This window comes from Bos grunniens, chromosome 24 (genome assembly GCF_055505025.1).
Source record: "Bos grunniens cultivar Pamir isolate PY7600 chromosome 24, Bosgru_T2T1.0, whole genome shotgun sequence".
Taxonomy (NCBI): Eukaryota; Metazoa; Chordata; class Mammalia; order Artiodactyla; family Bovidae; genus Bos; species Bos grunniens.
This window is the reverse complement of record NC_141188.1, coordinates 37,555,027-37,627,115: the sequence shown is the minus strand read 5'-3', so window position 1 is coordinate 37,627,115 and position 72,089 is coordinate 37,555,027.

The window sequence follows — 72,089 nt, the reverse complement described above, 5'->3', positions numbered from 1 at the left end:
AATGGTGAATGGGATTGATTCCTTAATTTCTCTTTCTGATTTTTCATTGTCAGTATATAGATATGCATGTGATTTCTGTGTGTTGATTTTGTATCTTGCAACTTTGCTAAATTCACTAATTAGCTTTAGTAATTTTCTGATACTATCTTTAGGGTTTTCTATGTACCGTATCATGTCAACTGCAAACAGTGAGAGCTTTACTTCTTCTTTTCCAATCTGGATTCCTTTTATTTATTTATTTATTTTTCTTCTCTGATTGCAGTAGCTAGGGCTTACAGAACTATGTTGAATAATAATGGTGAAAGTGAACACCCTTGTCTTGTTCCTTAAATTAGGGGGAATGCTTTCAGTTTTTCACCATTGAGAATAATGTTTGCTATAAGCTTATCATCAGTTCAGTTCAGTCGCTCAGTTGTCTACGACTCTTTGCGACCCCATGAATCACAGCATGCCAGGCCTCCGTGTCCATCACCAACTCCCTCCCAGAGTTCACTCAGACTCACATCCATCGAGTCACTGATGCCATCCAGCCATCTCATCCTCTGTCATCCCCTTCTCCTCCTGCCCCCTATCCCTCCCAGCATCAGAGTCTTTTCCAATGAGTCAACTCTTCTTATGAGGTGGCCAAAGTACTAGAGTTTCAGCTTTAGCATCATTCCTTCCAAAGAAATCCCAGGGCTTATCTCCTTCAGAATATACTGGTTGGATCTCCTTGCAGTCCAAGGGACTCTCAAGAGTCTTCTCCAACACCACAGTTCAAAAGCATCAATTCTTCGGCGCTCAGCCTTCTTCACAGTCCAACTCTCACATCCATACATGACCACAGGATAAACCATAGCCTTGACAAGATGGACCTTTGTTGGAAAAGTAATGTCTCTGCTTTTGAATATGCTATCTAGATTGGTCATAACTTTCCTTCCAAGGAGTAAGCATCTTTTAATTTCATGGATGCAGTCACCATCTGCAGTGATTTTGGAGCCCCAAAAAATAAAGTCTGACACTGTTTCCACTGTTTCCCCATCTATTTCTCATGAAGTGATGGGACCGGATGCCATGATCTTCGTTTTCTGAATGTTGAGCTTTAAGCCAACTTTTTCACTCTCCTCTTTCACTTTCATCAAGAGGCTTTTGAGTTCTTCTTCACTTTCTGCCATAAGGGTGGTGTTATATGCATATCTGAGGTAATTGATATTTCTCCTGGCAATCTTGACTCCAGCTTGCACTTCTTCCAGCCCAGCGTTTCTCATGATGTACTCTGCATATAAGTTAAATAAGCAGGGTGACAGTCTACAGCCTTGACGTACTCCTTTTCCTATTTGGAACCAGTCTGTTGTTCCATGTTGAGTTCTAACTGTTGCTTCCTGACCTGCATATAGGTTTCTCAAGAGGCAGGTCAGGTGGTCTGATATTCCCATCGCTTTCATAATTTTCCACAGTTTCTTGTGATCCACACAGTCAAAGGCTTTGGCATAGTCAATAAAGCAGAAATAGATGTTTTTCTGGAACTCTCTTGCTTTTTCCATGATCCAGCGGATGTTGGCAATTTGATCTCTGGTTCCTCTGCCTTTTCTAAAACCAGCTTGAACATCTAGAATTTCACGGTTCACGTATTGCTGAAGCCTGGCTTGGAGAATTTTGAGCATTACTTTACTAGCGTGTGAGATAAGTGCTATTGTGCGGTAGTTTGAGCATTCTTTGGCATTGCCTTTCTTTGGGATTGGAATGAAAACTGACCTTTTCCAGTCCTGTGACCACTGCTGAGTTTTACAAATTTGCTGGCATATTGAGTGCAGCACTTTCACAGCATCATCTTTTAGGATTTGAAATAGCTCCACTGGAATTCCATCACCTCCACTAGCTTTGTTCATAGTGATGCTTTCTAAGGCCCACTTGACTTCACATTCCAGGATGTCTGGCTCTAGGTCAGTGATCACACCATTGTGATTATCTGGGTCATGAAGATCTTTTTTGTATAGTTCTTCTGTGTATTCTTGCCACGTCTTCTTAATATCTTCTGCTTCTGTTAGGTCCATACCATGTCTGTCCTTTATCGAGCCCATCTTTGCATGAAATGTTCCCTTGGTATCTCTAATTTTCTTGAAGAGATCTCTAGTCTTTCCATTCTGTTGTTTTCCTCTATTTCTTTGCATTGATCACTGAGGAAGGCTTTCTTATCTCTTCTTGTTGTTCTTTGAAACTCTGAATTCAGATGCTTATATCTTTCCTTTTCTCCTTTACTTTTCACTTCTCTTCTTTTCACAGCTATTTGTAAAGCCTCCCCAGACAGCCATTTTGCTTTTTTGCATTTCTTTTCCATGGGGATGGTCTTGATCCCTGTCTCCTGTACAACATCACGAACCTCATTCCATAGTTCCTCAGGCACTCTATCAGATCTAGGCCCTTAAATCTATTTCTCACTTCCACTGTATAATAATAAGGGATTGGATTTAGGTCATACCTGAATGGTCTAGTGGTTTTCCCTACTTTCTTCAGTTTCAGTCTGAACTTGGTAATATGGCAAACCACTTCAGTATTTTTGCCTTGAGAACCCCATGAACAGTATGAAAAGGCAAAATGATAGGATACTGAAAGAGGAACTCCCCAGGTCAGTAGGTGTCCAATATGCTACTGGAGATCAGTGCAGAAATAACTCTGTGCAGAACTGAACTGACTCCAGCTCTTTTCCTCACCATTTGCATGGAATATATTTTTCCATCCTCTCACTTTCAGTCTATATGTGTCCTGAGGTCTGAAGTGGGTTTCTTGTAAACAGCACATCAGATCAGATCAGTAGCTCAGTCGTGTCCGACTCTTTGCGACCCCATGAATCGCAGCACGCCAGGCCTCCCTGTCCATCACCAACTCCCAGAGTTCACTCAGACTCATGTCCATCAAGTCAGTGATGCCATCCAGCCATCTCATCCTCTGTCGTCCCCTTCTCCTCCTGCCCCCAATCCCTCCCAGCATCAGAGTCCTTTCCAATGAGTCAACTCTTTGCATGACGTGGCCAAAGTACTGGAGTTTTAGCTTTAGCATCAGTCCTTCCAAAGAAATCCCAGGGCTGATCTTCAGAATGAACTGGTTGGATCTCCTTGCAGTCCAAGGGACTCTCAAGAGTCTTCTCCAACACCACATTTCAAAAGCATCAATTCTTCGGCACTCAGCCTTCTTCACAGTCCAACTCTCACATCCATACATGACCACAGGAAAAACCATAGCCTTGACATGATGGACCTTTGTTGGCAAAGTAATGTCTCTGCTTTTGAATATGCTATCTAGGTTGGTCATAACTTTCCATATATGGGTCTTTTTTTTGTACCCTTTTGTAGCCAGTCTGTGTCTTTTGGTTGGAGAATTTAATCCATTTACATTTAAAGTAATTATTGATATATATGTTCCTATTGCCATTTTCTTAATTGTTTGGGGTTGATTTTGTGGATCTTCTCGCTTGTATTTCTTTGCTATATAAGTCCTTAAAGCTGGTTTGGTGGTACTGAATTCTCTTAACTTTTGCTTATCTGAAAAGTTTTTTATTTCTCCATCAATTTTGAATAAGATCCTTGCAGGGTACAATAATCTAGGTTGTAGATTCTTCCTTTTCAGTACTTTAAATATATCTTGTCATTCCCTTCTGGCCTGCAGAGTTTCTGCTGAAAGATAGGCTGCTAACCATATGGTATTTCCCTCATATGTTACTTGGTGTTTCTCCCTTGCTGCTTTTAATACTCTTTCTTTGTGTTTAGTCTTTGTTAATTTGATTAGGATGTGTCTTGGCATATTTCTCCTTGGGTTTATTCTGTATAGGACTCTTTGTTCCTCTTGGACTTAATTGACTATTTCCTTTTCCATGTTGGGGAAATTTTCAACTATAATCTCTTCCAAAATTTTCCCATACCCTTTCTTTTTCTTTTCTTCCTCTGGGACCCCTATAATTTGAATGTTGGTGTATTTGATATTGTCCCAGAGGTCTCTGAGACTATCCTTAGTCTTTTCATTCTTTTTACTTTATTCTGCTCTTCAGAAGTTATTTCCACCATTTTATCTTCCAGCTCACTGATTCATTCTTGTGCTTCAGATATTCTGCTACTGATTCCTTCTAAAATATTTTTAATTTCAGTAATTGTATTGTTTGTCTCTGTATGTTTATTCTTTAATTCTTCCAGGTCTCTGTTAATTTATTCTTGTAATTTTTCCATTTTGTTTTCAAGGTTTTTGTTCATCTTTACTATCATTATTCCGAATTCTTTTTCAAGTAGTTTGCCTATTTCCTCTTCATTTATTTGGACTTCTGTATTTCTAGTTTGTTCCTTCATTTGTGTAGTATTTCTCTGATTTTTCATTAATTTTTTTTAACTTATTGTGTTTTAGGTCTCCTTTTCCCAGGCTTCAAGGTTGAATTCTTTCATCCTTTTGGTTTCTGCCCTCCTAAGGCTGGTCCAGTGGTTTGTGTAAGCTTCTTATAGGGTGAGATTTGTGCTGAGTTTTTGTTTGTTTTTCCTCTGATGGGCAAGGCTGAGTGAGATGATAATCCTGTCTGCTGATGATTGGGTTTGTATTTTTGTTTTGTTTGTTGTTTAGATGAGGCATCCTGCTCAGGGTGCTACTGGTGGTTGGGTGATGGCAGGTCTTGTATTCCAGTGGTTTCCTTTGTGTGAGTTCTTACTATTTGATACTCCCTAGGGTTAGTTCTCTGGTTGTCTGTGGTCTTGGAGTCAGTGCTCCCACTCCAAAGGCTCAAGGCTTGATCTCTCTCCAAAGACCAGCCTAGATCCATAGGAATTTCACCCAAAATGAAAGGGCCTTTACTTGAGTTCCAAAAGCCAGTGCTCAAGAGTACAACACAGATCTCTGACTCAGCAGAAACTCAGTATTGCCTGCCACCGTGGACAGGCCTCCTTGGATTGCAACAGATGACTAGAGGGTCTGTCCTTGGCAGTGATCAGCAGGACTCTCCCACTAAGTTTTATGTTTAGTCCCCCTAATTGCTCATTTGAAATGCTTTAGTTCACTCCACTTACTAGTACATATCACCTGATACCTACTAACTTATCAAAGCACTGTAAAATACTTAATTTAAACTACGGTTTGTTCTAACAAGGACCAAGTTTATGTATATTTTAGTTTTCCTGGAAAAAAAAATCTTCATATCAAAACTTAAAATTTGGTTTATTTATATTTTAGTTTCCCTCAAAAAAAAAAAAAAAACAAAACTTTAGATCAAAAGCTCCTAAAAATTTCACTTACCAGTAAGTCTTGTAAAATGTATAAAAAATTAGGAGCTGTGTTAAATAACACATATCAGACAATTCACGAGTAGGAATCAGAATTGTCAATTTTAAAAGTGGTTCTCTTCCATCATCTCTTCAACAGATCTTATGTAGAAAACTTAGTTCTAAGTATTTTCAGATTCAATATATGATCTTTACATAATAAGCTTTAAATAATTACCACATCACAGAAAAGTCACTGATAGCTGATTTACTTCAACAAGTTAATTTGAAACCCTTGCCTCAGACAAGGATAAGACCAGTAATAGCATGTTCCCTACACTGTAAAATGTGTGTGTTATTTTTGTGCTTCTGTCAACACTGGCCAGCAAATGATTCAGTCCATATTTGTCTTGGTTCATTTCCTAAGGGAAAGCATATTGCTCCCTAAAAGATGCAATCTCAGGTTGTAGAATATTAGAAAGCTGAGGGAGGTCTTCTAGATCTCTGGGGGGAAAACACTGTAGCTTAGTCAGAGTTCCAATCATGATGACACCCAAGAAGCCCTGTCCATCCTTTATGTCCTCTGGAGCACTTGAGGATTGCTATCCTTACCACAGAGGCAAGAAAATCAGCAGGATGAAAGATGATAGCCCCCCAGCTAAGGAACCTGCTTCAGATACTACAACCAGATATTCCATTTTCAGATGTTATTTCAGCACTTAAAAGTCAGCAAATGTGTACAACACTTCAACAGTATATCCGAAGCAGACAACTGTATCATGGCCCATGTGTATGCATCTCATTCATGAGAACTGTCTCACTCCTTTATACATTTTGGAAGAAGCATCTCTCAGGACACAAGTACATCCTCTCTTGGTCTAAAACCCCCCTGAGTGATTTCCTCTGGAGCCAGAACAAGGTCAGTACAAACTCCAGAACTAACAGAGGAAGCCAAATCAATGATGTTCATCAGATATACATGCCCTCTTGAACATGCTTTAAGAGTTTAAGAGTTTTTAAAAGCCAAATTTTCCAAGTCCCTGCTTTGAGTAGACAATGAAAATGGGAGCCAAACTACAGCCAAATTATTATCACTGCTGGAGAAGATTCTTGAGAGTCCCTTGGACAGCAAGAAGATCAAACCAATCAATCCTAAAGGCAATCAACCCTGAATGTTCACTGGAAGGACTGATGCTGAAGCTGAAGCTCCAATACTTTGGCCACCTGATATGAAGAGCTGACTCTCTGGAAAAGACCCTGATGCTGGGAAAGATTGAGGACAGGAGGTGAAGCAGGTGACAGAGGATGAGACAGTTGGATGGCATCATTGACTCAATGGACATGAGTCTGAGCAAACTCTGGGAGATAGTGAAGGACTTGTTTATGCAAGTAGAACATTGTACAGTGTATCACTGGCCTTGAATGACTGGATTTTCGTTCCTTCTTGGTTCTATGATCTAATTATAAATATATTAAACCTCCACTCATGTCCTCTGCACTTAGAACTAGTACCTTTTATCCAGCCCATAATTCTCCCTAGATGTTGGCTATTTTCAGGAGAAATTTAGTCACCCTAATCACATAGTTTCCAAAGTTAATGATTTCCTAAAGCAAGGGAATCATTATAAATGAGTCCATATTGCTTTGCTCTAATATATTTCCTGAGTTGAAATGAGTTTATGTACTAATGAGCATTAAAAGTAAATTTTCAGAAGCATTTTCAGCGCTGGTGTCTGGCTCAGACATTTACATTCCCTTGCAGGAAACGAGACTGTAAGGAAAGAAGATATTATTTTTTTGAAGTGAAGCTCAGTGAATTGATACATTAAATACAAGTGCTGGTGAAGCAATCAATATAATCATATTTAGGCTAACCAGAAAATAGTCAATACAAACCAAATTCCTCTATCATGTTATTTTTATTTTGGCCTTGACATAGCAACATGTAATCTCAGGAGCTTATTTCTTAATTTCAATGTACAAGCAACAACATAAATACCAACATGGTAAAAATTTTGGAAGAAAATAAAAATAGTATATCCTACATGGATTTACAAAATGGAGCTATCTTCAGGGGCAGAGAGGGGGGAGTTTATTTTTATAAGGGTAGAAAGATACAGCAAAGTTTTCTCAAGCATTACTAATAGAATAAAGTGAAACCGAGGATTAGGTATAATTATTTGTTGGATTTCATTTTACTTTTGGGATCAGTGGGTAGGAGGAGGAGAGCTGTCTTAAACTTGTTTCCTTAAGATTTTAAAATATATCTCCAATGTGAGCAAGTGAATTACTGCACAATTTTCTGGGCCTTTATGAAGACTGTGGATAATTCTGGCCTCCAAGTGAATATTGAACTAAATGATTTATATTACTTGTACTCATTCTGAAGTGTACAAGCTGAGTAAAAATAAAATTTTAGACCTTTTAAAGAAATACATTAAAGAAGTAACAGAGTTTAAAATTAATTTTTGTGCAGTTTTGTCATGTTATAATTGGAGAAGGAAATGGCAACCCACTCCAGTGTTCCTGCCTGGAGAATCCCAGAGACGGGGGAGCCTGGTGGGCTGCCGTCTATGGGGTCACAGAGAGTCGGACACGACTGAAGTGACTTAGCAGCAGCAGCAGCAGCCATGTTATATCAAAATTTAAAGATTTAAGAACAGATTTGAGAATTTCAGAGCAAAATGTGACTCGATATTCCCTGTTCTCTTTGTTCCCTTGACTTTGTGTATTCTTTTAAATGCCTCTGGTGAGAGGAGGTAAGTCAGTTGGTAATAAAAGTGTGAAACAAAAATCAGAGTAAGTACAAATCAAGAGAAGATAGCTATGGAGTTTTGTACTGGAAAAAAAAAAACTGAAAAGTATAGTCTATGTGAATATACAACATTTTTAACAGAAGTAACTGATAAACAAGCTCAGATTCTAATGGTTAAAGATTAGGATTTTAAGGAGACTTCTAAAACCATACTCTATACTTCAGCTCACATTTCACGACCATAACTCAACCCCACAGTCATACTAGGTGATTAAAGAGGCTGAGAGATGCAGACTATATCAGTTGGCAGTATTCACTCACTACCAGCCCAAGTTCTATGACAAAAGAGAGAATGGTTATCAGGTGAGAGCTAGCAACGTCTGCCATGTGCCTTCACACAACTCTTCTTGAAACACTCCCCTCGTTTGACTCCTAAATTGCAGTCATAATGCTTTGCTAACATAGCACTTGCTGATTTGGGAGACAATATCTTCCCCATCATGGCATTTATCTATATATGACCTTGTAAAGTAGACACGATTATTACCTCCCAACTCTACCAATAAGAACCAGAAGCTCCAAGCACTACCATAACTTGTCAAGAGTTAAGACAAGCGTGAGTGGGTTTTGTTTTTGTTTCTTCTTAGTTTCATTCTAGACCCAGTTCGTTCACCATTCTGCCACAACTTTAGATTCATCTTCTGCCACTCAGATTATCCGTCTACCATTTGCCTCAGATAACTTTCAGAACAAAGTAAAATCATAATTCACACTTTCATAGCCTCCCACCTTGACCAAACTTGGGTTGAGGATCTCTGAGTCCTTATCTCAACAAGGACTTTGTCCTCACATCTGCCTAGCCCAGTTGTAGGAAGAATCCTGCCAAGCCAGTTTAGAGAGAACTTTTCTACCCTTACTATCTGAACATCCTCAATATCTGCTCAAATTCCTCATCTTTCTCCATCCTCCAAGTGATAGCTATCGCCATGACCTCTGCCATTAGTAAGAATCCTATTCAGTTTAATAAGAATTACCCCACCTTCAGTATCTCCTCTCAATAATTTTCTATCCTCTCACCCCTCTCAAACTGCTCCTTGGCCATAATTCCCACTTGGCCTTGTTTTCAGAGTTGAACCTGATCTCTCTCCCCTATTACAATGGTCATGACATCTATTACAATAGTCTGGAATAAAATTGTCCTTGCTGCGCTGTGCTTAGTTGTTCGGTCATATCCGACTCTATGTGATCCCATGGACTGTAGCCCACCAGGCTCCTCTGTCCATGGGGATTATCCAGGCAAGAATACTGGAGTGGGTTGCCATCTTCCCAACCCAGGGATCAAACCTGCATCTCACACACTGGAAGGCAAGTTCTTTACCACTAGCACCACCTGGGAAGCCCCAGTGTGGGTTAAGGGATTTTCTTATTTCCTATAATATGAGGGCCCAAGGCAGAGGAAATAACAAGATCAAAGGGAAAGTTAAAATAGCACAAATTTATATACAGGAATGTTGAGACACGCTGGAAATTGAGACAAACTGATTTTTCCTTAGACAGGGGAGTCGCATGAAAATCACAGAACAGATTTACACATCTCTCAGTTATCTACAACATACAAAGGAAGAGTTGTAAAATAGCTCAAAACCAAACAGTCATCAGGACTAGAATCTGATGACCTGAGAGGGTGTACTACAGATGATGAATAGTTTTTCAATGAAGCACATTTTCCATGCATCTGTGTGTTATTCCTTAAATTAGTCCATGTATGGAGACTCATCTTTTTCTTTATTACTCCCTCAGACAAAGCCTTCTATTTTATGAGTTAAATTCTCCTTCCTATACTGATAATCTCAAAATACTTACTGCCATCCTCTGTATGTCTCATCCACAGTCATTTAATGTTATGCTGTGTTCACCATGATACTTCAATGTTATATGTGGCATCTATATTTGAAAGCTCAAACAATATGTAAAACTTCAAGTGTTAAAATTAATACCTCTGTGCATCCCATAAAATTAGACCTACTTTTCAACAGACCCACTTCTGCTATTGTCATAACGATTATTCCAGTAACTCAGAATTCATCTCTTAGAATCATTCTAAATCTTCTAATTTGTGCTTCACATCCAATAGTAATTAAGTTCTGCTTATTTTTTCAACAAAAGATTTCTTAGAGGCGAGTTTCCCATTCCCCTTTATCATTCACTTAGTCCTAAATTGCTTTTTAGTCTTTCCTCCCTCATTTCCACATCTATCTTCCGTTTGTATGGCTACCAATTAATCTCTATAAATTACTTTCATCATGTAGCATAGATACTCAAGAATACAGTATAAAAATTGAATAGGTATGGCAGTTGTAATTTTCAAAGGTGGCTTGTAACAATATCTCCATATACCCTTATTATTACATGATATTCTTTTGTGATTGCCTTAACCAAAAGAGTGCGGTGGAAGTGAAACTACCAACATCTAATTCTGGGTCTTAAAACAGTGAGATAGGTTCTACCCAGCTCTCTCTCTCTCCCTGTCTCTCTCGAGATGCTTACTTTTGGAACTCAGGCTGCATGCCTTACGGAAGCCCAAACCACATGGACAGGCCACATGAAGATATTCTGGTCAACAGCCTCAGCTGAGCTCCTGCCTACTGATCAGCATTAACCACAGATCATGGGTGAGGAAATCTCAAAGGTGACTTCAGTCCCAGGCATTGTGACAGGCACCACATAAAAGAGCCAAGTGAGAACCACCAGGCTGAGGCTGGTCAGCGACTAGAACTCTGATATGTGCGTGCATGCTCAGTCACTTCAGTTGTGTCCAACTCTTTGAGACCCTATGGACTGTAGCCTGCCAAGCTCCTCTGTCCATGGGATTCTCCAGGCAAGAATACTGGAGTGGGTTAGCACTCCCTTCTCAGGAGGATCTTCCCAACCCAGGGATCGAACCCAGGTCTCTTACATCTTCTGCACTGGCAGGCAGATTCTTTATCACTAGCGCCACCTGGGAAGCTCAGAACACTGATAAATGATAATAATAAGCGATTGCTGTGTTTTATGCCACTACATCTGGGTGGGCTGTGCAACAATGGTTAAGCAATACCATAGAGCAGGTGTATCATACTGATGGCATCATAACCTAGGATTTTTTAATGGCAAAAAATAGCCAGTGCAGAGGTTGTAAATTGATGAATAGGTGTGGCATTTCTAAAATAGAAAGCTGTTTTGCAATAACAAAATCACAAAGAGAAAACAACATATTTGACTACCAAAACATTTATAAAATTTTTATGTAAGAAAAATAAAAATAAATACTAAATAAAAAATAGTTCGAGAAAACATTTGATTATGTATGAAAAACAAAGTATCAGCACCCATACAAAATAAAGAGCTTATGTAAATGCTCCCCAAAACACTCAGGATGCCAGACACAATTCATATCAGATGTAAAAAGTTACAAAGATTTTGAAAATATTTTGTCTTGGTTTGATATAATCAAAGAAATGAAAATTAAAGGACCATTAAGATAAAATTTTATGTCTATTAAAATGAAAAATTAAAATAGTGGCATGAAATTCTGATGATATGGTAAAATTAATGCATTTATATACAACTATAAAATGACAAAATTGTGTCCCTGATGTTCCTGGCTGTAAAATGATAATAAGTTTGGAAAGTCATAAAATATTCATAAGTAATTAATTCAGCAGAGAAAGAACAGCTACCCAGGCAAAGATATTCATTACAGTATTATCAAAAATGATAAAAAACAAAATCAGTAAAATATAGGATGACAGGGAATAGTAAGTAAACCACAGTGCAACATCTAACAGAATACTATGTAGTTATTGATAGTATTTGTAGAAAATTAAAAATATTTAATAATGGAATCTTAAAGAAAAGAAATAAAAAACCATGTAAGTATATTTAGAAAACAAGGACTAAAAAAGAATATTTTGTAAATAGTTGTGTTCAGTTCTTGAAACTGTGAGCTATTATTTCTTTGAAAAATAGACTGTAATGTGAACTCATGGCTTTGTAATAATAATGAAGAAAATGATAGCTCAGTGACTAAATGAATGTAAAAATCTCAAACTCTAAAAATAATCAAGCTTTTAAAGGGTTTGTTTCCTTTATGATTGCTTCAGTCAAATGATATCAATTAAAACATAATGAAATAAGTCTACCAAGTATATTATCTTGGAAAATGTTAAACTAGTATCTTACATTTTTACCATTTTGCAAAAGAATTCCAAACTGATTATTACTTCAAATCAAAAAAAAGTTCACAATGTGAACTGACATACCTAAAAAAATAAAAAATAAAAGGAATCATCTTGTCTCTACAATTCAAAAATTCTTATTTACATTGTAGTAAAAGTACATATCATATACCTTTCAGATAAGGATTATGATACTAATGCTTGAAGATGAGATAGAAAGGTAAAAAGGTGCATACAACAGTCGTAAGCAAATAACCGTCAACAAACGGCAAATTCCTTTTGAGTGACCTTCAGTAACAGGCACTATATCCCTCTTACAAAGCAGATGCCACACAGAAGTCCTGTAATTATCCATCTAAGGAGAATTTAGAGGAGAATAAATAATAGAGAGTCTATTGGGCTTCTCTGGTGGCTCATACAGTAAAGAATCTGCCTGCAATGCGAGAGCCCTGGGTTTGATCCCTGGTTTGGAAAGATCCCCTGGAGAAGGGAACAGCTACCCACTCCAGTATTCTGGCCTGGAGAATTCCATGGACAGAGGAGCCTGGAGGGCTACAGTGCAGGGTGTCGCAAAGAGTTGGACACGACTGAGTGACTTTCACTTTCATTTGACACACCTCTCATACATAAAATGGTGGCCTTTTAAAAACACACTAAATGTTCATCTACAAGCTGTCAGGTCACAGATGGAAAGCTGATTTCAAAGACATCTTTCATATGTAAATTCTAAATAATTTACTCAAGAGCATGGCTTGGGCTAGAAAATGTTGCCAGTCATGCTTCTGTATGCAATTTCATATGCCAAGCCTGACAACCCATCTGTCTGTAGATCCTGTCCTTACGTGTGTGCATGCTCAATAGCTCAGTTGTGTCCAACTCTGCGACCCCATGGACTATATTCCACCAGGCTCCCCTGTCCTTGGGATTTCCCAGGCAAGAATACTGGATTGCATTGCCATTCCCTTCTCCAGTGGATCTTCTCGACCCAGGGATCAAACCCTGGTCTCTTGCATCAGCAGGCAGATTCTTTACTACTGCACCACTTGGGAAGCCCAGTTCCTGCCTTTACCCGAATAAAATTCTATACATCCTTTGAACATAAATATACCCATGGAAAGTGACACAGGCAGAGCTAATCAAGAAAGTCTATTTTTTTCCTCACACAGTAGAAGTGATTTATAGCCAGCTGAAAAACTAGTAGAGAGACAGAACAAAATATATTCTTTCTCATAGGTCAGTTAGATCAAGGTCTGAAACATGCTGACAGGCTCAATGGCTAATGCAATTAGCCATTAGCACACAGGCACACACCTGTGTGCCATCTGGCCTCCAAGGACTGACACAATCATGCATTTCCTTAGACCTGTGTGGTAACCAAGTTCATTGTAGGGGCAAATCTGCAGGATGTAATAAGCCCAGAGACCTTTAACAGTGTCTTCAGAATGTCTAATTTATATTTTATTCAACAAAAATAATACATTCACTACAGCAAAATATATGAAAACCACATTTTCTTTAAAAAAAAAAATCATTTAAACATAGTTCCTGGCGCTGACATTCATTATTACTAAGATGTAAGAAATTCAAATAAAGTATTGAGCAAAGCAACAGAAGCAAATTAATTATTTTAATGACTTTATATACCACTGCATGTAATGCCAAGTGTTTGCACATGTTGTCTCACTTAATCATGATTATATGTTATATGAAGGAAGTGGACAAACAAAACAGCACATATACTAGGATTCCACTTATATAAATATTTAGTTAATGCAAATTCACTGAAAATGATAAAAAACAAATCAGTGATTATCTGGAGATGGCACAGAGGACAGGAAGGAAGAGGAATTAAAAAGAGTCACAGGGAAATTTGGGGGGTGATATAGATCTTCATTATGTTTCATGGGTGCACATTGTATCAAAAATTATCAAATGTACACTTTGTATGCAGTTTATTATGTCAATACTATGTCAATAAAACTATGTACAAAAATATATTAAAATGTTATTAAATTATTTTAAAAAGAAAAAGAAAGCTTCCAAGAAGGTTGCAGAGCATTAAAAGCCCTCCCTTTTCTGGACTTGGGGACTTATAGTTTATCAAGGTAACATTCATATTTTTCATCTGATTTTCTCATCTGCCCTATATTGGTAATCATAAATTATTTTTCTCTTCTCTTAGCCTCTTCCTGAATTACAGAGAGAACTGTAAACCAGATGCCACAGAAATTTCAAAGGTGAGTATTCCTATTAATACTATTAGAATGAATAGCAGACCCTTGACAGTGAAGAAATTCCTTTCCTTCTAGAATGGAGGTCTTCAGAGATCATCTCTTATCTTCTTGGCCTTGAAAGTTTGCCAATCTGAAAAAGAATATCTATTTTTTGCATTCTAAAAGTTTCCCAAAGAAGAAACTTCCACCAACAAAGCAATCATTTTATGTGTCTAAGAGGTTTTACTTCACATTTCCTATGAAATGTGCCCAAGTAGTAATTCCCAAGACATAGAATTTTGGACCTGCGCACTTGCTCAACTTATATACTTATACAGGGTCATGCATCTTCCAAATTTGCTAAAGTTCTCTGTGAACAGAAATCACCACTGCATGTAATGAATAACTAGTATAAAAATAGAGCCTCATCAGCTTTAGTCACAATTAAGCCTTTTATTAGATATGCTCTGTCTCCTTTTATTACTTACCACAGAAGAGAAAACTATTTAGTCAAGTACTAGATGTAGAAATGAATGCTATCTTTTCAAATTAGTTTTGACCAAAATCAGACTAATTTAGCTACAGAAGAGGGTTGACTCTACAGGTAATTATCACAAATTTCATTTGAGAAGGATTCCTTCTGCAGTGGTAAACAACTGCTTTCCACATTAGAAGCAGACAGTATTTTAATAACTGCATGTACCTGTTCTACTGCCTAGGGAAATTTTAGAGTCCTTTAGATAAGATCCATAGTGTCCCAACCTTAATAGATCTTATAACAAGTAGAATTCCTCCAGGAAGTTAAAAAGTAAAAGCAGGGTTCTCCATATAGCTTTCATTTATTATATCCCAACACCCATTAAGAAATGACTTGGGGATGATTTCTTTGGGAGGCACTGAGTGATGGCTTTGACTCTCAGAGATAATCACAGACCTGATATACAGACTTGTCACAGAATTCAAAATGTTGATTTCCTTTAGCCTATAAAGGATGCCAAAGTTCTGATCAGGATATAGTCTGACCGAGGGAACTGACTCAGTTTTAATCTTTACTTAAAAGGAAATAAAATGTATATAGTGATCATCTTGGTCATTTAAGCTGGTACCACTCTCACTTGGTATGAACATACAAAAATAAAAACAGTAGAAAACAGTTCCAAGAGATAATATAAAAAACAAATGATATCTCTGTAGAACATTACAGTTTTTTTATGTGTTTCATAGTCATTATGTACCCGCCCCAAGACAAATTCAGGCAATACAATGACTACTCACTTCTTATAGAAGACAGAACTACATTACAGAAGAATTTCTAAGTGACTTGACAGAAGCCACACAGCCAGTATTTCAACCACAGAATCTAAATTTTCTGGTTTCACATAGAGTAGTTTCTCTTACTTTTTGCACTATATACCTGATGATTGCTTTATTCTGATTATAGTAACAATATGACCAAGGTAGAAAAATTTGCAAAAATAAAACAATATAAAGTAGAAAATTAAAATCATCCAAAGTTCCATCAGCCAAACTAAGCCTTGGTAAAATCTACATATCTACTGTCTCAAGTCAGATTTTCTAGAACATAAACTCAAATGAAGATTTTGTATGCAGAAGGTTTGGGCTTCCCAGGGAGCACCAGTGGTAAAGAACTCACCTGCCAATGCAGGAGACACAAGAGATGTGGGTTCAAGCCATGGATGGGGAAGATCCCCTGGAGGAGGAAATGGCAACCCACTCCAGGATTCTTGCCTAGAGAATCCCATGAACAGAGAAGCCTGGTGGGCTACAGTCTAAGAAGGTCACAAAGAGTCAGACATGACTAAAGCAACTCATCATGCATGCATGTGCAAAAGGTTTAATGGTTTATCCTCTGGAGCAATGCCTACTAGAGTGGGAGAAGCAGGTTGGGCAAAGTGAAGAGTATATTTAGATCAAATCATCATGCTGTACACCTTAAATATATACAAATTTTATCTAATAATAAAAAGTGAGGTAAATTCATAGCATCAATATCTTGAGGACTTCAGATATATCTGATTCTATATTTCCTTTTTAGTAGTTATTAATAACTTACTCTTATAATATCTAACACCAATGTGAAAATATAAGTTCACTAATAGAATAAAGACTTTAAAAATTGTTCCTCATTGAAATGAACAAAAAAGTATATCTACAATAATTAGTCACAATTATTAATCAAATCATTGATTACGTGTTGCAGATTAAATATTTTAAAATAATGAACCAGCACTACTTCAGTTGCTCAAGGATCAAATGTGCGTGACAAATTCTGATTCAATTTGAAACCCACTGATTGAAACATCTGATGCTCATTTTATGCCTTGCAACACTTATTAATTATTCAGGAAACCATGGGCCTCTGGGGAAGGGTAAGAAATTCAGGGACAATCGCAAGGAAGTGAGGGCATTGTTAACAATAGCTTTAACTGTCAACTCTGGTCTAAATATCTGTTGAATTTAAGAAGTTTTTAGTTGTTCTGCAAAATGGCAGTGTATTAATTGACTTGACCATTCTTTTTTTCTCCACTCTAGTCATAGTGCTTGAATTAATATGTCTACAAATGCAGGCTACTTGAGAGTGCCTACTTACATGGCATACACCAAAAAGTGCTTGTAATTTGATAAAAGGCTAGAAAGACACAGTTTGAGCCAACATGGCCATTTGCCTCACCAGCTGGCACTGGCTGACAGGATGCAGAGGCATCTTCATGAGACTCCTAAACGAATAATAAAATTGCGAGTGGAGTCATCAAGTGTGTCATTACTCTAAAAACAAGAAAATGACATTGCATACCTATCTGACACACTAGAACAGCCTTGATTCACAAATAGTGCCTGTGCATGCTTCATTGCTCTGCTGCTGTTGCTAAGTCTCTTCAGTCGTGTCTGACTCTGTGCAACCCCATAGACAGCAGCCCACCAGGCTCCCGAATCCCTGGGATTCTCCAGACAAGAACACTGGAGTGGGTTGCCATTTCCTTCTCCAATGCATGAAAGTGAAAAGTGAAAGTGAAGTCGATCAGTTGTGTCCAACTCTCCGCGACCCCATGGACTGCATCCCACCAGGCTCCTCCGTCCATGGGATTTTCCAGGCAAGAGTACTGGAGTGGGGTGCCATTGCCTTTTCTGGCTTCACTGCTCAGTGGTGTCCAAATCTCTGCAACCCCACAGACTGTAGTCCACCAGGTTCCTCTGTCGATGGGATTCTCCCAGCAAGAATACTGGAGTGGGTTGCCATCTCATTCTCCTGGATATATTCTCAACCAAGGGATCAAACCCACATCTCCTGCATTTCCTGCATTGCAGGTAGATTCTTTACCCCTAAGCCACTTCTCTGTTTAAAAATCTTGAATGAAAGATTGAAAAAGACTGCAAATCTGTCTGGTACAGTCATGATAAAACTTTTTAACAAGGGAGGTGGGAAGGGGGATGATTCATGTCAATGTATGGCAAAAACAACTACAATATTGTAAAGTAATTAGCCTCCAATTAAAATAAACAAATTAGTTTTTAAAAAGAAAGAAAGAAAAAACTTTTTAACACAGAACACTTCAAGGGACAGCAGTACCTTTTTCCCACTTGATTTGTAATCACTCTCGTGTTTGCATAAAGCAGAGGGAGATAATATTGTCCTGGGTAGAGAGGCCTAAAGACAACATGGCAGATTCAGAAAACTGGCAAATAGAGATAAGTAGGTTCAACATGGTTACTTCAGCTAAAAATGCAGCCCTGCCATTTATAATCCTTATGTTGGAACATGGTACCCATCATACACCACCTTGTAATATAACTATTATGTGTAAAATGGGCTTCCCTGGTGGCTCAGTCGGTAAAGAATCTGGCTGCAGTGCAGGAGACTCGGTTTGATCCTTGGATTGGGAAGATTCTTCTGCTGAAGGAAATGGCAACCCACTCCAGTATTCTTGCCTGAGAAATTCCACGGGCAGAGGAGCCTGGCAGGCTGAGTCCATAGGGTAGCAAGAGTCAGACACGACTTAGTAACTAAACCACCTTACGGATATCATTGTCCTTGCTAAAACAGTGTAATAAAAAGATACAGATTTTATAAATGGATCAACCTGATTTGAAATGTAGGTATAATAATTACCATGTGATTGGCCTCAAGCAATCTACTAACTTCTCTGGGCCTCATTTCTTCATATTAAATAAGGCTGATATTTACATATCAAGGTTGCTAAAAGAATTAAAGGAGATTACATATATATGATATGGTACATTTTATTATTATAGAATATATTATTAATTATGTATAAATGTTAATTATCTGTAAGCATTAATAATTAATGTTATTATATGTTTTTATATATTTGGCACAGGATAGGAATGTAATTAATGACAACTGTCATTTTTATTGTCGTAATGTAATTTTGAGATTTACCCAAAGGCTAGCAATTTTGCAGAAAAGATGATAGAATTTCTTTGGAAAGAATAATGGATGAATGAATAAATGAAGACATAAAAATGCCAAGGTTAATAAGGAAATGCAAGCTGTGTGCCACGCTTGTTCAGTGATATGGCAGGAACATTACAGAATACAAAGGAGGCCAAATGCTGAGGTTGTGCTTTGTCAATGAGGAAATAATCATTGTTTGGTTTAAAATGAAGCTTCCAAATGAATAGCCCTTATTCCTTTTTTAAAAAATCTTCTCAGAATGTAAATATACATACAGCAAGATTTTACTCGTAGTCAGTATGAAAGTTACCTTTCTACTGTTTGTTCCTTCACTGTATCTCAGTTTACAACTATACACTTATTTCTGTGACCACTTAATTGAAGATGCCTCATTCTACTAAACTCAAAGGTCCGTGAAGGCAAGGACTGGATCTCTGACTTACTTGCATAGTCTTAGTTTTTGGCACATTGACTAGTGGTAGGCTTTCACAATAATTGTTCGAAAAACAAAAGTTCCCCTCTTCATATCCTAAAAACATGTCAAGGGATTGACATGATATATTTGGGTTTCATTTTCTTCATTAAATAACTACGTTTTTTTTAAACTGAAGTATAGTTGATCTATAATGTTGTGCCAGTCTCTGCAGTACAGCAAAGTGACTCAGTTATACATATACACACATTCTTTTCTTATGCATTCTTTTCCACTATGGTTTCAACATAAAAAACTAAGCTTTAAAAGAATTGTGTAGAATTGATAATTGATCATTTTAGACATTTAGGCACTCCATTACTTGCATGTTACAGAGCTTTCAAAATCAAACGTCAGAAATGGAAACCCAAAATAGCATTCTGCTTTCAAGTAGGGGTTCTACAAAGACTGTCTCTGACTCCAGCATTATTCAGCATAATCTCTTAAGATGCTCTTCATTGCTCTGGTGGCACAGTGCTTAAGGAAACGGAACTAGAGCCAGTGACAGTCCCTGCTCTGGGCCATAATCTAATATTTTAAATGCAGAAGAAAATTCCAAAAGTAAAAATCCCTTTCCTGAATCCATGGACTCAACTAGGTTATCCACTCTTAATGGGTTCTGGTCTCTGATATCGGGATCAGGAACTATGCTGCTGCTGCTACTGCTAAGTCACTTCAGTCGTGTCCGACTCTGTGTGACCCCACAGACGGCAGTCCACCAGGCTCCCCCGTCCCTGGGATTCTCCAGGCAAGAACACTGGAGTGGGTTGCCATTTCCTTCTCCAATGCATGAAAGTGAAAAGTGAAAGTGAAGTCGCTCAGTCGTGTCCAACTCTTGGCGACCCCATGGACTGCGGCCTACCAGGCTCCTCCGTCCATGGGATTTTCCAAGCAAGAGTACTGGAATGGGGTGCCATGGCCTTTAAAACAAAACAAAAAATCAGAACTTGAAAGCAAGAGTATGTGGTATGTTTTCTAAGTAGAATAGCACTTACAGATGCAACTCATCATTAAATGCTACTACACACACACACAATTTATTCTATTCTCAAACAACTCTGAAGAGCCATAATATATAATAATTTTGGATAAAGATACCTACTTCCCATGGCTATTTTAAGGAATAACTGGGATCATATATGTGAAATGCTGAATCAAAACTGGAATCTCTTGGGACTTCCCTGGTGGTCAAGTGGCTAAGACTCGGTCCTGTCAATGCAGGGGGCCAGGGTTCAATCCCTAGTCAGGGAACTAGACGCCACAACTAAGAGTTGTAGTGCTGCAACAAAGAACCATCACAGTCAGATAAATAGATAAACATTCGGGAAAAAACCACTGGAGTCTCTTGAATGCCTTCTGGAATGCAGGAGCGAGTACTTGATCCATGGGGAGTTAAGGAGATGAGCAGATCACTCAAGAACCACCTCTCATCTCTTTGAGAACTGAAGATTTGTTTTCTGTTTGTAAGCCTCTTGTACCTTCATGTACATTCCAGATTCGATCATTTCTCATCACCTCCACCACTCCCCCTAGCGCTGGGAGGTGACTCCCACCACGTCTTTTATTGCCTTCCCACCTTTCCAAATCCACTTCCCAATTTGGCTATTAACCACTGAGCACCCAAAGTGATCCTTTTACCCTCCCCACCGCAAAAAAAAATCTGATCTGGTCATTCCCTTCCTCAAAACCATCCAATAACCTCACAATAAAATCTAAATTCCTTACCACAGCCAAATATATCTGACTACTGACTACCTCTATAACCACACTTTCTTAAATTTCACAATATCCAATGTTATAGTTTGTATTTACTTATCATTGGTTTGGCCAAAAAGTCTATTTAGGTTTTTCTACAAGATATTATGCAAATTATGTAAAAAACCCAAATGAAATTTTTGGCCAAACCAATACTTACTTTATCTACTAGAACATTAATTCCACAAGAACAAGGATGATGTAGTTTTTACTTACTATTCTATCCCTAATAGCTAGAGCTCAGGCATATAACAAACACTTAATGACTATGTGTTGGATGAAAGAATGCATGAGTCTTCTCATCCATATTAAAAACCAGATGTATTCATGACAGATGAAGTCAGCAGAAAAAGAACAACTAATTATAGTTTGCCTGATGGCTCAGAAAGTGAAAAATCCATCTGCAATGCAGGAGACCTGGGTTCGATCCCTGGGTTGGGAAGATACCCTGGAGGAGGGCATGGCAGCCCACTCCAGTATTCTTGCCTGGAGAATCCCCAAGGACAAAGGAACCTGGAGGGCTGCAGTCCATGAGGTCACAAAGAGTCGGACATGACTGAGCAACTAAGCACAATCATAGCTGTAAGAAAGACAGAAGACAGTTTTCAGTGGCAAAGGAAATCAGTGGAGTCAAAATAGGGGGAAAAAATTGAATCTAGAAACATATACAAAAGCAAAAGTGAATTGTCTATTATTACATAGCAATAGAAACTATAGCAACCATTTATCCACTCATAGTTCTGTACATCAGTCTAGGCAGATTCAATTAGTCAGGTCTTACTGGACTGACTTCATGCAAAGAGTTGATTCGTTGGAAAAGACTCTGATGCTGGGAGGGATTGGGGGCAGGAGGAGAAGGGGACAACAGAGGATAAGATGGCTGGATGGCATCACTGACTCAATGGACGTGAGTTTGAGTGAACTCCCGGAGATGGTGATGGACAGGGAGGCCTGGCGTGCCGTGATTCATGGGGTCCCAAAGAGTCAGACACGACTGAGCGACTGAACTGAACTGAACTGGACTGACATCAAGTTGTCAGCCAGGCAACTTCTAGGGAAGAATTCACTTCTAAGCTTATTCAGGTTGCTGGCAGAATTTAGTTCTTTGGAATTGTAAGACTGAAGTGTTATGTTTTCTTACTGGCTATCATCTGGGACTACTCTCAGCTCCCAGAGGCTACCCACATTTCTTGTGGCATAGCCCCTCCATCTTCTAAGGTAGCTAGGCCATGTTTAATCCATCTCATACCTGGAATCTTTCTGACTTCCTCTCCTGCTACCAACCAGAGACAATTCTCTGGTTAGACAATCATTGTTTTCTCTGTTTCATGAATGAGGAAATCGGTGATTAAACAATTTGTCTGTAGCCCCATGAAGATTCATTGATAGATTTGGTACTAAAATTTACATTTCTTCATTCCTAGACCAGCCTTCTATCTCTTTCGAGACTAAAAGCAGGACTGTCAGTAGACAGAGTCCTCCCTAGAGTTTCCCCTCCTGGTCGGGATGCAGGTCTTCGTGGCCTGTCTGGATGCCTTGTCTATAGATAGTACCAGTGTTTAAGATCATCATGAATTGTTTGGTTAACGCTCTTAGTGCATTTCTGGGCTTTTGCACAGTACAGTAAAGGAAAATACCTTATTCTACAAAAAAGGAAATACAAGATGAATTGCCTCTTGAATAAGAAAGATATGTCCCAAGGAATAGCAAAAAGGACTCTCTCAGAATGCCATCTCTGACTGCATCAGCAAGGGCAATGAGCAGAAATGCTATCAGTATACTTATAGCAAAAACATTCAGTAAAAGAATTTGATTACAAAAGTCTATTCTCACCCACAATTGATTTTTTTTCCAACACATCTTCCAGACAACTTAAAGTTCAAAGAAAGCTGTCTATATACAGACTAAGTGACAAAACACTGCTGCTGCTGCTGCTGCTGCTAAGTCGCTTCAGTCGTATCCAACTCTGTGTGACCCCAGAGGGCAGCCCACCAGGCTCCCCCATCCCTGGGATTCTCCAGGCAAGAACACTGGAGTGGGTTGCCATTTCCACAGAGAGCTTAAAAATGCTGATTTGGGAGCAAAATGATTCAGAAACTGATTCCACTTCCATATCCACCACATATTGACTGTGTTTCTTTGGGAAATGTACTTACCTCTCTAGAATTTAATCTCATCTGTAAATTCAAAATGAGAAAACCGCTTCCCTCAAAGTGTTATTGTGAGGCAGGCTTAAGTCAAATAATGTCTAGCATTTAACTCATCATAAGCACTAATTACATGCTTGCTATTGTTACTACAACTTAGTGTTAAAGAATATGTTTTATGTTCTTTCCAATATTTACTGGCATAAATATCACATATTGGATTAGTGATACTTATTTATCATCATTAATACAAGGAACGTGATGTGTGAAAAAAAACTTGTTTAAATTTTTATGTTTTTAAAAACAGTAATTAATTAGTAAGATTTAATCTCAGAAATAATGAACCATCTTGTTAGACAATTATATCCGTTTGTAAACATAACTGCCAGAATATATATGAATATATTTAACTATTATCTATCACCCAAAACAGTTTCTGCAAGAGAAAAGAGTGGGTGGAAGATGTAGCAGAAAACACTCATTTTAAGATTAAGTGTGAAATATGTTGGAAAATCACCATGGAGACATTGTAAACAGTCAAATAACCCCAAATCTAGCCAACTTTGGAAATGGAATTCTTCTGGATTTTGTAAAGCAGGACAACCTCATGCCTCAGAGCCTCAACAGTGAATAATATTTTAGGGAAATTATTCTCCTTCCCCAAAGGTTGGAATTAAAATGCCACAATTTGTCTGAATTATCAAATCAGTCATCAGCTGATTCATGTCAATGTATGGCAAAAACCACTACAATATTGTAATTAGCCTCCAACTAAAATAAATTAATTTTTAAAAAATCAGTCATCGGAAGACATTTTAGAGAACAAATTTCAAGTCCTACCCTTTAGTAGTTTTAATTTTTAAAAATTACCTAATTATCTTGGTAGAAAATGTAAGAAAGAGATTACTCAAATAAATTTCTCACCTACTTCCCCATCCCTGCCCCCAGGCATAAAAGTGGTCAGAGTTGTCAAAACGTGCAATTTTCTCTTAGCTAGAGTTGAGTTCAACTTGAGTATTACCCAGCTTATTCCTAACCACGAACTTACAAAGTATTATTTTTCCACATTTGCAGAAGAGGAAACCGGTCTGAGAACTCCAATACTTTTGTCCATGGTCACCCAGGCCCATCAGACTCTTAACACTTCAGTAGAGCAAGAATCTGACCAAGGTAATGACATAAGAAACAAGGTCTAGCGAGAAGGAAAAGGAGGAACCCAGACAAGGACGACAGGAAGACACAAGCAAGAAAGCACACCCATGGATGAGCCTGCACTGAGAGACAGCATAGCCAGGCCACCAACATTCCTGACCACCTGCTTGAGTTTGGGTTTAATACGCTAGTTAGCTCAAACTGCCTGGAGTCCTGAATATTTGGCATTCAAGACTTAGTCTCTCTCCTGACACACTTGTTTTCTGGTTCAGTGCTTATATTATTTTATTGGTTCATGTTGAATAGGTCGAAAGTCATTTACTCTGAAATATGAAGACAATCAACACTGCTATTATGGTAAGAGCCAGCATACATCTTCCATCATTGCTATTGACATGAGTTGGTTAGAGTACCCTGTGATAGGCTACAGGTCATCTAATTACATCTAATTACACGCTTTTGTCATCTAATTACATGCTTTTCGTGCTTTTGAAGTACAGCAGGAATTGATCTTATTTACCACTATGACTGTGAACTTCTTAATGGAATTAACTAAAACTAACATCCCAGATAAAGAAGCTGGATATAAAATCCATACTCTACTGTCAAGATAAGGGAAGACAAATAAGAAAAGCACCATAACTGCCCTTGTACAGAAAACTCCTCTTGCAAATGGGTCTATTGACCAAAAAAAAAAATTTCTGATGATGCATAAAATATCAATCACAAGCTTCTTCAATATATTTCTAAAACATAACTCAGTACTAATGAGGCCATTAAAAAAACTTGAAAAGTTTTGGATATCTGTTATTAAATATCTGTAACATTACTGAATGGCACACTTAAAATGAGTAAGATGGTAAATTCTACACAAGTTATGTGGCTTTGCTACAATTTTTAAAGTTTTTATTAGATAAAATTTGTAAACAATTAAAAACAATAAAATCATTTAAATTACTTATGCAGCAATATTTGATGCATCAAAAAATAGTACTCATAAAAGCAACAATGATAATGTTAATTTTAAAAGATTAGTTCAACAGTGTTATCAGTTATTATGTTGGGTAATATGTAAGTATCATCATTATTTTATGTTATCATTTTATATAAGTTCTGGACATTTTGTTTAAAAAGGTAAAGATAATAACATTTGAAAACATTAAATTTTTTAAAAGAGCAAAGTTCATTATCTAAAAATATATGCTTCATAAACTTAAAATTAAGGTACTAGAAAAACTTATTCCCCAGAGACTATTGAATAATGTATTTCTGTAATGCCTAGTCTTAGTGAGGAGACGAATATTGAAGATAAATGCAAAATGTACACAACTTGGGCTTTTCCAAGGAATAGTTTAAAATAAAATTAAAAAAAAAGAAGAGAAACTATTGCTCCCAGGACTTCCCTGCTGGTCTAGTGGTTAAGACTGAGGAAACTAAGATCCCTCATCCTGGGTGGCCAAAAATCAATAAATAAATTTTAAAAATTTATTTACAAATCTATTGCAATATATGTATTCCTTTATATTGGATTTCTTTCACTTAATATTGTTGAAATTCTTTCCTACTTTACTTGTATTAGCAGTTTGTTCTGTTTAATTCTGAGTAGTATTCCACTGTATGACTATACCACAGTGTTCCTGTTCATTTTCCTGTGATGGACACCTAAATGTTTCCATTGTGTCTGTGTTTCTGAAAAGGGTGGGTTGCTTTGGTACCCATCTGGTTGCTCACCTGATATTCTGAAATCCAGCTTGAACCTCCGTAATTTATCAGCAAATAAACTCCTGAAAACATGTGGTAAGTAGGGGAAGAGATACAACAGAGGTCAAGTCAAGGTCCAAAAGAAGGCAAGTCACACTCAACACCATGCCCCTAGCCATTAGAGTATTTTTTTATATGCCAGAGTAAAAAAGCAGTAAGAGTAGAGAAAAAAAAACAGATCGTTTTCATTTTTTTCTTTTCTATTTAAAAAAAAAAATCCAAACAAAAAGTTTCTACTTAAAAATAAAACAATTTCGTTTGCTGCAGTACAACACCTATTTCACTGGAGATGATCACAGAAGGACCCAAAGAAGCAACCATAAAAATATTCTCTACTCATGCAGATGAGTGGGGATTTTGTAAGATAAGAAACACATATTGGGTAATATCGTATTTACCATTCCTAAAATATAATTTCCTTGCTCTGAAACTTATAATACAACTGTAATGTTTCAGCCTTATTCACTCAACAAAAAATAAAGAAAAATAGTTCCAATATTCTTAAGAAAGCTCCTTAACTTTCTTAATATAAAGTATTAGGTTGACCTAACAAAAGCGCTAAAGGAGGAAGGCGTGGGAAGATTAGCCTAACAACCAAAGAAATTCTTGTCATCTAAATTCATTTTATTTTAATTTTTAAGACTACTGTCTCAATACTTTAATAAAATTGTATGTGCAACTGGAGGTACATGTACAATTTAATGTAGGATGTTGTAAATTTTGATGAAGCTAGAAGTATTCCAGTGCAATAATATTTATATCTGAGGTGCCTCAAGTCTACCATGTATTTGTCATATCAACATAACAAAGTTCCTAGACAAAAATATATTCCCGGTCCTATAAAATTCTCTGAGAATTGGGAAAACAGTCAATCACAAAGGCTTTTTTTCTCTGAGTCACTGTGGCTATCACAGAGGATAACATTTCTCCTAATTATCATCTTCAGAATATCTACAAATAGCTATAAAATTTAAAATAATAGTTTTTGTGTGTACAATAGAGACTGAATTCTGTTCTGAGAACAGACTCTGTCCTTTGCTCTGTCAATCTAACACGCTCTTGAAAGATTCTCATGAGGCTTCTAACACTTATCAAAAAAAAAATCTATAAGACATCCCCAGAAGGATTTTCAAAACAAAATAGAGGAAAAGAGGGATAAAAGTTGGAAAGATTTTTGAAGTCTAGGGAAAAATAACTCAGTGTCATAAAATCAATGACCTGACAAGACTAAAAATTTTATTTCTCTCTGTTGAGTCCCAATGCTAGGTCAGCTTTTGTATTTTAATTCTACATCTAGGTGGAAAGGATTTGGAAAACAACGTAGTACAACTAAGTGTAACTTGAGAATACTTCATAGATTCTCCAAAGCCAATTGTCATGTTTGGCTTTCCAGTTTAGCAAAAAAATACACTATAGTTCCTGGGAATACTTTTGCAATATTCACTTTCAAACAAATGTCATGCCACAGAGCCATATTGTGACTCCACAATTTGAGGACCCACGGACTTAAAGAGTTCCATACTTGTGTAGTCGTTAAGTCCTGTCTGACTCTCTTGTGACCCCACAGACTGTAGCCCACCAGCCTTCACTGTCCTAAGATTTTCCAGGTAAGAATACTGGAGCGGGCTTCCATTTACTTCTCCAAGGGATTTTCCTGACACAGGGACAGAACCCATGTCTACTGAATCAGCAGTTGGATTCTTTACCTCTGAGCCACCTCCTTTAATCTCAGTTGAGTGAAACCCAACTAGAGTATACAGAAAATCAAGGATTGGGAAATGTAAACATACATGACATATTTCTGTCTTTTCCTGGAACCCCATAAAAGTATCAATAAAGATTTTTTTTTTAATGAGACGATAGTAAAGATTTTTTCATTTCAGTTCAGTCACTCAGTTGTGTCCAATTCTTTGCGACCCCATGAATTGCAGCATGCCAGGCCACCCTGTCCATCACCAACTCCTGGAGTTTACCCAAACTCATGTCCATTGAGTCAGTGATGCCATCCAGCCATCTCATCCTCTATCATCACCTTCTCCTCCTGCCCCCAATCCCTTCCAGCATCAGGGTCTTTTCCAATGAGTCAGCTCTTCATATGAGGTGGCCAAAGTACTGGAGTTTCAGCTTTAGCATTAGTCCTTCCAATGAACACCCAGGACTGATCTCCTTTAGAATGGACTGGTTGGATCTCCTTGCAGTCCAAGGGACTCTCAAGAGTCTTCTCCAACACCACAGTTCAAAAGCATCAATTCTTCGGCGCTCAGCTTTCTTCACAGTCCAACTCTCACATCTATACATGACCACTGGAAAAACCATAGCCTTGACTAGATGGACATTTGTTGGCAAATTAATGTCTCTGCTTTTTAATATGCTGTCTAGGTCGGTCATAACTTTCCTTCCAAGGAGTAAGTGTCTTTTAATTTCATGGCTGCAATCACCATCTGCAGTGATTTTGAAGCCCCCCCAAATAAAGTTTGACACTGTTTCCACTGTTTCCCCATCTATTTCCCATGAAGTGATGGGACCAGATGCCATAATCTTCATTTCTGAATGTTGAGCTTTAAGCCAACTTTTTCACTCTCCTCTTTCACTTTCATCAAGAGGCTTTTTAGTTCCTCTTCACTTTCTGCCATAAGGGAGGTGTCATCTGCAAAGATAATATAGGTGGGAAAGAAGACAATAGCAAATATTTCACATTTGTTGCCAGAAATATTTATACTAAAATAAAAATCCTAACTCACGAGCATTTTACATAATAGATAGCAACACATTTGGGACAGATAAAAGCAGCTAGGAGAGAAGTAATTGGCACAGCAAAAGGAAGTGGCACCTTAAAAACTTGAAAGTGATTGTATCTTGGGATCAGGACTGGACATGATGGGAGGACTCTTGCTTTTCTTAAAAGCCTTTAGCATCATTTACTTTATAGGCATTAATTACTTCATGAAAGTAAAACTTAATGTACTAAGTTAAAAATTAAAAGGGTATTTATAGGAAGGATAATAGCACATCTCATGTGCAGACTGTACTTTGTATACCTAAAGCTAACACAATAATGTAAATCAGCTATACTTCAATTTTAAAAAATAGGAAAGGCAAAAACACTATAGGAAGGTTATTATGATAGTCATTAATGCTGTTACACAACTGTTTCCTGGTTCTCCCCAAGTCTGGCCTTATGGCATGTATTTTATGACCCCTGTGCTTAGGTGGTACAATGTAGCTCCTCTTGGTCAATGATTTTATGAACAGAAGTGACATGTGTCATTTATGAGCTTAAATTATTGGTGAGAGACCCTTCAGACCTAGCTTATTTCTCTTTGGTATGGTGAGCAGTAACATTTGAGATGGTTCTGCTCCATGAACCTGGATCCTTACATGCCTATGATGAACAGAAAGTGAAAGTGTTAGTCACTCAGTCTCATCCAGTTCTTTGTGACCCCATGGACTGTAGCCCACCAGGCTCCTCTTCCATGAAATTTTCCAGGCAAGAATACTGGGGTGGGTAGGCATGCCCTTCTCTAGGGGATATTCTTGACCCAGGGACTGAATCCATGTCTTCTGCATCGCAGGCAGCTTCTTTACCATCTGAGCCACCAAGGAAGCTCATGATGAACAAAGCCCTCCGCTTATCTGTGATAGATATCAGCATGGTCAAAAAACAAGTCAGTGTTGTTTAAGCCACTGAGATTTGGGAGCTGTCAGTTATAGCGAAAGAGCAATCATCCTAACTTGTACAATTAGGAATACAGATGAACCTAAAGTGCAGTCAGAATCAGAGATGTTCTGTCTCAGCTCCTGTCTCTGACAGGAACCCAGTGAATGTGGGTGTTTTTCTCTTTCCCTACATTTAGCAGCAAAATGGTTGCCAGTAGCTCCTGGGCTTCACATCCCACAGTATCCATCAGCTGAAAGGAACTAACTTTATTCCCCACTTCTAGATCAGAAAAGCTTGGGGGAGTCACACTCCTGAGCCAATAAAGAGAGGTCAGTTTGTCAGAGTCAAGAAAGGGCAAATGAACCTGTAAGAATCCTGTAATGATGTGGTTGGGAAAGAGAGTAGGGCATATCTGTAAAATGTCCGAGGGATATTCCCAGGACAAAAGAAGTTACTGGGAAGACAGATAATAGGCAACCACTCTGAGTCACTGTAAATTTACTTTATATGTCCTTAACATTTTGATGTTTAATTAAGACAGTTAAACACCCATGATATAATCTTTGCTTACTTCTACAGTTTCACCTTCCATCATTCACCACACTAGATAGCTTCATGGATCTCTGCATAATTTCCAAACAAGCCATACATTTTCATGCCTCAGTGTCTTTGGCACACCCTTGAACCCTTATCCTCTTGCCCAAATGTAACAAAGAAGAAGGGCTTCCCTAGTAACTCAGATGGTAAAGAACCCACCTGTAATGCAGGAGACCCAGGTTCGATCCCTGGTTCGGGAATATCCCCTGAAGAAGCAAATGGCTACCAACTCCAGTATTCTTGCCTGGAGAATCCCATGGACAGAGGAGCCCAGAAATCTGGCAACCTAAGTGCTTTGATTTTGGCTTCCCTCATAGTTCAAACAGTAAAGAATCTGCCTGCAATGCAGGAGACATGGGTTTGTCCCTGGGTTGGGAAGATCCCCTGGAGAAGGGAAGGGCAACCTGCTCCAGTACTTTTGCCTCGAGAAGTCCATGGACAAAAGAGCCTGGTGGGCTACAGTCCATGGAGTTGCAAAGAGTCACACACTACTGAGCAACTAACACTCACAGCAGAGAAGAATCTGACTCCATATTGGATTTATTCCTTTAGATGTGCTTTATCATGCTGGCTCTGTACCTTTTGTAAAAGAATGCTGCCTACAGTCTGAAATATATGGGAAGCCCATTCTCAAGACTCTTACCTTTAAATTTATAACACTTTAACCTTCATTCAGTGGAGAAGGCAAAGGCACCCCACTCCAGTACTCTTGCCTGGAAAATCCCATGGACGGAGGAGCCTGGTAAGCTGCAGTCCGTGGGGTCACTAGGAGTCAGACACGACTGAGCGACTTCACTTTCACTTTTCACTTTCATGCATTGGAGAAGGAAATGGCAACCCACTCCAGTGTTCTTGTCTGGAGAATCCCAGGGACGGGGGAGCCTGGTGGGCTGCCGTCTCTGGGGTTGCACAGAGTTGGACATGACTGAAGCGACTTAGCAGCAGTAGCAGCAGCAACCTTCATACAGAGATTCAAAGTTGCAGAACAAAAAATAACAATTGTCTTATTTGAGGTTTATAAGATCATTGTGGCTAGACCTAAATTGTCAGCTGTAAGAACTAAGAATTCCTGCAGCAAGCAGTTTGTAGCAATTAGCCACACCCCCTCCCCTTTTAGTACAAATACAAGCCTGAATTCTAATCCAGTTAAGATAGTTCTCTGGGACAGTAGTCCACCATTCTTTCTGTCTGCTGGCTTTCTGAATAAAGTTGCTATTCCTTGACCCAACAACTTGTCTCTCAATTTACTGTCTTGTCTTGGGAGCAGTACAAGCTTAGACTCAGTGACACAAGTACCCAAGTCTACTCATCCTGGAGTCAACTCAAATGGTTTTGTCTGATCCCAGGACAGTTTTGCTGTAGTGGAAAGAGAGTAAACTCTGGACTCAGAGAAACACAGACTGAACATCCATTGTTCCATTTACTAGCATATGACCTTGGTCAACTTACTAAGCTTTTTGAAATTTAATTTCAACATCTGTAAAATGATGATAATAATGACAAATTGCAGGGTTTTATGGATTAGAAGGAATATACATGTATATAGTTCCCAGAACAGAGTAATAGTTTGAAAAATGCATACTACATATCTCATATGACATTTTAGTGCAATTTTCTACATATATATCTGCCTTCCATATCAACCTGAGTTTCTTGAAGAACCTGGCTTTATTCACCTTCAGTGTATGGCGTCTAGCATATTAGAATTGCTTGGGTAGTTTAAAACAAATGGTCATTGAGCCTTACCCTAGAGACACTGATTTAACTGATCTGGGATTTCACCAGGGCATGATGGTGTTTTTCAAAGTCTTGGTTTTTGCCAAAATTCTTATTTATGCATTTCAAATTTCTAGCTAGCTTGCTGAGTATACATTACCTCCATCATGAAAATATTCTGATTAATGAAAGACCTTTCTGCTTAACACAGCGGATAATAACTTCTCCTTCTTCCAGAAATACCTCTGAAATGTGTGTGGGCTGGAGGGGGGTGGCGGGTGTGGGGGGAATAAATTGATGTATGATAGATACATGATGGACAGATATTCACATATAGATATACATCAGCTGCTTCTAGTATCAAGGAGTAGCACTGGTTTTGAATTTGTACTTCTTCTAAAGATGCAGTTGGGATTTATGCTCTTTCTTAGGTCATAATTAAAAGTGTGCAACAGCTAAAGAAGATTTGCAGCAGCTCCAAGTGCTGCCCATTAAATAACATTCATTGTCAAAGGGGTATTTATTGCCATGGATAGCAAAGCAAATAGATTTTAGAAAACTCTACACTTAATGGCTTTCTATTCTTTTCTTTTCATTCCTTTTTGCCTTTGATGTTCCTGAAGCAAGTGAATAATACACTACAATGTCTCCAAGACTTAAAAGGATTTGAAATTACAAAGAAAACCCAAGAGCAACTTCTTAATCCTTTCCAGACCTTCTGCTTCATCTTTAAGTAGCTGCCTCTGGATAATTAGTTTTGTGTGAATAGGAGACACAACAACAACAACAACAACAACAAATTAGATTTATTTTAGGATGGATAGTTGATCAAATCTAGATGATAAGTTAGTGTATTTGAAGTACTCCATTTTCATACTAATTTTACATAATAGTTTTGACAACAACTCAGATTGGTGGATTCACAGTTTCTGTTTTAAAACAGCTTAGTCATCCCTAACCATCACTGAGACCATGGACTGTCACTTCTTTGGACCTCAGTTTCCAGGTTTGCACTAGAAAAATTGGAATGATTAAATTCCAGATTTCCTTAAACTTCACTGATTCTATGTTTTAAAGAGACATATTCATCAAAGAAAAAGCAAAGCAAACCCCCCAAGAAAAACAAAACAAATTATTGATCAATGATCTTTTACTCCAATTAAATTGGATTTATTTTTACTTAAAATGAAAAAACTATTTTAAGTGTCTTGGTTTTAATTTTTATGTGTAAATATCAATAGATTTAACCACATATACAAAAGCTCTGTGGACTCCTCAAGATTTTTTAAGTGTATAAAGGTGTCCTGAGGGCATCCCTGGTGGCTCACTGGTAAAGAATCCACCTGCCAATGCAGGAAACAAGGGTTTGATCCCTGGTCCAGGAAAATCCCACATGCTCTGAAGCAACTAAGCCTGTGTGCCACAACCACTGGGCCTGTGCTCGGGAGCCCAGGAGCCCAACTACTGAGCCCACATGCCACAGCTACTGAAGCCTGCACGCCTGGTGCCCATACTCCACAACAAGAGAAGCCATGGCAACAAGAATCCATACACCACTAGAGAGGAGCCCCCACTCATCGCAACTAGAGAAAAAGCCATCACAGCAATGAAGACCAGCACAGCCAAAAATACATACATAAATAAAATTATTTTTAAGTGTCCTGAGATCAAAGTTTGAGAACTCCTAATTTAAAATATTGGAAACAATTGAGTGCCATATCATTTCTTTGCACCTGTGCTTAACATTTTCAAACCAGTCATTCATTTTCCAGTCTAAGTAGATGGTCCTCCACATGTTATGGCCCTCCATGTGCCAAACCTAGGTCATCTGGGCCTGTTATCCTTCCTTCCAGGAACATCTACTTAGTTTATGGTAAGTGTAAACTTTCTAAGAATAAGAATCATGTCTATTTTAGCAACCATGGAGCCTAACACTAGAATTTAATAAATCGTGAATAATTCAAAGCCGCATAAAGCATACTGTGAAATGCTCACATCACTTCTGAACTTTTTTTAGATGATAAATCTTAAATGTAAAACAATATATACATGCAAACTCCCAGTCCTGGTTATAAATAATTTCAATACCACAGTCCCCTATCCAGACAGTTGACATGGCTGAAGAAAAACATACAAGGATGCTAACCAGTCTCACTTGAAATTTGAGTATTAAATTGAATTTAGTTCTTAAGGGACTCTGACAGCCGTACTATATTTCCCTAGATAACTATAGCATGCCTTCTCCTGTCTTGAACAAGCAACATCTCCCCCATCCTCACCCCTAGCTGATGACTGTTTCCTATTTCACCACAACTCTGGTCCACAAGCATCAGTCCTTTCTCTGCTCTCCCTCTTCCCACCGTAGATAAACTGCCTGTACCCACCAGGGCCATGCTTCCAGTAGACGTCATCTCTTCCCACTTGCTCAAAGACATCTTCCAGAAATTCCTTGCTGTCAGTTGTCCCTCTCTACCAAAACATTCTTATCAGCATAAAAATACGCTGTGATTTCTCCCATCTTGAATTTGTTTTTCTCTTGGCCCCGTTCCCTCTCCAGCTATAATTTAATCATTCTGCCTCCCTCTACATTTTTTTTTATAAAATTGTTGATGTTTGCAACCTTAAATTTCTATCTTGTTTTCTCTTAACCTCATTCCAGTCAAGCTTCCCCCTACCATGTACCAAAACTCTGGTTACCAATGTCACCAATGACCTCCACTTTGCCAAATCAAGCAGTGAACTCCTACCTGACCTTTCAAAGACACCTGACGCAGCTGATCACTTGCTCTTCCTGAAAACAACCTTCAGCATTTGGCTTCCAACACGCCTTCCTTTCCTGGTTTTGCTTTTGCATCACTTGTTACTTCTAAATCCCATTTGCTGATTTGTCCTCACTTTTCCAGCCTCCTAAAAGGCTACAGTGTTTAGCCTTGGGACCACTTCTCTTGCCTACCTAATTCTCACTTAATTAGTCTATGGTTTTACACACTATTTATACTTTGAGACTTAAATTTACAACTCCAGACCATGATAACTTCCTGAATTTCAGACACTCATATCCAACCATTTTCTCAATTTTCCACTCAGATGCCACACATTTTATATTAAACTCATCCAAAACTGACTCTCAATCTTCCCTCCAAAATGTGTTCCTACTTCCCATTGTCTTTCTCATTTCATTCATGATAACTCCATCCTTCTCATTGCTCAGGTCAAAAAATTTGAGTCATCCTCAGTATTCTCTCATAATCCACATCTAATTAAGAGGAAATTCCACTGGCATTGTCTTTTTCCAATTTGGAAGGGAGATGAGATTTTTCCTAAAGTTATAAGTATCGTGTAAACCAAAACTCAAATACAAAGTTAAATAAAGTAGGGATTACTTATCCCTCTGGGCTTCCCTTGTGGCTCAGAAGGTACAGCATCTGCCTACAGTGTGGGAGACTTGGGTTTGATCCCTGGGTCAGGAAGATCCCCTGGAGAAGGAAATGGCAACCCACTCCAGTATTCTTGCCTGGAAAATCCCATGGATGGAGAATTCTGGTAGGCTATAGTCCATGGAGTCACAAAGAGTCCAACACAACTGAGTGACTTCATTCACTTTCACTTATCCCTGTATATAATTTTCCTACAAATGACAAAAACTTGGATACTGGCCTTTTAGCTATGTCAATAAAGATGGTATGCAAAAATATCACTGGGCTCTTCAGTATATGAATAGAATGAAAAGAACTTGTCTGGACCAAAAGGCTTCCATAAATTAAGGGTATTTGAGCCTTCTTTGATCTTTATATATTGGTCATTTAATTTATATGAATAACAATCATTAACAGTATTATCAAAATATGCTGAAGTATCATTATCAATATTAACAACTACATTATAAACTAATACCCAAAAAACTATTGATTCAGCAAGAAAATAGGTTTATATATGGATGCAGTGTCCCCAAAATGTTGTATATTTGACTGCACCATAACCACTTTCTTTTTAATGTGAGAAGAGCAATAGTTTATTCCTCAGCTTGAATTGTACTTTCAAGCCTAAGACATCCCATAAAATACATGTGAAAATGTCGATTGACTATATTATTAATGAAACTAATGGCATGCGTTCTTAATGACTTGTGCATACTCTGTGTATGTGTATGCTTAGTCTCTCAGTTATGTCCAACTCTTTGTGACCCCATGGACTTTAGGCCACCAGGCTCCTCTGTCCCTGGGGATTTCCCAGGCAAGAATACTGGAGTGAAAAAAAAAAAGAATACTGGAGTGAGTTGTCATGGCCTCCTCCAGGGGATCTTCCCAATCCAGGGATGGAACACAGGTCTCTCACATTGTAGCCAGATTCTTTACTGTCTGAGCCACCAGGAAATACTCTATTCCTTCTTAAAACAATTGATAAATCAATAAGATGTGTCTTATATTCCTTCTTTCCTTCATCCTGTTAGACTGAAATAAGTACCCAGTTAGATGGCTTACAGAAATTTATTCAAATTGAAGGTTGTTTCATCTCCCATCACGTGAGCAACCATCCAGTTGTCATTCTACTGCTAAGTGCATGACTGCCACTGTCTTACATGCCCTTGACTTCCCAAGTGGCTCAGCGGTAAAGATTCCACCTGCCAATGCAGGAGACTCAGGCTTGATCCCTTGCCTGGGAAGATCCCTTGGAGGAGGAAATGGTGACCTACTCTAGATTCCACACTGGTATAAAACCATGGACAGAGGAGCCTGGCAGGCTACAATCCATAAGGTTGTAAAGAGTCAGACAAGACTGAGCACACACACACAAATATACCCTTGAAATCTTCAGACTCACAGGTCTGCTGCACTTCCCCAAATTTGAATATTTAATCATTTGCTTAAAACTTTTTGTTCCATGTCTTGTAGCCAACCCAATGGGTTATAGTTTTTTTTAAAGGCTCCAAATCTGCACCCAAGCAAGCCATCCACTTAAAAACAAAAACAAAAAACAACCAAACCTCCCAGAAGAAATGACTCATTGGTCTCAGTGTGAAAATTAATTGTATCTAAGAAATTTGTTTTACCTTATGATTCCTGTGAATTGTGTAACTAGCCAGGTTTATTTTTTATGTAGGCTACTTAGGATCAAATTAACAGCTCACTTATTAACAAGCATACAGATTATTAGGTTATGCATATCATGGCCCCATTATAATCTATCTATGTCCTATATTTTTTCAATTTTATTTCTTTCACTACCATTATTAAATTCTGTAACCTTGGAAAATTTTCTGCATCTTCACAAGCCACTTTTGTCCATTCTAGAATAAGGTGGGGGTAAAAGTAAATAATTGAGCCAGTAAATAAATGGATGCATATATAACATACAGACATAAATACAGAAGGTTCACTGGAAGACCAAAAAGAAAGATAGGTAAAGGTTAAAAAATAGCTCTTCTGTATTTCTTTGTTAGAGCAAATTCTAAAAGAAAGGTGTGAAATGTACCAGGAGGGAACAGGAAGAGCATTTTGTTACTTATTCCAGGATAATTCAGAAGGAATGGGTTTCCTCCTTTAAGAGATTCCTAAACAAAAGCATATTGGATTATCTGCCAGTGGATCTTAAAATCAAAGAACTGATATAATACTATTCAATCAACTTAAATATAGTCATTATATACATGATCTTTCTGGTCATGCTAATTTTGCTTCTCTTCCAAGATCTGACAAATCTGTTAAGCACAAAATCTATAGCAACTGATTTGGACCAAATGGCAAGACAGAAATTTAGTGTGGACAAGATTTATTTCACTCTTTCACACAGTTACTCAACCTCTTTGTCTTATTTATAAGAAGAGATTCACTCTGTCATCAGGCAAGCCTGAGGGAGCCTGAGAAGGATTAGACATCTGAAATAAAAATATGGAGGTAGCACATTTCCTATGTGAAGTTTTTAGCACCACTTGTTTTGATGAGTAATATTTTTATTAAATAGTTTTACTGTAGGATATCCAGTCTTATTGGGTGTTTTCTGAGGTTTTAGGGTAAGTGAGGTATATTAATTAGATCACATAGAAAAAAATGGGAAGAGGCAGCTGCCTGTACGTCTGATGACAGCCACAAACAACTTACATCAGAACTGGAAAACAGAGCTGGTTTCTTTATCTTGTTACCCATTCTTCAAGCCAAATGTTAAAAAATTAAGAAATGTCTGCATTTCAGAGCAAGATGACTCTGTTAGAGAAAGCTGATTCCCAAGCATGATGGGGAACTAGACACAATAGTTAATCTCTTTTTATTTTTTTTAACTTCTTTTAAAATCCAATCATTTTAGCCCCCACTTTCTAATGTGTCATAATAAAGCTAAAAAGAGGCATTCATGCATGCTCAGTCACTTTAGTTGTGTCCGACTCTTTGCGACCCTGTAGACTGTAGCCCACCAGGCCCCTCTGTCCATGGGGATTCTCCAGGCAAGAATACTGGAGTGGGTTGCCATGCCTTCCTCCAGGGGATCATCCCAACCCAGGGATTGAACCCAGGTCTCTTATGTCTCCTCCCCTGGCACATGGATTCTTTACCACTAGTGCCACCTGGCAAGGCCCCCCCCACCAAAAGAGAGGCCTACACATCTTCAGAAATGTGCATCAAATAGTACCAACTTGATGAAATATATTCTCATATGTTAACATTTCAGAAATCTTGGGTGAATTTTTTTCTTTAAAAGTGTCAAGTCTTGGACTTCCATTTACGTGTTTTCCAAACCTCAATTATACATCTTCATCATTTAAAAGAAAGTTCCAGGGAAACAATGGACAGGAGTGGGTTTTATTTTTTTTCTCCCAGGAACTACCAAAAGAAAAATGCAGTATTAGCATGTAGCTCCTAATCGTTTGACAGCCAGGGCAAGAAGTTAAACCATTTTCAAGGAGCAACTGATAAAAGGCTAGATTCATTAGAGTGGATTCAAAGGCTCATAGCTAAGTGGTAAAATATTTCAGAGGATCAAATCTAATAAACTAATAAGAAAGCTAAATGAATGCCATATCTACTATGCACCAGTTTAATTCAATGTTGCACACATGGTAAACCTCTTAGCCCAACACTTAATAAAATAATTACCTCATTAAAGGAAGAGTGTAAGTGCAATTCAGAAATCTTCATGGACTTGGGTTTTCCCAAGAAAAAATAAAAGCTTTATGTAATACATCTTCTCTTCATAAGAGAAAATGTAAACGTAAAAACGCAATCGGGCTTTGTTTGGAGAGCTGAAAATGAACTCTTAAAAAAAAAAAATAGAAGCATATGGACAGAATTGTTTTTTAAAAAACATACGACAATTTATATTTTTATTTGTTTTATTCTTGACTACAAGGAGATCAAGCCAGTCAATCCTAAAGGAAATCAGTCCTGAATATTCATTGAAAGGACTGATGCTGAAGCAGAAGCTCCAATATTTTGGCCACCTGATGCAAAGAACTGACTCACTGGGAAAGACTCTGATGCTGGGAAAGATTGAAGGCAGGAGAAGGGGATGGCAGAGGATGAGATGGCTGGATGACATCACTGACTTGATGAACACGAGTTTGAGCAAGATCCAGGAGTTGGTGATGGACAGGGAAGACTGGCGTACTGCAGTCCATGGGGTTGCAAAAGAGACATGACTGAGCGACTGAACTGAACTGAACTGGGCTTCTCAGGTGGAGCTAGAGGTAAAGAACTTGCCTGCCAGTGAAGGAGATGTTAGAGTTGCAGGTTCAATCCCCTGGAGTAGGAAATGTAAATCCACTCCAGTATTCTTGCCTGATCCCCTGGATAGAAGAGCATGCTGCTGCTGCTGCTGCTGCTGCTGCTGCTGCTACTGCTAAGTTACGTCAGTCATGTCCGACTCTGTGTGACCCCATAGACGGCAGCTCAACAGGCTCCTCTATCTCTGGGATTCTCCAGGCAAGAATACCGGAGTGGGTTGCCATTTCCTCCTCCAATGCATGAAAGTGAAAAGTGAAAGTGAAGTCGCTCAGTCATGTCCGACTCTTAGCAACCCCATGAACTGTAGACTACCAGGCTCCTCTGTCCATGGGATTCTCCAGGCAAGAGTACTGAAGTGGGGTGCCTTTGCCTTCTCCAGATAGAAGAGCATGGCGGGCTGCAATCCATAGGTTGCAAAGAAATGGACACGACTAACGTGGCTTAACATGTACTTATGGTTGTAGCAGAGTTCCAAGCTTTGCTTACCTTGTGAAATACAACATACATTTTCAGAAAATAGAACTACAGAGCCAGTTAAGATAAGGAATGAAGGAAGAATTCTCCAAGCAAAGGATTCTCAATCTTGTACAGAGAATCACCTGGGAAGCTTTGAAACTGCCGATGCCTTGTTTCAACCTCAGGATTCTGATTTTAGTTGGTATGCATTCAATGTTTAGGCATCTAAACTTTTTTTTTTTTTTTAAGTATTCAGAGACTTCCCTGGTGGTCCACTGGTGAAGAATCACCATTCAATTCAGGGCATGTGCGTTTGATCCCTGGTCAAGGAACTAAGATCCCACATGTCAGAGAGCAACTAAGCCCATCATGCCCCACAACTACTGAGTCTGGGCTTCACAACCAGAGAGTTCGTGTACTGCAAGAAAATATCCCACATAACACAGCCAAGAATCCACATGCCACAGCTAAGACCGATGTGTCCAAATAAATTTTTTTAAGTATTCAGGGTTCCTCTAATGTTGAAGCAGGGGTGAGAAATCACTGTTCTAAGTGAGAGACCATATTGATTACTGGAGCACTTCAGAGAGTAAAAGGAGTCCCATTAATAATTACACCTGAATTAAAGAGTAAACTGCCCTGGGCAAACTGAGAGGTATGGTCAGTCTACAGTGCTGAATATATTCACAATGTCTCATGTAGGAGATAGAAGAAAGAATCTTTGTCATCGCTTGCCAAGTAGGAAATCCCTTGTTCCCAAGACAATATCTTAGATCTTTTGACAACTAGAATATGCTCCCCATTAGTTCTACCCATTATTTCCTGAATTCACACATAAGAGTTGAACCCCTCTCCCACAGACAAGACCTTCAGATATTTGGAGATACATATTTTATTCTAGTTTTATTATCAAAATTATTTATTAATATTGATGCTGTTGGATTAAACATGATTTTTGTAACAGTCCATTGACAGGAGTATAATAGGTTTATGATAACAGCTATTATAAATATGTTGATATGGTAGCTTGTATAGCGGATACTTCTATAGCTCATGGGTTAAACGTTTTTATTATAACAGGAGTGATGGCTAGTATATTTACTTCAAAACCGATTCAAATCATGGTCAGAGGAAGCTGGTTATTACAATTACGGTTCCTAAAATGTTAAGATGATGTTAGGATGATGATAAAGATGATGGTATTTATTAGTTCAAGGTATGGGCCAGATAGTTTATTTAACTGGCTTACTATAGGATAAAGTGTAATATGGTAGCAGAACGAATTTCAAATTCATAAGGGTAGGTTCAATTCCTATAATTCTAGAAATAAGAGGATTTGAACCTCTATTAAAGTAACTTAGAGTTACTCTATCAAAGTAACTTTTACCAGATGTATTTCTTACGTTTATAGAGGAATGCTTGATATTATACTTGGTATTGAGATGGGTCAAATGCAGAAGGCTAGCGTTAGCAATAGGAAGCTTTTTCAGAGTAAATGTATTAGTTGATTATATGAAAATTGAGGGCAGGGTGCTCAAATTCATACCAAAGACATTGTTAGTGGTACCTCTGTGATAATAAGGCTGGTTTTGTATAGTTTTGGTATGTAGGGGCTATGGAATGTGCCTGGAAACAGGATTGCTGTGAAAATGTTTATTATGATAATGTTGGCATAGTCTGCTAAGAAAAATACGGTGAATGGGCATGCTGCATATTCTATGTTGAAGCCTGATACAAGCTCAGATTCTCCTTCTGTAGGTCAAAGGGGGCTCGGTTAGTTTCAGCGAGGGTGTAAATAAATTGTATTATAACTAGGGGTCATGATGGGAAATTATTCAATATTTATATCAATATATATTCAATATAAACACCCTTGTGTTGTGATGAGGGTCAAGGTGAAAAAGTGAATAGTGAAAGTCGTTTAGTCGTCTCCAACTCTCTGGGACCGCATGTACTGCAGCCCGCCAGTTTCCTCTGTCCATGGAATTCTCCAGGCAAGAATACTGAAGTGGGTTGCCAGTCCCTTCTCCAGGTGATCTTCCCAACCCAGGGATCAAATCCAGATCTCCCGCATTGCAGGTGGATTCTTTACCCACTGAGCCACTTAAGAGGACTGATAAAAGAATCCTTGTTCATGTTACTCCATATTAAACTGTTTGTGCTATTGCTTATAGCGCTCTGATTAACACACATTTTGAGTTGGAAGCTATCTGGATCATAAAGTGGAATATACAACTAGGCTTGATAGGTTTTCATGTAGTCACTAAGTCGTGTCTAACTCATTGTGACCCCATGGACTGTAGTCTGCCAGGCTTCTCTGTCCAGGGAACTCTCCAGGCATGAATACTGGAGTGGGTTGCCATTTCTTTCTCCAGGGGATCTTCCCACCCCAGGGATCAAACCTGCATCTCTTAAGTCTCCTGCATTGGCAGGCAGATTCTGTACCACTAGCACCAAAGGTTTAAGTTTTATGCAATTACCAGATTCTGCCACCTTAACAAACCCTGATTGTGGGTAAATCTTTTGTACATATTAATTTAATTAATTAATCATCATTAATTAGTTTTAAGGCATCTTTTAATTGAGCCTTATTTTTCTTGTCCTTTCATACTGGGGGAAATATATAATAGAAACCGACCTGGATTACTCTGGTCTAAACTCAAATCACATAGACTTTAATAGCAGTTACACCATTGGAGTGTCCTGATTCAACATCAAGTTAACATTTAAAAATATATTAAAATTTGGTAATTTTAAAATTTGAACTGAAATTCTTTTCCTGGACAACCAGCTTTCACCAGGCTCATTAGGCTTGCTACCTCTTCTTATAAATCTTCTCACTATTCTGCTACATAGATGAGTTTGTTCTAATAAACTGTTTATAAGTAGCTAGTCTGATTATAGGATATTTAACTTAGGTTCTCTTTGTTAAATGTTTGCTAGTTATATCATTATGCAAAAGATACAAGGGGTACACGTTGCTTTATGTTACTTTGAATGCTTCTTTCATCATTCTCTCATGGTACTCTCTCTAAAGTACCAGAGGATATTTTAAATTTCTACCCCCTATACTTTAAATGTTTGGTGAATGTTTTATGTAGCTTGTCCAAACTAGTAGAATGGGCAAAGAGGTGTTGAGCTAGATTTAGTTCATAAAGTGAAGAAAGTAAAAGTTGTTCAGTTGTGTCCAACTCTTTGCGACACCATGGGTATAGTCCATGGAATTCTCTAGGCCAGAATACTGGAGTGGGTAGCCTTTCCCTTTTCCAGGAGATCTTCCCAACCCAGGGATCGAACACAGGTCTCCTACACTGCAGGCAGATTCTTTACCAGCTGAGCTACAAATTAAGAAATCACCTAGGTGTAAACTAGGTGCTTCATTTAAACTATGCTTTGATTTATCCAAGCACGCTTTCTAGTATGCTTAACTTGTTACAACCTGTCTCTTCTTATATGATTAGTATTTACTATAGATTATAGGAAATTAATATCAATACTTGAGGAGGGTGACAGGCAGTGTTTGTATGCTTTTCATGCCTTTATTGAGTTGAACACTCTATTCTTAACTAAATCCTCCTTTGGTTTTTAGTTTTCATAAAAACTTTCATGTGGTGAAAACTACATTCTTGAAATAGAAAATGAAGCCCATTTCTTCCCACCCGATAGGTTACACCTTGACCTAGCATTTTAATGTATAATAATTATGCTTACCTTTATTCCTTTTTAGGATTTGCTGAAGATGGTACATAGACTGAAGTAGCAACGGTTGGTTGAGGTTTATAGAGAACTGGCTCCTCTAGACAGGAGGTGGGGTATCAGACTTTAATTGGGATAAAAAAATAAATACTTTGCTTTTGCTTCTCTTTTAGGTTAAAGTGTATTTAAAACTCTGATAGTTTTGTCAGTTCAGATCACCAATGTATGAATTTCTCAGTTGTATCAGAAATATTTTCTCTGTAAATACTTGCTAAATATATGGCAGTTCAAAATATTTTTTGGCAAGGAGGTGGAGACCATTTGGACCATTGTATCTATTTCAGATCATTACTTCAAACCCCGTGAAATGTTACACATTAAAAACGGAATTTAAAGCATGCTATATATCATCTCATTTTAAATGATTTTCCAAATTGATTGTCAACTTTTCCTAATTTTGGATTGTGTTTTCTATTTCAAAGTGCTATGTTGGCATGCTTACTTTTTTTTCTTCTTCTTCAAATCTGGATGCCCAACTGTCAAATTGCTAAAATTTTACTTCCTACAGCAAGATGAACATGTTTTTAGATACACTCTTAAATTTTCGCTCTAACTTATTTTGCCAAAGCAACAGAGTCTTCATGACAGACAGAGATGCAGCAGACAGAGAAGAAATGATGAAATCTTGCCAAACAGGCATTTTATAAACTAGTGAACACATGGAAGGGGCTGCTGAAGCTGTCTTTCCAAGAGTTCACAAGTTCCCTTTCGCTTTTTTCTTGTTTCATATTTTAAATTTTGCTGCTGTGGGACTTCCCAGGTGGTCAGTGGTTAAGACACTGTAGGGGGCACAGGTTTGATCCCTGATAGGGAAACCTAGATAGTATATTCAAAAGCAGAGACATTATTTTGCCAACAAAGGTCCGTCTAGTCAAGGCTATGGTTTTTCCAGTAGTCATGTATGGATGTGAGAGTTGGACTGTGAAGAAAGCCGAGTACTGAAGAATTGATGCTTTTGAACTGTAGTGTTGGAGAAGACTCTTGAGAGTCCCTTGGACTGTAAGGAGATCCAACCAGTCCATTCTAAAGGAAATCAGTCCTGGGTGTTCTTTGGAAGGAATGATGCTAAAGCTGAAACTCCAGTACTTTGGCTACCTCATGTGAAGAGTTGACTCATTGGAAAAGACTCTGATGCTGGGAGGGATTGGGGGCAGGAGGAGAAGGGGACAACAGAGGATGAGATGGCTGGATGGCATCACCTACTCAATAGACATGAGTTTGAGTGAACTCTGGCAGTTGGTGATGGACAGGGAGGCCTGGCGTGCTGTAGTTCATGGGGTCACAAAGAGTTGGACACGACTGAGAGACTGAACTGAACTGAACTGAGGGAAACAAAGATCCCACATGTGGCATGCTGTGGCCAAAATAAATTAATTAATTAAATTTTAAAAAATTGTACTAAATTTCGCTGCTGGGAGCTGTGTTTAGAGTTACATTATTAAAATATATCCATGAATAGGCAGAATTTTATGACAGACTACAATCTATAGCATTTTTAGCTCAACAACAGTGATATATAATTGAAACACTACAAATTCTGACACTTGTTAGACAATTTAAAATATGGGTCTGCCATTCACTCACTATATACTTTTGAACAAATCACTTCTTATCTAAGTACAAAGGAGAATCATTTTTAACATTAAAAGGACTAGCCCAACTTTCAAAATTCAAATATTAATATGTTGTGGTAAATGCACACTGGAGAAATCTCTTACCACTGCCACATTAATACCCCCTCATTTGCTCTTTTGATCACTTTTTAAAAGGCAATATATATTTGATTCAAAATGTTAAATGTGGTAGACTAAATAATGGTCCCACAGAAGATATCTATATCCTAATTCCAGAAATGTGTAAATATTACCTTATGCAGCAAAAAATAATGATACTTTGAAGATATGATTTTGTTAAGGATCTTGAGATAGGAAGACTATTCCGTATCATCCAGGTGGGCCCTAAATGCCATCACATATATCCTAAAAGGGGCTTCCCTGGTGGCTCAGAGGGTAAAGCGTCTGCCTGCAATTCAGGAGACCTGGGTTCAATCCCTGGGTCAGGAAGATCCCCTGGAGAAGGAAATGGCAACCCACTCCCGTACTCTTATCTGGAAAATCCCATGGACAGAGAAGGCTGGTAGACTACTGTCCATGGGATCGAGGGCAGCAGACGGAGACTTAACACAGAATAGAAAAAGGCCACATAACAGAGCAGAAGGACAGACAGGGAGATGGCATTACGACACTGTCTTTGAAGACAGGGGATGGGACATGAGCCAAAAAATACAGGGAAAGCAGTTCAGAAAGGCCAGGAAGTGAATTCTCACCTAGGTCATCTGGAAGGATCATGATGCTATTGACACCTTCATCTCAGCTCGGTGATGCTTATTTTGTATTTCTGTCCTCCACAACTATGAGAGAAACTGGCTCAAGAAACAGACATTTATCAGGAAAGATAAAAGAGATTAAATTGCAATTCTAGCCAGGAGCTTGGTAGGCTGCGGTCCATAGGGTCGCTAAGAGTCCAACACGACTGAGCGACTTCACTTTCCCTTTTCACTTTCATGCATTGGAGAAGGAAATGGCAACCCACTCCAGTGTTCTTGCCTGGAGAATTCCAGGAACGGGGGAGCCTGGCGGGCTGTCGTCTATGGAGTCACACAGAGTCGGACACGACTGAAGCGACTTAGCAGCAGCAGCTAGAACCATGCAGATATCCATAATATTTCATCCCTAATATAAGAGAAAATGACAAAGAAGAATATAAGAGACTTGGAAAATGGTAAATCAACACCCAGGAAAAGAGTGAGTGAAAGGCCCAGGACTGCAGCTTCAGAGTAGATCTTTTTTTTTTTTTTTTTAAACTAACTTAGGCTTTTATTGGTGACTTAAAATTTCAGTCGAAAGGGAGAAAAAAGTCAAAACAGTTGTCACATTAGAGGAATACTCAATGGTCTTAACTTTTTAAATTTTATTGGAATGTAGTTTATTTACAATGTTGTGCTAGTTTCAGCTGTACAACAAAGTGAATCCATTATACACATACATATATCCATTCTTTTTTAGATTCTTTTCCATATAGGTCATTCCAGAGTATAGAGTAGGGTTCCCTGTGCTATATAAAATGTTCTCACTAGTTATCTGTTTTGCATATAGAGGACATTTATGTCAATTCCAACCTCCCAATTTATTCTTTCCCTTTGGTAATCATAAGTTTTTTCTATATCTGCACTCTATTTCCATTTTATAAATATTATGTTTATTAGTACCAATTTTTTAGATTCCACATATCAGGTGATATCGTATTTGTCTTTTTTCTGACTTCCCTCAGCATGGCCATCTCTAGTTCATCCAAGTTGCTGCAAATAGCATTATTTTGTTCTTTTTTATGGCCAAATACTATTCCATTGTGTCTATTACCACACCTTCTTTATCCTTTCATTGATTGATAGACACTTAGATTGCTTACATGTCTTTAGTATTGTAAATAGAGCTGCAGTGAATATTGCTGTGTATGCATCTTTTCAAATGAGGACTTTCCTTGGATATAGGCCCAGTAGAGGGATTTCTAGGTCATATGGTAGTTCTTGAAAGCAACCAGTCCATATTGGAGCAAAATGATGCAAAACTCTAGGAGAAAAGCCTCTGGAAATTAAAGAGAGGCCCATACTACAGTTACTATGAGTGAGAGACAGGAAATACCAAGAATGGGGGAAAGGCCAAAAAATGAAAGGGAAAAAAAAACTACTTGAATTTCAAGGAACAAAATCAGTGCAAGAAATGTATAGTACGTCAATCAGTATATGAAGCAAAACACCAGTATAGAACTGCAAGTCAGTGGCAGTCAAGTGGAATGTACAGGCCATAAACAAGCATAAAGTTGGGGAAAACTGTGCTTAAATGGAAAAGAAAATAGTCATAAATTATAAGAAAAATAAAAAGATAAAGAAATACATAGTTAAAACATGAAATTACCAAAAATTATATCATGATTTTAAGAGACTGGTTGAGTATGAAAAGAGATCCATTCTTTGAATATGATACTGAATACCCTCCTTGGACATCCTCAAGTAGTGAGTGGCATCTGCAGCAGAAATGCAGATGGGAATTATAATAATAGCTATTAAATAGCTTTGTGGTAAATAATAGACCATCATGACAATTTGAACATTGTTTATCATTTCTACGTTTAGAATCAACTTACACACAAAGCATGAAAAGTTTAATTATGCCTGCAAGAAATAAAAGTATTATAAATTTTGGCAAGGTCAAAGGAAAAAGAAAAATGTTAGGAGTTTGTTGGCAAAGGGCGATTTAAGTGGAAGGAACATTGAGGATATTAATACCATCATCCTAAAACTGTACAGAGTCAAGAATTTGGGCTATAAATAAAGGAACAAAGGGAGGCTTACATATTAATACAATATTTAGTGAAGGATTAATAAATTATTTGAAGGAGAAGTTCTCCTGGGAAAGAGAATGGCTACCCACTTCACTAATGTTGCCTGGAGAATTCCATGGACAGAGGAGCTTGGTGGGCTACAGTCCATGGGGTTGCAAAGAGTCAGACACGACTGAGCGACTAACACTTCCACTATTCTTTTTCAAAGTAATATTAGGGAAAGCGAAAGAAGATATAATGATAACAGGAGAAAATGAACTGATACAACAGAATTAGATTCCATTCTATCACAAAAAGAAGTCAACATATAATGTCTAAAATGGATAACAAACAGAAACAAACTCAGAAAACAGAGAACAAATCAGTGGCTTCCAGAGAGGAGAGGAGTACAGGGGGAGGGGCAGATTAAGTGAAAGGGATTAGGAGGTACAAACTGCTAGGTATAAAATAAATAATTTGCAATAATATAATAATGTACACAGGAGAGGGAGTATAGTCAATTTATATAATAACTTTTATGGAATATCATCTATATAATATTGAATTACTATGTTGTAAACCTAAAAATAATATAATATTGTAAGTCAATTATACTTTAATTTAAAAAGATAATCAGAAAAAAACTGCAGTATATTATTTAGCAATAAGGATGGTATCAACAGAAGAGCTTTATTTTAAAAAAAACTTTAAAAATGAAGTGAAAGCTCTAAAGAAAAAGACCAAATGTTAATATTTATTAAATCTTGAAGATAAATATACAGATGTACTACCCTCTGTATTCTTCTAGAGTTACACACACACATACACACACATACACACACATACACAAAGGTTGTGGAGTCAAAAAGACTCAGTCAAACTCATAGAACTCCCAGAATTATTAGTAACTACCTGTGTGACTTAGGACATCTTCACTTCTATGAACATCCTGATCTGAAAGGTCAGTAATACTCTCTGTGACATAGCACTGTTGTGAGAATTAAATGAGACTGAATATTTAAAAGGCTCAATACAGTTTCTGACAGCAGAAATCTAAATTAATGATAGCTTCCTTACAAAGGCCCTTCCCTTGGTATGCAGTAGGTATTAATAATATAAAACTAGAACCTGAGGTCTGCTCAATATTTTAGCCCCAAAAGCAGAATTTCAAAGGACAATGAAAAAAGTCTCAAATTTTATTATCTAGGCTTTCTAAAACAAAGCCAAGGCAAGCTAAAGGTGGAGCAACCTGATATAAATTTGTAAAATAACCAAGATAATCATTCAAGGAGCTGTTCATCGAAAAAAAAGTATGAACAATTAACTTCTGTGTACCAATGGTGTCATTTAACTGTATGCTTCCGTAATAACCCATAACTATTTTTAAAACTCCATGATTATATACAGCATATGTGCCTACGCATCCTGCATGCTAAATCACTTCAGTCGTGTCCAACTCTTTTCAACCCTATGGATCAAAGCCCACCAGGCGCTTTTGTCCATGGGATTTTCCAGGCCAAGTATACCAGAGTGGGTTTCCATGCTCTCCTTCAGGGGATTTTTCTGACCCAGATATTGAACCTGCATCTCTTATGTCTCCTGCACTGGCAGGTAGGTTCTTTTCCACTAGGGTCACTTGGCAAGCCCCTTATGTGCCAATATAAAGTAATTAATAAGTTTTTACTAAACACAAGAGCTTCCCTAATGGCTCAGATGGTAAAAAATTTTCCTGCAATGCAGGAGACTTGGGTTCAGTCCCTGGGTTGGAAAGATCCCCTGGAGAAGGGAATGGCTACCCACTCCAGTATTCTTGCCTGGAGAACTCCATGGACAGAGGAACCTGGCAGGCTATAGTACATGGAGTCGCAAAGAGTCTGACAAAACTGAAGCGACTAACACTATAACTTTCAAAGTGCAAATGAAAATCACTCAGTCTTTGCAGCTCCATGGAGACTATACAGTCCCCGGAATTCTCCAGGCCAGAATACTGGAGTGGGTAGCCTTTCCCTTCTCCAGGGAATTTTCCCAACCCAGGGATTGAGCCCAGGTCTCCCGCATTCCAGGTGGATTCTTTACCACCTGAGCCACAAGAGAAGCCCAAGGATACTTGAGTAGGTAGCCTATCCCTTTCCCAGCGGTTCTTCCTGACCCAGGAATTGAACTGGGGTCTCCTGCGTTGCAGGCAGATTCTTCACCAACTGAGCTATCAAGGAAGCTGTTCTTCAAACATCTACTAAAATGCTGAGTACTACAAAATAGTATCCTTCAGGATCTTATAACACAGTGGAGTACACACAAAAAGGTGCACACCACACAGTTCCTGATAGGTTCCAAATGACAATCTTCAGCCTCAGACTTGTCCTTGAGAGTTATAATTAAGATCTCCACTGTTAACAAAGGCAGCAGGATGTTGCAGTGGAAACAGTGCTAGGATTGATGTCAAGAGACCTGTTTTACAAGTCAACTCTTCGGGTGACTATGTTCCTGACTCATTTAATCTCTCTGAAACTCCAGTTGTTCACTAGTATTATACTCTGTAGCTCAACTACCACAGGCGCTGTTGTGAATGTTAAAATGAGTTGCTGGGCTACACACCAAGGAAACCACAATTGAAAGAGACACGTGTACCCCAATGTTCATCGCAGCACTGTTTATAATAGCCAGGACATAGAAGCAACCTAGATGTCCATCGGCAGACAAATGGATAAGAAAGCTGTGGTACATATACACAATGGAGTATTACTCACCCATTAAAAACAATACATTTGAATCAGTTCTAATGAGGTGGATGAAACTGGGGCCTATTTTACAGAGTGAAGTAAGCCAGAAAGAAAAACACCAATATAGTATACTAACGCATATATATGGAATTTAGAAAGATGGTAATGATAACCCTGTATGTGAGACAGCAAAAGAGACACAGATGTATAGAACAGTCTTTTGGACTCTGTGGGAGAGGGAGAGGGTGAGATGATTTGGGAGAATGGCATTGAAACATGTATAATATCATATGTGAAACGAATCGCAAGTCCAGGTTCGATACAGGATACAGGATGCTCAGGGATGGTGCACTGGGATGACCCAGATGGATGGTATGGGGAGGGAGGTGGGAGGGGGGTTCAGGAAGGGGAACACGTGTACACCTGTGGTGGATTCATGTTGATGTATGGCAAAACCAATATAATATTGTAAAGTAATTAGCTTCCAATTAAAATAAATTTATATTAAAAAATAAATAAATAAAATGAGTTGACACATGAGAAATCACTCTTGAAGAAAACTGACTCTCCTGGAAAGCTGCTCCCAGCTGTGTCCACAACAGTTTCTAAATGTTCATCGATTTCCCCAGAACGGGTCTCTCAGTTTTCCTGTTCTCATTTCAGAACTGATTTTAACCTAGTTTCTCCTTTCATCTAGCCCCCTCTCCTCTTGCAGTTACAAAACACAAGATGAAATCAGCAGCATTGCTTTTGTTTCCACGGGACAGAATTGTCTTCACTTACATGTGTAAATGCCTGAGTCCAGAAATAGGGCCGAGGACTCCTGACTCCCAGTCCATTACTCTCAAGTTGTTATATTGCATCTCTTTCCACTCTCAAAGATTAGAGCAGGAGGGAAAAGCACTTTCAAGTAGAAATTTAATACCCTCTTACCCAGAATTGCCACAGCACCTCTCCTCAGCCACACGCCAAGAGGTCAAAATTATCTTAATCCATATCTTGACAACACTAGTTTATCAAATAATCAACTTTTTCCTATTCTTTTCCCTCCCCTCTATATTCCAATGTTTAATGTGATTGTTTAAAGTCTGAAAATATTTATGACATATCAGTAAATACAGATCAGTTTTATTATTGATCCAGTGTGGTTGTTTTTAGAATTACATCCTTTAGGCTAAGGATTATATGGGCACTATAGTGAAATTCTGCAGACTTGAAACTATCAAGACCATATTGTCATCTGAAGCTCTCTAGAATTGATGCCTTCCAAATCCAGAGAGTCAGGCTGAACTTTGCATAGATAATCCTATTGGTACAAGCTCTTACAGCCTCATATAACTCCACATCTTTGTTTCTAGGCAACAAGAAAGACAGAAATATGACAACCTCATATTTGTAATGCAGAATCATGCTGCTTCAAGATCATTTATTGTGATATTTCAGTACTTTGCTTAAGCTTAGGGGCTCTTACATTAGGCCCTGTTGGACTAAAAAAGGTAAAGAACCAGAATTTTCTTTTCATTCAATCAACATTTATAAGGTTCTGAACTATATGTCAAATACCATTTAAGGAAGAAAATTAAGGCAAGGTCCCTTTCCTAAAAGATCTTGCAGTTTAATGGGGAGCTCTAAAGTACATATAAATATCCAATTCAGACAGTTATAATAAGTGTTATAAAATAGGGATTTCCACATTTGCTAATTTCTTCATTTATTTATTATGGTTATTGAGAGCCTACTATATGCCAGAGACTGGTATAGGAACCCAAACATAAATGCTGTCTTGTATCTACCCTCCAAACTCACAATCCAGTGAAGCAATCAGGAATAAGATACTGATTTTACATCATTATATGGTAAGTACTGTATTAGATGCTCAGACAAAATATATGGCAACACATAAGAAAGATATTTAGCCCTCATCCCCTTGCCTGAAATGCATTTTCCACCTCTCAGTTTACATACATTCTCCTTTGTCATCCTGGTAATCTGTTCACTCTGGAGGACTAAGGTCAGTTCTCAATTTCTCTGATGCCCCTGCAGGAAAATTAGGTTGTTCTCTGCCTCATACATCCACCTAATGCTTTACAAATACTTAGTATATATAGAATTTTTTTAAGGAATGACTTTGCAATGAGAATATTGATCTTTTACTATATCACTTAGTTTTTCTAAGATCTCTACCATTCTCCTTTAAGAACCAAGAAATTTTGGCTATTCACCATATAAGGACACTGACATTTAGTAGTCATTAAATTCAGTTCTTTACAAAAATGTCTAAACTACATAAATTAAATCTGACACAAGTACAGCTTATTTCCAATGTACTAGGAAACCATTCTATGGGAAGTTAGTACACCCAGTTCAGAGGCCAGAATGCCTTGCCTGGTAAGATCCTAAATGAACATCGGTATTTCCAAGCTTAACACTAAATGTTTGGTTTTCTCCAGTTCTGTGAATTTTGAAGACAGAAACCTCTTCATAATATCACACTACACATCTGTCAGGCTTGCTGACTCACAGGAATTTCACATTCTCAATCCCGTGGACTGTAGTCTACCAGGCTCCGCCATCCATGGAATTTTCCAAGCAAGAGTACTGGAATGGATTCCCATTTCCTTCTCTAGGGGATCTTCCTGACCTGGGGGTCGAACCCAGGTCTCCCGCATTGCAGTTAGACAATTTAACCTCTGAGCCACCAGAGAAGCCCATAAATTAGATTAACTGCCCTAAAATACCTGCTTATTGAGAAGTGACATTCAGCATCAGTTGCCTATAGAAATGGGGCTTCCCAGGTAGCTCAATCATAAAGAAATCCACCTGCCAATGCGGGAGATGCAGGTTCAATTCCTGGGTTAGGAAGATGCCCTGGAAGAGGAAATGGCAACCCACACCAGTATTCTTGCCTGGAAATCTCATGGACAGAGGAGCCTGGTGGGCTACAGTCCATAGGGTGGCAAAGAGTCAGACACAACTGAATGACTGAGAACACCTATTGAAATATTAGCCCTAGAGAAATATCCCTCTCATCAACTCTCTTTTTGCTAAGTATTTTTAGGGAGTCTGCTCCTAGTTCTCTTTTATTTGTTCCTCTTTTTCTCTTCAATAGCCTGGCCTTGTTGTTTTTCGGTGTTTCTGTGCATGCAGTCTCAAAATTATATTACATTACCAAATGTACAGCAGAGTTGTTGCAGATCAAAGTATTTATTTAAAATATTCAGAAGCAGTTTCCCCTCTCTTGGAAAGCCAATTTAGTTGCTCTTCAAGACACATTTTTATTAGAGAATGAAACACACACAGCTTCACACACCTTTTCTGAGCTAAGAATTATGTGTACAAAACAAAGATAGCAAGAATATCAATAAATTCACAAAATTTTAAATGCAGGTTTTATCTAGAGGCAATGGAATGTTGTGACTAAAATTAAAACCACAAAGCAAATAGCCTATATCTCTGTTGGTTACCTAATGCTATGTAACAAAATATTCCAAAACTCAATGGCTTAAATCAACAATTTCTCACAGTTCTGTGTATTCTGGATTCAACAGAGTAGTTCTCATTTGGAGTCTCTCATTGAATTCAGTTAAACTTCATTCTGGAGCTGGGGTGGAGCTATCGGAAGACTTAATTGGCTCAGACATAACACCTTCAAGACCTCTCAGGATAACACCTCTCAAGATAACTCCACTCACATATCTTTACATTAGCCAGGTTGACTGGAATAGCTGAGAAATATCCATGCATCTCTATTTCTCCATGTGACCTCACTGCTTGGCTATCTTGGGCATTTTCTCACAGCATGGTGGCAGCTGGCTTCTCCCAGAGCTCTTGTTTCCAAGAGACCTAGGTGGAAAGCTGCAAGGCATCTTAAGACCTTGCCTCAGAGATCAGGCAGTTCTACCACATTCCACTGGCTAAAAAGGAGTCACAGATCCATCCCAGATTCAAGGAGAGGGGACCAATCAAGAACATACACATTGGGAGTCATGGCTCAAGGATGGGCCATCTACGGAGACCAGGTACATCAATCTCTAACAGTATTTGTTTAACATTGACTTTTAAATTATGTGTCAAATTGGTGGTGCTCAAAGAATACAAAAAATAGATAACTCAGTGGGTTTTATAAGATAATGTCTCACAATGAGGGTAGTAACAAATGAAAATGTATTTGACGCTACTTTTCTGTATTCATGTTGTTGTCATTTAGTCACTAAGTTGTGTCTGACTCTTTAGCATCCGCATGGACTGTAGCCCACCAGGATCCTGTCCAGGGGCTTTCCCAGGCAAGAATACTGGAGTGGGTTAACATTTCCTTCACCAGGGGATCTTCCAGACTCAGGGATCAAACCTGAGTCTCCTGGTTGGCAGGTGGATTCTTTACCACTGAGCCATGTAGAAAGCCTGTTTCTGTATTTATAATCCAAATAAATAAAATCTATAGATAATTCTTAAATCTTCATTTATGTCAGTATTATCAGTCACTATTTCTTTAAAAAATAATTTTATAAATCAGTTAAAAGGTTGTTCACAAAAACAAAAGCACCTGATACATTTGAGTTTTCTCTCTTTTGCTTCAGTACATGTTCTAACAAGCAGTAGGCAGGCAAAAAAAAAAAGTATCAAACAATAACATAACTATAAGTTGCACAGAAAAATAAAAAGAGCTATTTCTTCCTGTGACTACTAGAAATGTAACAAAATGGGCCACAAAGACTTGAGGGAGCCATGGACTTTAAAGGAAAACAATCTCTTTACCACAACATAAAAAGACATTCTTCAACTATAAATGTTTATATTTCTCTGCTGGAAAGGCCTTTGTTGCTTACAGTTGAGATCAGTATGACTATGCATACTAATAATATGGCTTATTCCAGCACTCACTATTTGGTTAGAATTTATAACTTGATTTGGACCTGACTAGATATATGATTCTGTTGACTAATCCACTTCTGCCTTAAAACAAGCAGATTATGTTTGTCAGTTTTTGAATGTTATTAGGTTAATTCAATTTAGGAAAGCTAATTGGGTTTGTGTGTTATTTTTAAGAGGAAAAATTATGCCAAACCTCAGGTACAGAGTAGAGAGATGTGCCTTACTGAAGTGTTTATAGTCAATGAACTTCCCTTTCATAGGATGTATAGGCATAAATAGAATACCTGCCATTTTCCTGCAATTTTGACAAATCTGATAGGAGAGCAGAGTTTGTAGGTTGCCTGAGAATAAATATCATAATTTTCCTAATTATGTTAGAAGAAGAAAGAACAGGTACTATGACATGCTTTGTGCTGGTCTGTGTCTTGAGGCCTCATTAAACCTAGAGATTATTCATCACACTGTGAGTTTAAATTGATCTTTATAAAACTGCTCAAAATGTCAGTTTAAACATGCAAGCATGTTGTTTTCTAAGAAATGAGAGTTTAAGAGGAGGAATTTGGATGATGCTTTCAGTCTTTCATGCCTCAAAAACAGATTTATGACTAAACTGTATGGACATCATTCTCTTTTTCCAATAACTATATATTGTGTTCCATGTCGTAACATGAACAACAGTGCTTCAACAGAGGAGATAAGTCACAACTCAGGTAGTTTGTTGCATTATAGTATATTTTACTTTGCAAATTTTCAGAAGAAATAAATGTATTTTTTCTCTTTTGTAAATATATCCACCTTCAAATTAAGTAACAGTATTCAGATTTTTTTTAATCTATAGTAATAATCTCACTTCAAACCATGATGCTTTTTATCACTGGTTTTGGGGGTAGGTAGCTGTGTAATATCGATCAGAAAAAAAAAATTGTATTAAGAGAGATAGATATATCTGTATTTCAATTCTATTAAAAGAGACAGGTTAGTCTGTAGAAATGGAATCTATTAAGCCAGTGAATACTTAAGATTCTCCATGTCACTCTGGAGGAGCAAATGGTTAAGGACAGGAAGACTGTAAAAATATTTACTTCTCTGTGACTCTGTGAGGTAAGCAAGGAATGAAGCAGGAAATTGACAATGGAACAGAGAATTCAGCTTGCAATAAACCATGCAGGTCAGATTCTTGGTTGTCCTGGTAACAGTGCCACCTCCTCATAACAAGGATTTGATGATGAGAAAAGACTTAAGCAAGTGCAGTAACTACAGACTAACAGGACAGCAATGCATGGTCTGGATAAGGGTTAGCAAATTACCGACCATGGCGTCTTTTTGTGTAGACTCAAGCTAAAAATGTCTGTTACATTTGTAAAGGTTTATAAAAACAAAGCACAGAAGAAGAGGATGAAGAAATCACATGTGGACCATGAGGGCTAAAATACTTTCTGTTCCTTTGCAAAAAGAGACTGCAGACCCCTAGACTATGTCACTGTACCCTGAAGGACAGCTGCAGAGAGGTTGAGGAGAGGTATGTGTGATACACAAAGAACAGGAACACAAGGAGCATGGGTTTGGATTTTGCTTCAAGGAGTTAGAGTACATTTTTTGTGTGTGCATGAAAATAACCTAGGATAGATATCTATCCTCTCTCAGGCTGAATCTGGTTGTGGTGGTGGTTTAGTCATTAAGTCGTGTCCAAGTCTTTGCAAACCCATGGACTGTAGCCCAGCAGGCTCCTCTGTCCATGGAATTCTCCAGGCATGAATATTGGAGTGGGTTGCCATTTCCTTCTCCACGGGATCTTCCCAACCCAGGAATCGAACCCGGGTCTCCTGCACTGAAGGCAGATTCTTTACTGACTGAGCTATAAGTTGTATCTGGTTGTAGTCAATTTAAATATCTAAATATCTGTAGATTCACATTACTCAAACATAATAGTCTTGTAAATACTGTGAATTGTTCTCTTAAACTAGTTCCCCATATCTTCTCTTAGGAAAAGCTTAGAGACCTATAAACTACAATACCCAGACTCTCTTGCAGCTTAAACTCTAGATGCAAATTAGGTTTCACTACTTGGGTACACTCAGATGAAATTTGAAAAATAAAAACTATTGTTACTGGCAATGATGACATGATGCTTAAGACAGTTCTGGTGACTGGAATAAGTGCCCAGTTTGCTGATTGTGAAGGCATTGTGAGAGTAATAATTGTGGAAGCAACAGTGGCTGACAGAGTTTTGTGTATCTTGCTCACAACTATGAAGATCCATGGGTTTTCCAGGTGGCTCAGTGGTAAAAAAAAAAAATCCACCTGCCAATGCAGGAGATGCGAGTTTGATCCCTGGGTCAGGAAGATTCCCAGGAGGAGGAAATGGTAACCCACTCCAGTATTCTTGCCTGGAAAATTCCATGGACAGGGTAGCCTGGTGGGCTACAGTCTATGGGGTCGCAAAAAGTCAAACATAACTGAGCACACACACATTATGATGACCTGTTCTTCTAAGCCCTTTTACACACTTAAATCCCACTACTGAATCTCTTTCTATGTGAAATTGGAGTGATCTACACTTTATGTGCTAAACCTTGATTGCAACAGCAAGTCAGCTGCCATTATCTATTAATAACTATACTTGCCTCCTTAAGAATTTCAGTGATGAAATTGATTAAAATGCCCTTCCTACCCCTTCTCTAATGATTTGCTTTCATCAAAAATACATTTTTGGAGACCCTGGCTTTTAAGGTTACCTCACAGTTCTACCAAACTAAAGTTGAACTTGGGTAATAATACCTGTAAACCTCTTTTTGTAGCAGACAATTGTACAGGCATAATTTTGAAGTTCATACTAATATTTAATGTTGCTACTGCTACTGCTAAGTCACTTCAGTCGTGTCCGACTCTGTGTGACCCTATAGATGGCATCTCACCAGGCTCCCCCGTCCCTGGGATTCTCCAGGCAAGAACACTGGAGTGGGTTGTCATTTCCTTCTCCAAAGCATGAAAGTGAAAAGTGAAAGTGAAGTTTCTCAGTCGTGTCGGACTCATAGCAACCCCATGGACTGCAGCCTACCAGGCTCCTCCATCCATGGGATTTTCCAGGCAAGAGTACTGGAGTGGGTTGCCATTGCCTTCTCCAATATATTTAATATTTAATAATATATTATATTATATTATATTTATTATATATATAAATATATATTATATATTATAGTATAGTATAGTATTTAATGTTAGTACCAACATATTATGAACATTTTGAATTCATGGTAATTCCAGCACAAGAAGTTTCATACATTTCTCAGAAACACTCTGCAAATGCAAAGTACTTTGCTGAATATAATCAAATAAGCTGCAGTCATATACAATGCACACCAGAAGGGAATGGACACGTAGGTCAAGAACACGTTAGAGCAGAATATGAGGCTGTGTGCCATAACCCCAAGTAGAAAATGTCAGCAAGAATGTTTAGCAAGTGTTCCCATAAAAAACTCAGAATGCACATCAAGATCAGATAGATAGTCCCCAGTGAAAGCAGTGAGAAAAATAATAACAGTGAGAACCAAACAACCATGCTCTTTGGAAAACTAAGAGGCAAAAGGAGCAGAATAAATCTCTTACCAACTATCAGCTACTGTCTTTATCTAAAAAATATCCTGTTTAAAGAGCCAGCATTCCTTGTTGTACCTTCATACACTTGGGGAAATTTTTTTCTCAAATAGATGACAGTACCCAATCATCTGTAAGATACATATATGTTCTTAGTTGAAACTATTTTTAGTAGAATATAAATCCCATATATCCACATTCAATCTCTGCCATTATTCTAAGAGTTGTAGAATCAAGATACACAGGAGAACAACTGCAAATTTAACAATGACTTACATTAAACTGGCTTCCCTGGTAGCTTAGACGGTAAAGCGTCTGCCTGCAGTTCTGGAAACCCAGGTTTGATCCCTGGGTTGGGAAGATCCCCTGGAGAAGGAAATGGCCAACCACTCCAGTATTCTTGCCTGGAGAATTCCATGGACTGAGGATCCTGGTAGGCTACAGTCCACGGGGTCGCAAAGAGTCAACAGTAAATTAAACCGTATTAGGATACCTCTAAACTCAGAAGACAGAATATCAAAATTTGCATTATGTGGTAAAGCCATGTGGAATAACAAATATTGTGCTTGGTTGTTGAGTCGTGTCTGACTTTGCCACCTCATGGACTGTAGCCCACCAGGTCCTCTGTCCATGTGGATTTTCCAGGCAAGAAAACTGGAATAGGTTGCCATGTCCTCCTTCAGGGAATCTTCCTGACCCAGGGATCAAACCCAGGTTTCCTGCATTGCAGGCAGATTCTTTATTGTCTGAGCCACCAGGAAAGCCCCTACCACTTACACAGAGGAGAAAAAAATCTTATTCTTATCCTTTAAGATAAGGAGTTGAAAGATGAAAATGAAAAGGTGATAACTTCCAAACACCAGCAAGTATTGGATCTCATCTAACCAGTAAAATGTTTCATCCTATTCCCCAAAACTACTTCTATACTACATTCAATTTTTCTTATTTCTATCACTAACACTGTAAGTTATTCCATTTATTCATTCAATAAATATTTATTAAGCACCTAAATTTATACTTAGTGTATTAAAAAGCAGACATCACTTTGCCGACAAAGGTCCAATATGGTTTTTCCAGTACATGCTTAGTCACTCAGTCGTGTCCAACTCTTCGTGATCCCATGGATTGAATCCCTCCAGATTCCTCTGTCCGTGGGATTCTCCAGGCAAGAATATTGGAGTGGGTTGCCATGCCCTTCTCCAGGGGATTTTGCCTATCCAGGGATCAAATCCGGATCTCCTGTATTACAGGCAGATACTTTCTTGCCTGAGATACAAGTAGTCATGTACGGACGTGAGAGCTGGACTATGAAGAAGGCTGAGTGCCTAAGAATTTATGCTTTCAAATTGTGGTGCTGGAGAACACACTTGAAAGTCCCTTGGGCTGCAAGGAGATCAAACCAGTCAATCCTACAGGAAATCAGTCCTGAATATTCATTGCAAGGGCTGGTGCTAAAGCTCCAATATTTTGGTCACCTGATACGAAGAGCCAACTCATTGGAAAATACTGATGCTGGGAAAGATTGAAGGCAATGGGAGAAGGGGGCAGCAGAGGATGAGATAGTTAGATAGCATTGCTGACTCAGTGGACATGAATTTGAGGAAACTCTGAGATAATAAAGGACAGGAAAGACTGATATGTTGCAGTCCATGGGGTTGCAAAGAGTTGGACACAACTTAACTACTGAACAACAACCTTATACCAAGAACTGTGCGAGAAAATGAAAATACAGTGGAAAAGAGAACAAGAAAATCATGATATTCCTGCTCCTCCTGGCTAGCAGATCTTGACACACAGTTAATGCAAAATCCACCCCATCTGCCCCACCCCTGAAAAAAAATTGCCAGTGACTAAATTTTTTCCAATGTCGTAGTAGTAATTCCTTTTAGCTTCTAGGTCTATGAGGTTTGCTTGAAAATACAATGAATGGGTAATCAATGTTATGAGGTTGGAAACAATGTACTCTGGTCAATTTAAAATAATATTTTTCCTTTATACTGCATTTTCTATTGCCTTGTTTATAAATACAAAATATGTATCCATTATGAAGCTTAACAACCATCTCCCTACTGTATGGAATTTTTAGTAGGAGAATCATTTTCCTATTTGCCTCATCAGTACCCCTAACCAGCGTGACTCAGAGACTACAATTCCTAAAATCAGAAGCTAGAAAGAAAATACTGTTGTTCAATAAGAATATGTTTTATCTTGGTCAATATGTCCCACAATCCAATGCTGGAGTTTACATATTTCCACATCTTAGGTGACCTATTACAATAGGTCAGAGCATGCTAATGCCCCTACAAGGACAACTAGAAAAATCGAATAAACCAAAATTCTGGAGAAGAGAGAACATTTTCTTAGATTAGCTTTGTGTGCATGTTCAGTCAAGTCTGGCTCTTTGCAACCCCATGGACTGTTGCCCCACCAGGCTCCTCTGCCCATGGAATTCTCAAGGCACAAGTACTGGAATGAGAAGCCATTCCCTTCTCCAAGGGATCTTCCTGACAAAAGGATCGAAATCCCACTTCTTGCATCTCCTTCATTGGCAGGCAGATTCTTGGCCACTTGCGCCACCTGGAAAGCCCTACAATCACCCAGTGCTTGGCCACTCAGTCATGCCAGACTCTCTGCGACCCTATGGACTCTAGCCTGCCAGGCTCCCCTGTCCATGGGGATTCTCCAGGCTAGAATACTTGAGTGGGTTGCCATGCCCTCCTCCAAGGGATCTTCCCAACCCAGGGATCAAACCAGGTCTCCCACATTGTGGGCAGATTCTTTACCATCTGCACCACCAGGGAAGCCCACAAATACTGCAGTGAGTAGCCTATAACTTCTCCAGGGGATTTTCCTGACCCAGGAATTGAACCAGGGTCTTCTGCATTGCAGGAGGATTCTTTACAGCTGAGTTACCAGGGAAGCTCACAGTGTGAGACTGTAGGAGACATGCTTTACTTTCATAGACTTTTTTTCTCACTCCTTAGCCTCTGACACAGCTCCAAAACTTAGCAAATGTCCTTTAGAAGAAACACACAGTGCATTTGAGGCACTGGGAAATGATAAAGGACAGGGAAGCCTGGTGTGCTGTAGTCCATGGGGTCGCAAAAAGTCAGACACAACTCAGCAAGTCAACAACAACAACTTTATACCAAGAACTGTGCCAACTGATTCAAAACATCACATGTTTTTTCATAACCACTAAAGAAGATTTTATTCTCATGTTTTTATTATTTCTATTTCAAATTGACAGAATATTTTCCAATACAGTACGAAGAACCTTTTTTCTTCGACTAATTGAGTGTAAGTTGCAAGCCTGACACTTCATTGGCCCCAAGACGGTGTATATGTACTTGCTAAAAATGAGAACTACCATGGTGGTTCAGTCATCAAATCATGTCCAACTCTTGCAACTCAATGGACTCCTTTTGCCAGGCTCCTCTGTTCCCAGGGGAGAGATTTCCCAGGCAAGAATACTGGAGTGGGCAGTCCTTTGCTTCTCCAGGGCATCTGTCCAACCCAAGGATTGAATCTGTGTCTCCTGCACTGCAGGTGGCTTCTTTACCATTGAGCCACCAGGGAAGCCCAAGGATACCATACAGCTACCAAAATCAAGGATTTGATTGATCTGATACTAACATCTAATCTTCATAAGCCATTCAAGTTTCACCAATTGTGTCAATGGTGTCCCTTATAACAAAAGTATCTATCTCAAACTTGTGTTGTATCTCTTTGTAGTGTCTCTTCAGAGTTTATCAATCTGAAACAGTTTCCCCATCTTTCCTTAATTTTTATGACAATGGCATTTTAGAAGACCCCAGGCTTACTTTTTTGTTGTTGCTATTCTTTAATTTGAATTTGCCTGGTTTGTCCTTATGATTTGATACCAAAAATAGACCTTTGCCAAGAATACCATAGAAGTGAGGTGTTCCTCTCATTGCACCCTCACATGGCACCTGATTTTGATTTATTCTGTTACTGATAAGGTTATACATATTTTTTCACAATAAAAAAACAGAAAAATATATAATGTGCATTGATTCTATACTTAACATTTCAATATATCTAATAAATTTAAATGAGTTCACATCATGAACTCATCATAAACTTTTTATTTAACCAAAATTAAAAAGTCATTTCTTTTCCCTTAGTTTTTCCTGAAGTCCTTAGTTTTAACTTCATATTATATCCATGTACCTATTTCATAATTCATCAGATAATGCAGCTGTTGTTAAACATCCTTTAAGAGTCTCAATAAGCAATAACTTTATGAAGTCTTTATGCCACCATCCCCTACCCCAACTAGTCTATTTTGAAATTAAGGATTTTCACACATGGAGTTTCTTAAATAAACACCTGTGTTGTAAACAGATTTTATTTCAGCTTTCTTAAAAGTGGTGACTCAATTGTTGACTTGTAAATCGCTAAAGTCCTTATTCACAAAAAAAGACTCATCATTTTTAAAACAAAAGGTCAGTATATGAAATAGTCATCATTCTGACTAAATAAAGATTTATAAATGCATTATGGATTTTATTTACTGCAATTATATGAGAGCTATTTCTCACAGAAACAGAAGTTATTATCTCCTTTACTAGTATAGCATTAAGTTTTTATCAAGAAATAATTTTGTTTCATGTAGTTTCATTTCTCAATGCTGAAGTTTACAATGTCCAAATAAAAGAATAATGATAATTTCCATTTGTAGGTTTAAGGTTTCAAAGAGTTTCCATATACTTGCTTCTTTTGATGAAGACAGTCTTGTGACACAACGTTGGTAGGTTTTATTCATCTATTTTACACATAACTGAGGTTTAATGACTTCCAGTTGGTTATCCGTGACTTCACAATAAAAGACCTCCATCTTAAATCACACTTCTGTTCACCACCTTCACACTACCTCTTACAGCTATGATGACAGAAAACCTTTATCCCCAGTTCGTCACTACTTACAACCTGTTTCATTAGCAATAAAGAAGGCTGGCAGGACAAGTGTATGCAAAAGGAACATCTCAAAGAACATATTTTATGGTGATCATGGACACTTTTTACATAAAAATAAATAGAGTCCAGTAAAGAGAGAGGACCCACAAAAGGAGACCTATCATTTCTACAGATGTCATCCTCGTTGGTCTTTATAGCATACCTGTGAGGTAACAGGTAAGACAGAGGTTAACATGACTGCTTATTTGGTAGACAAAGAAACCAAAACTCAAACAATCAACTCAAAAGTGGTGTGACTGAGCTGGGATATAGTGTTCCTGGTGCCTGGGTTTTCTCGGCCCAAATCCTGAGTTATTTTACTTCATTGATATGGAAGATGAATAAAAACAGAGTGGATTTTATTACCAACATTATCTAATATTTCTGTGGACTAATGATGAGCTCCCACATTGAACGAATATTTTCCAATCTGAAGTTTTCAATTTTCACTTCTAGCAAATATTTTTTGATAAAAATTACTCCCGAATATTAAGATGCTCAGCTGAATTCAGGAAATCCTTCATTCTCACTGCACACGTGCTAAGTTGCTTCAGTCGTCTCTGACTCTTTGTGACCCCATGGACTGTACCCACCAGGCTCCTCTGTCCATGGGATCTCCCATATTGGAGTAGGTCGCCATTTCTTCCTCCAGGGAATCTTCCCAACCTGGGGATGGAACACTGTGTCTCTTAGGTCTCCTGCATTGGTAGAAGGGTTCTTTACCACTAGTGCCACCTGGGGAGCCCAAATTTCCACTGCAGACATCTGTAAAGATCTCATTTAGTTACTGAGTAGAGGAACTTGGTTTTCTTCTCCTTTTTTTTTTTTTTCCAAAGGATAAAAATGAAGAGTTTTCTCCCAAGAAAAGTGAGAAGTAAATCCATGGCTGATTCATGTCAATGTATGGCAAAAACCACTACAGTGTTGTAAAGTAATTAGTCTCCAATTAAAATAAATAAATTAAAAAAAAAAAGAAAAGGAAAAAAAAGTGAGAAGCTGAAATATTTTCAGACAAAAGGAATGCTATTAAAAAAAGGTGAGATGTAGACAACAAAATTCTGAGGTAACATTCTCTGTAACTAGAGACAGAATTCCCCCCTCAGTAATTACATACACGATGTTTATCGAATGCCACTTCTCACTAAATGAATAAATCATGGTCTCTAAGTGCTGCATATACCCATGTTCCATGTACAGGTCCTCTTGGAATCCTGTTCTCTTGAACCACGAAATTCAGCTTCTGGCTGCCAAGTATTTTTATGTCTTCAATAAACTAAACTGAACCAAGCTATTATTACTGAATTGCAAACTATCAGAAACGAATGTAGCTGTTGGTATATCACCATGGGAAATAAAAACTGATTATGTTCATTTTGCACGTAACCTAGGCAGTTGCATTTGGAAGCAATCAGCATTTGGCAAGGGCTGCTTCAGATCTGGAGAGGTTACACAGGAGGTCTCAGCACAGGCTCTGTACACGCTTTGGATTCCTAAGTCACCTGCCCACAGATGTGTTGTGCAGGAATTGAAGAATCCAAGCCATGCTCCAGGCTGCAATAATCTCATCCTTCATGCACACAAAAATGGGCCCTATTTTTTTAAAATTATGATAATGAAATAAAGCAATGAAGGCTGGGCAAAAGCAGCATGGACGGGCTGCATGAGGTGAAAAAGCACCAATGGAATCCATGCTATAAGCATTCCATCACCAAGGAGACCAAAAATAAATACAATTTCCAGAGAAACATTGACTGAAAAACATTTTGCTAAAGAGAAAGAAAATAATTGTTTTTCCCAACACAATATCTACTAAGTACTACGATTATTACCTAATGTCTTCAGTGGAAGCCAGAAATAGGCATTTAAGGTGAGACCCAGATTAGAGCAACTATCGACTTAATTACCGAAGTTTCTCCTAGCCCAGAAGCTAAATCATAGCTGAGTAATCCGATACAGCACAAGATTCACACACTTTACAAAGTGTTTCAGAAGATGGATACACAAAACTTGAAGGCTTCCTCAAATGTTATCTTAATCTCTGGTGAGAAAATAAAATTAATGTTTTTATTATCTATTTAACAATAGCATTCATCTCCCCCTAATATATATTACAGATTATACAATAACAATACATTATTCTGGCTAATTTTTCTACTGCTACAGTGATGTTCTTCTACTTCAGAAAGAACATAACCCCCATGCAATAAAGCTTTATTTTTCCCAAATAGAAATGGATTTGTATTCAAGCCTACTGACTGTGAGATTAGAACAATCTGAATCTACCACTCTTGCAATATCAGGTTCTCTCCAAAGGTCTTGCTCAAACCAACCAGACAAAACTCAAGAAATCTAAAGGAATAGGAAACTTCACTTTCCATTATTAAGAAAATAAACAATATTCTAAAAAGGAAACAGACAAATATAAATAGAAAACTGTCTAATCCATGCCAAAAGGGTACTGGCGTTTTCTTTTGGGGGTCATGCCTGTATACAGAGCCCTCTGAGTTATTTCCAAATGATTTTAAAATGACAGTTACTTCCTTTAACTGTAGCAGGCAGAATATTGACCTTCCAAAGATGCCTACGTCTCAGTGCCTGGAAACCTAGGAATATGTTACCTTACATGGAATTAAGGCTGCAGATGGAATTAAATTTGCTAATCAGCTGATTTTAAAATACAAAGATTATCATGGATTGTCCAAGTGGACTCAATATAATCAAAAGAATCCTTAAAAGTGAAGAGTGAGGCCCAAGAGTTGGTCAGTGATGTGAGGACTATTTCTGACGTTGTTGAATTTGAAGATGGAGCAAGAAGGCACTGGGTCAAAGAATATGAAAAATCTCTACAAGATGTCTCTGCCTTGGAAGAGGAAATGGATTCCCTCCCTAGAGCCTCCATAAGGAAAGACAGTCCTGTTTATATCTTGATATTATCCAGTGAGACCCATGTCAGACTCCTGACCTCCAGCACTGTAAGATCATAAATTTGTGCTGTTTTAAGCAACAAAGTTTTGTTACACAATCAAATAGGAATCTAGTACACCAACCAAATTAAGATATCATGAACATTTCCTTCTCTAAATTGATAAATATATAATCAGCAGCTTAGCACAATATAAGGGGTGTGAAAGATGATGCTGTGAAAGTGCTGCACTCAATATGCCAGCAAATTTGGAAAACTCAGCAGTGGCCACAGGACTGGAAAAGGTCAGTTTTCACTCCAATCCCAAAGAAAGGCAATGCCAAAGAATGCTCAAACTACCACACAATTGCATTCATCTCACACGCTAGTAAAGTAATGCTCAAAATTATTCAAGCCAGGCTTCAGCAATATGTGAACCGTGAACTTCCTGATGCTCAAGCTGGTTTTAGAAAAGGCAGAAGAACCAGAGATCAAATTGCCAACACCCGGTGGATCATTGAAAAAGCAAGAGAGTTCCAGAAAAACATCTATTTCTGCTTTATTGACTATGCCAAAGCCTTTGACTGTGTAGATCACAAGAAACTGTGGAAAATTCTGAAAGAGATGGGAATACCAGACCACCTGATCTGCCTCTTGAGAAATTTGTATGCAGGTCAGGAAGCAACAGTTAGAACTGGACATGGAACAACAGACTGGTTCCAAATACGAAAAGGAGTATGTCAAGGCTGTATATTGTCACCCTGCTTATTTAACTTATATGCAGAGTACATCACGAGAAACGCTGGACTGAAAGAAACACAAGCTGGAATCAAGATTGCCGGGAGAAAAATCAATAACCTCAGACATGCAGATGACACCACCCTTATGGCAGAAAGTGAAGAGGAACTAAAAAGCATTTTGATGAAAGTGAAAGAGGAGAGTGAAAAAGTTGGCTTAAAGCTCAACATTCAGAAAACTAAGATCATGGCATCCGGTCCCATCACTTCATGGGAAATAGATGGGGAAACAGTGGAAACAGTGTCAGACTTTATTTTTCTGGGCTCCAAAATCACTACAGATGGTGACTGCAGCCATGAAATTAAAAGACGCTTACTCCTTGGAAGGAAAGTTATGATTAACCTAGATAGCATATTCAAAAGCAGAGACATTACTTTGCCACAAAGTTTCATCTAGTCAAGGCTATGGTTTTTCCTGTGGTCATGTATGGATGTGAGAGTTGGACTGTGAAGAAGGCTGAGCGCCGAAGAATTGATGCTTTTGAACTGTGGTGTTGGAGAAGACTCTTGAGAGTCCCTTGGACTGCAAGGAGATCCAACCAGTCCATTCTGAAGGAGATCAGCCCTGGGATTTCTTTGGAAGGAATGATGCTAAAGCTGAAACTCCAGTACTTTGGCCACCTCATGCGAAGAGTTGACTCATTGGAAAAGACTGTGATGCTGGGAGGGATTGGGGGCAGGAGGAGAAGGGGACGACAGAGAATGAGATGGCTGGATGGCATCACTGACTCGATGGACGTGAGTCTCAGTGAACTCCGGGAGTTGGTGATGGACAGGGAGGCCTGGCGTGCTGTGATTCATGGGGTCGCAAAGAGTCAGACATGACTGAGCGACTGATCTGTTCTGATCTGATCTGATCTAAGTCAAGTTTAATATGAAAAAATACATCTGTTTTTGGTCAAGAGGCTCTTCAGGATGGGTCTTTATCCTGATCCTTCCATCACGTGTTTGCACCATTTTCTAGGGCAATGTAGGCAAATTTGTCTCTGTTAGGGGACAAATATTAAATACTTAGGGCTTTGAAAACTATGCAGTCTCAATTATTAAGTGCCTTACTCTGCTGTTTCCTGGTGGTTCTGATGGTAAAGAAACTGCCTGCATATAGGAGACCTGGGTTCGATCCCTGGTTCAGGAAGAACCACTCCATGAGCAACCCACTCCATTTGCCTGGGAAATCCCATGGACAGAGGAGCCAGGCAGGCTACAGTTCATGCAGTTGCAAAGAGGCAGACACAATTGAGCACGCATGCAGGCTTCTTCCTGGAATACATTAGAGACATGAATAATTTTTCAAGAAGAGGGAAATTACCCAAAGCCAGAGGAAGACTGAAACCAAAGCTAAAAAGCAGAGATTTCCAGCTGGCATTTTTCTGTCAGTCATTACTTAATTACACAGCCCCATGTTCAAACACCCGATCAATCTCTTCACACAGTCACTTAGTACTGTGTAAATATGCACACTCTCGTCCGGTTAAGTCCTGCTTTTTCCTATTGAGGATGGCATTCAGACCTACATGCTTAATTTTTTAAACAGTTCCTAACCATTTTTAACTCTGATTTATGCAGCCTCAGAAGTGTGTGTCTTCTCAGTCAGGCAATTCACAATGCCTTTCCATCAAAAGTATTAAACATTCACAGGTTTTGCATCTGTCTTTTCCATGCTGATTATCAATCTTGTCCACAGCTCTAAAGAACATCTCTGGACGCATCAAAACCAGAACAGTGCCCAGGGGTTTCCTTCTGCTCCCCAAAGACCAGAGCTCTCTGGAAGAAGGGCTTAACTCATTCATTTGTTCAAAATACCTTGCTGGGCATCTTTTGTGTGTCAGGTACTGAGTTAAATGCTAAGGATACACAATGAACAAGACAATCACAGTCTTTGGCCTCATGAAGCTGCCAACATGATGTCTAGAATTGCCACCTACTGAGGATAAGAAAACCCTTAGTACCTTCTGCCACTGTTCCCTCTGAACAAAAAATATTCTGATGGGAACTCATGGTAAATTCTTCATGAATTTACCTAATATCTAATTACAGTGTCACCCACACTGCAAAGATAAGGATATTGTTGTGGCCAAACTTTGGTTCCAATGTCAAGACTAATAAGATCATACACATAACATGGAAGTATTAAGATATTTATTACTTACACAATGAGACTTTTCAGGGAGAGTTGGGGCAAGCAGGTCTGAAAATGAATTGAGATAGCAAAGACAGGTAAGTGACTTTGGGTTTTATTGTAGTTAAAGATGGGGCTAACTATAAGGGTTCTCATAGGTGTAAAGGCCTTGGTTTTGAATTTCCCACCTACAACAAAAGTGAGTATGCACAACCTCTCTTGGTCAGATATGGGACAAGAAGGAAGGAGGGAGGTGTGGGGCTTGAATGCTATCAGAAGTTAAGATCAAAAATGGAATCAGAGTCTTTATTACAGATACTATCATTATTTGGTTACTATAGTGATTGCCTTAGTAACAAACAAAGCCTTTGGTAGCAAGGCTGTTTTAATAAAGCCAATCTACAGTGATTGGAAGAAAGAATCTTATGTGTCAGCAGTGGATCAGTAAGTAGTCATTTTGGAAGCCAAGAAAGAGGAAAGTTAGTAGCAAGGGTAGGATCTGTCTGAGAAGAAAGCCAGTATCCTGATGGAGAGAAAAGCTCTCTCCACGTATAAGTGTTGAAGGATAAGTCTGGTCCTAAATAAGGCAAGAAGGAACACGTACTCTCTCTCTCTCTCTCTCACACACACACACACACACACTCCACAGACACACACTGATACCAGTGAGAACTTTAAAAGATCACAACAAAAGCTATCCCATCTATTAATAGAAGTAAGGAAAATGGAGAGTACGCCGATTAAGACTATGAGGTTCTTGAAGTCACAGTCTTCTGCCCACAGGTCTTCATCACTCCAACGCTGACCTACGGGTGGATCCTACCACACTACCTACTTCCTGCTGGCCCTGGCACTGGGTCAGATTCCAAAATGTCATGGAGGCTGCCTTTCCTAGATTACAAATCTGAAAAAGCAAGAGGTCCCTCCATCTCTGGTGGGCAATTGCTCCTCTAAAGAAATTCAAACTACTCAACACCAAGTTCAGTGGGTTATTCTAAACCACATAAAAGTGATATCTTATGAGTAGCATGTCATGCATGCATGCCAAGTCATGTCTGACTCTTTTGTGACCCCGTGGACTATATTCCACCAGTGTCTTCTGTTCATGGAATTTCCCAGCCAACAGTACTTGAGTGGATTGCCATTTCCTCCTCTGAAGAATCTACAGAACTCGGGGATCAAACCTGCATCTTCTGTGTCTCCTGCACTGGCACTTGGTGGGTTCTTTACCACTACGGCAGCCAGGAAGCCTCAGCATGTCATACGTCTATGAAGTAAGTCACATAGTGCTTCTCATGCTTTTCCCATTCACTTTTTTTAGTTCCCTCGCTTTCTCCTTCTCTACTATGATTTCCATCAATTGCTATTATGTATTAGATCTATTATTATTTGTGTTACTATGTGTTATACCAAACATCAGTTATAAGTGAAAAGGGGGGCTTTCTGGTGGCTTAGACAGTAAAGTATCTTCAAGCAATCCAAGAGACCAGGGTTTGATCCCTGGGTTGAGAAGATCCCCTGGAGAAAGGAAATGGCAACCCATTCCAGTATCCTTGCCTGGAGAATCCCATGGACAGAGGAGACTGGCGAGCTGCAGTCCACGGAGTCACAAAGAGTCAGACACAACTGGGCAATTGACACTTTTACTTTCATATTGAATATCAGTTATAAGTGAAAAAATACCACGAACATCACAAAAGAACAGAGATCTGT